The 72,089-nt window shown below is 39.6% G+C and overlaps 2 gene segments (V, D, J or C); both read right to left on the bottom strand.

The window, feature by feature from the left end:
• Positions 1-30,986: 30,986 nt before the first annotated feature.
• Positions 30,987-36,160, bottom strand: LOC308117873 (Ig kappa-b4 chain C region-like). The segment is given in 3 exons: positions 36,137-36,160; positions 32,552-32,702; positions 30,987-31,496 (listed from the first exon to the last, which is right to left on the bottom strand).
• Positions 36,161-71,904: 35,744 nt separating this feature from the next.
• LOC308117872 (Ig kappa-b4 chain C region-like) overlaps positions 71,905-72,089 on the bottom strand; it is a 3,668-nt gene continuing 3,483 nt past the window's right edge. The window contains exon 3 of the C gene segment in view: positions 71,905-72,089. This exon is cut by the window's right edge and continues 325 nt beyond it.

The raw sequence follows: 72,089 nt of genomic DNA, 5'->3' as shown, positions 1-72,089 counted from the left end.
GAATACCAATAAATATAAAATAAAATAATAATATGAGAATACAATAATTATAAGAATAGCAATAACAAAAATACTGTAGTAGTACAATTATACAATAATAATTGTCAAATGCAATGTATAGCCATGCACATCTGAACGTTTTCTGGGTTTCTTTTCTTCTTTCTCTCTCTCTCTCTCTCTCTATATATATATAATATATATATATATATATATATCTCGGTCTATGGCCCCGCTCCGCCTGCTTCTAGCTTCTGCAGCTCGACCAGAGCTTGAAGTCCGTGATTGTTGTGGTTGTTAGGTGACGTTTAGGACCACGGTGGGGGGAGGAGGGGGGCGATTACGTCATCTTTTTTTCCACGGATGATCGTCTTTGCTGAGCGTACTCCGCCGCATGTTTACTTTTTAGATGTCTTATCAAATTAGTTGTGTTAAACGAAGTAGTGGGGCTCCACCTCTCGGGACTGTGACGAAGCAAATAGTCCAACTGGCCGCTGGACTGGTTTGGTTGTCAACCTTAAAATACCTCCAGACTGCTGACATTTTATCCACTCAATGGTTTTAGACTGCTAACCTCAGTTTACGGCAGGTTGCAAACGGGGCTCGCTTTACGGCAGCTGACGGGAAAATATATATATTTTTTAAATTAGATCGGCGGGGCGATCGGCTGGATTTGCCGATTCCCGATCATTTACAAATCAGCAATATCGGCCCCGATCCGATATCTAGCGATCTGATCGGGACATCCCTACTTTAAACCAAAGTGTCTATGCTGTCCTCACAACACGTGACAGTGTGTTGCTAGACAGCCAGCGAACCATCAAAGAAAACACTGTGCACAAGGCTTGCTTTTCTTGTTTTAGTGATTTCTAGTGTGTGTGTGTGTGTAAATATGTGAAAGTGTGTGAAAGTGTGGTTACTGTAAACATACAGAAAAAAGAACAATTACTGTCTATACATGCATGGAAAACACACTGAATTCGATATACACATGTAACACAACAGTCACTACAACAACCGATGCATTTTGAACTATACATGACCCACAGATACTTACAAAGACGAAACTTTCCCTAGGCTCAAGTGTTAAGAGCGACACAGCGTGTTCCTGTGAAGTTTCAGCCACGTTTCTGTAGTACTGCTAGCTTACCTTCACCGAGAGACAAAACAGCAAAGATCGTAGAGCGAGAGGAACACTCACTCTGCTACAACAAAAAACGATCCTCTACGGAGAAGATGAAGATGTGTCACTACATTAACTATTTAACTATAGCACACTTTTTAACAACCTTAGAAACTTCAGGACCATATAATGTCTTTAACCTAAAGACATGACAGTGTCCCTCTCATTTTCTTTCTAGTTAATTTGGCACTTTTCTTGACAAAAGGCCAAACAAGTTGATCGTCACACTGATGGATTAATATCTCATCTATTGATCAAGTGATTGATGGAAAACAATCTTTAGATTCTTGTAAGTGCTGAGCTCTCAGCAGATTCTTTGACCTTTGGTAGTAAGTTCATTTTAAACTGTTGAATCTCTGTTGATTCTTTGACTTGGATGTGCAGCAGCACCGACTCCAAAGCACATTTTGTAGACGTCCTTGTAAAGCTTCACTTCCTCTCTTCCTGTTGTCCTTCTGTCACACATCAGCCCTGACACTGCCTCACTTCTTCAACCTCTCTGTGGACTGTCCATCCCTCTGGACGCTTGACCTCAGAGCCTCACCACCTCTGCTCTGAGCTTCTTCTCCTGTCTCTTCTCTCACATGTTCTGTCTTTTCTCTGCTGTGCAGACCTCCACCTCTCCTTTCCTCAGACCATTATGAAAAAAGGAAACGTCCTGGATACCATCAATGAAGTCCCCATCATCCATGTCTTCACCTTCCTCATCCCCTGTGTCAGACCGGCTGCTGGACTTCTGGACTGACCCCTCCTGACTCACCCTCTTAGAAGCATGAAGTGTCTGTGGGGAGTCATTCTTTACTCCCACAAATCTTCCTGCTGCTTCAGCCACAAACTTAATAACATCTGACCTTGATTTCTGCTGAACCGTATGGCTGTTAACGCCAGCGTTTCCACTCATTTAGTTTTAGATGTGATAAAATTATTCTCAATTCTTTGATTTTCCATGTACGGACGATGATTCTGGACACATTAAAGATGCATTAACGTTTTGTAAATGACGTCTTTAAAGTCAAAATCCTGATTTTATTTATTTTACTTTAATATAATATTTTCAGAATAAAGTCAAACTTCAGACTTTTTAAGTCTCCAAGGAGAAACTCACCACTTTGATAACTTTTCATCTGGTGAATACAACTATGTACATGAGTCAATGTTTTATCAGCATTATCAAATGTCATTGTCATTGTTAATGCTCTCATTGCTGCACTGTTTAGCGCTCTCGCTTGACAGAAGGTTGTGGGTTCAAATCCAGCTGGAGGTGTTTGTGGAATTTCCTTGTGTTTCCTCAGGGTTCTCTGGTTTCCTCCCACATTCCTAAAAACTGCATGTAATGTTAATGCTAAATGAAGTGTCTGTGTGTGTCCTGTGGAAGACTGATGACCTGTCCTTTCTCTTTTGAAACGTATTTTCATTGACGTCCATAAGACGTCCAGACAAGACGTGAAAACAACGTCCAAGAAAGACGTCTAAAAAACGTCATTCTGGCTCGTCTGAGGACGTCTTCTGGATGTCAAATATTGACGTCTATATGATGTCCAGAAAAGACATCCAGACAACGTCCAAGAAAGACGTCTAAAAAACTTTCATTCTGGCCCCTCTGCAACTGCAACGTGAAATAAGTGTCGGTCACGCTGCTGCTTCAACCAATCAGGTTTTGATATTGATGCTCTTTTTTTTTTAATTCATTAATTTTATTATATTTTATTTCATTTTGTACTTTATTGCCCAAATGGGGGAACATCCAAACAGAGCAAACAAACATCAAACAACAAAAACAAACAATTTTAACAGACGATGCTCACAAATAATACATTAGTATAATCTTAAGCTCCATGGTATGAACTTATAAAGATAACTATAACAAATACAAATAAGGATGACATTATTTATTTTAAAAGAAAAGTATAATTAAAAAAAAAGAAAACACAAAAGGGACGAGGGAAGCAGAGGGTCTCATTACTCTTTTTGGAATAATTCTTTAATTAACTCAATAGTTTTAATGCTTTATTTTGGTGTTTATGTTACTTAGTGTTTTAATGTGTTCTTTAAATTCAATATAAAACTGAACATAATCTGGGTTTACCTTTGCTAATCTGCATTTGCGAATGTGAAATTTTCCAACTAGAATTATTAAATAAACTATAAATTCTATGTCTTTATTTTTGTAAATAAAATATGCAATTACATGTTTACAATCAATTTGAGCATGATTTTAGTTTTACACACTATAAAATTCTCAATTTTAGTCCATAAGATAGTTGAATAGGAACAGTAAAACAATTATTGACTTAATGATTCATTTTCACTTTCTAAAAATTTGTATAAGTTTACATTTGTTAAATATATGTTGTGCAAAATATTAATATGTACTTACTTAATTTTATTGACAATACAAAATTTGTATGGCAATAACCAAGCTCTCTGCCAATCAATGTCTGTTAAGATAAAATTCCCAAAAGATTTTCCTCTGGGACTTATTCTCCTTTTCTCATAAAAACTGTTTCTTATATGTTTATTACTTCAGTTATGATTCAAAATGTCTAAACCTTTAATAAACAGCAGGTTTATGACACAAATAGATATTGGTGACTCAGGACCCGCCAGCAGGCCTCGGGTGACGTCAGCGTATTCAAGCCTTCTGATTGGTTCGTCAGAGAGTTCACTCTCCAGCGCCAGCTGACTGCATCTGGAGCGAGCTGCATTAACAATATTATAGTTGTGTTTATTTAATAGTGGTTTTGTCAACCTACAATGGCTAAAGGAGAAGATAAAGAGATTTGGTTGCAGATTTATTGTCAAAACATTTTTAAAGTGGGACTTTTCCTAGAGGTCATTGAACGCACCGCAGGGCTCCAAGCACACAGAGGTCCGGTACAATTTACTTGTGCTCACTACAAGTTCCATGGCAGGATTCAGGATTATGTGATTCGCCATTATATTATTTTCAAACCATGAAAAACAAACGTTTGTCACCGTCCACGGCCCCCAGGAATTCTGGGAATAACAGTGGCTTTTTTTATGAAGCTGAAACAGAAGGAGACTTGAACTTTGATTCTTTTCATCATAAAGGTATTTATTCTGGCAACACGAGTATCAATCTGTGATGCAAAGGCTTTTTATACTGCATCTCTGCATGATGACCTGGTTTTTGTAGCCATAAAAAAGTGATTGAGGGGTGGATTGACTCAGACCAGCACTAGTGAAGGCCAAGGTCTGAAATGCAAGGCTGCCACTGTTACAATCTAATCCTACCATTTATAGGACATGCAAATATGTTTCAACTTCCAGCTTTTATTGAACGATATAAATAAGGATGTGAGGATATAAACACTCTCATATACTATTTTTCCATTCATCCATCTTCTAAACCGCTTTGCCATGATTATTTTATTGTTGTAAAAAAGTCATGAAAGACCAAAGATTGAGGTGAAAACTGTCTTTATTTTGTCAAAGCTTGAAGAAAATGATGATGAAAGAAGATGAATATTGATGAAGTCAGTTTGCTTTGATGATAGAAGAAAGTGAAAGAGGGTGAATGACAGAGGTGAGATCAGTGTGAGAGTAAAAGCAGTGTGAGAGTCCCAGTGAGTCCGGTCAGGACTGGGAACACTGGTCTCTCCTCAGTGTCTCTCTGAGGGGAGTCTGGGAGCCCCGGGTGGCCTCACAGGTCACAGAGCCCACCTTCCTCCACTGGTCTGCAGGGAGCCTCAGGGTGCTGCTCCAGCTGTAGAGGCCGTCCTTCTGCAGCACCCCGGGGCTCCTGCTCTCCTCCCAGCTGCTGCTGCTGCTGCTGCTGCTGCTGTCCTCCACCTTCCAGCTCAGACTCCAGTCTGAGGGGAAGCCCTCGTTGGCCAGGCACATGAGCGTGGCCTTCCCCTGCTGCAGCTCCTCTCTGGAGGGGGGCAGCACCGTCAGGGTGGGGCGGGTATCACCTAGGAGACACCAATCAAATTAGAGGACAGGGAGCACCCAGCTGTCAATCAACCAGCACACACCTGGACAGCTTTAGTGGGAGACAGCTGATTTGGTCCTGGAAGAAGTTGCTGTCAGAGGCTTTTTCTGCTCCAGCAGTCACTCACTCACACATTGTTTCACTTCCCTTTAAGAAGCCTCTCATGCACATCAGCACAGAGAGAATCATCCAACACTTTGACCTGAAATACCTCAAACTACACAGGAAGGAACACAAGCTGATGTCTCGACGTTTACTCTTCATTTGCATCAACGTTATCAGAAAGTTTACACTTTACAACTTATGACTGGAAACTTTAACATGAACTTCAAATCTAAATTAATATTTTCAAATCAGCATTTCTATTTTACTGTAAAATAACAATATTAATGATGCATTTTAAAGTAACAAGAGAAACAGAATTGGGAAACATTCTATAGAACCAAGAATAAATCCAGCTGTGATGAAGAGACACTCAATAAAACAAGAAGAATAAAACCTGCACACATTCCAACACAAACACATTTCAAACAGTGGACATGTCAACTAAAACTCAGCCCAAAGACAGACCAGTGCACCAGAAATGTCCCTTAATACACAGGTCAGTGTAAAAACAGCTTCAACATGAGACTGGTAGAGTTAAAACAGTGTGTTCCACAGCCATCAGGCTCTAACTGAGCACATTTAAAGACTGACAATATCTTTTGTTTTGTCATTTAATCCTAATGAGATTTTAATCCGGTGTAAATTTAAAACTAATAACTTTTCTCTGTGATCAAATTAAAGTGAAACAGAGCTGAGCTAAACTACATGAAATCAATGGAGATTAAAACTTGATCACTACAATAATTATTAAGAAAAAAAAACATCTTTCTAATCTCAAATCATTCAAAACAAGGTTTAATGTATGAATTTGAATTATTTAGTTGAAAGTATTAAAGGAGAATAAACTTACTTCCAACATCCAGTCTGGTTCCTCCACCGAACGTGTACCACAGTGATACAAACTCATTGAGCCGCTGTACAAAAACCTCTGACTGTAGAGAGACGCCACTCTCTGATTCTGAAACCAACAAACTCACCAAAACAACTTTTACCACCTGATCCTAACGGAACACAAGAGAACAGTTCTTTCATCTGCAATGTCTACTTGAAATACATATATTTATAGAGATTGTTTTAAAGATTATTTTCTATTTTTTCTATTATGTCTATTGGAATTTATTCCTGAAGGGATTTAACAGCAAAATTAGAAATTTAACTTTAAAAACCACAGACATATCTTTAATTATTCAGTTTAATTCCTGAATATTCTCATGAAAGTTTGAATCCAGAGTGAAAGTGAGAGATGAAAGTGATCCAGGTCCCTGTTGGAGTCAGTCAGAACATTTCCATAGAGCCACTTTGCATCAGCAGCACCATGCTCCAGTGCTCTGGGAGAGTTTATAGTCCTGACAGTTGAAGACTGGATGACTGACAGCCGTCCTTCATGACAACAGAAGACAGAGAAATCCTCCTCATCAGAAACATGAGTGTGATCTGCGTCCTCATCTGGACTCTCCTCTGCTGCTGCTTCACAGGTAAAGTCCAGAGAATCAAACTCCTCTCCTCTGTCAACATCCGTCCCTCTGAAATGAAGCCCACAAAACCATGAGGCTGCTTGATGTTTCTGTCTGTGTTTCCTCAGAGTCCAGAGGCCAGGTCACAGTGACTCAGCCTGCAGCAGTCAGCTCTGCTCTGGGAGCCTCCGTCACCATCACATGTAGGACCAGTCAGAAAGTTTATGGCTCTGACCGTTTAGCCTGGTACCAACAGAGAGATGGACAACCTCCTAAAAGGCTCATTTACTGGGCCAACACTCGAGCATCAGGGACTCCAGATCGTTTTACAGGCAGTGGATCAAACTCTGACTTCACTCTGACCATCAGTGGAGTTCAAGCTGAAGATGCTGCAGTTTATTACTGTCAGAGTTATCATTACATCAACAGTCAGTGGGTGTTCACACAGTGAAAAACCGTCATACAAAAACCTCCCTCAGTCAGACTGAACAGAAACTGACTGCTGCACACTGATACACTTCACTGAACACACACACACACACACACACACACACACACACACACACACACACACACACACACACACACACACACACACACACACACACACACACACACACACACACACACACACACACACACACACACACACACACACACACACACACACATTAGAAATCTCTAACATAAACTGAACTAATGAATTTATTTATTGAGATCAGATGTTTCTTCACCAGAGGCGGTGGTGTTTCAACATGTAAATACTTGGTGGGGAGATTTTATTTCAGGTCTACTGAGCGCAGAGTTCAACACCACTTCATACCAAACTAAAGTTTGTGCAGAAGTTTTTAGCTCCAACATCTTTATGACAACCATATACTGTAGGATCCCATCTTGTGAAAAGGTTTAACACGGGGAATAGCCTCTGATTAAATCATTTAATAAACTAAACTGTGTCTCGGTGGGGAGTTCAACACGGGCCGACTGATTGCAAGGAAAGAATTCCTCCACTCGACGAGCAGCATATTGATTTACAAGTGAGATTCTTACACAGATTTTATTATGACCTTACACTCACTTTACCTCCAGTTTCTCCTCTAAAGTCAGAGTTTTAAATTTATACACCAGTAAATAATCAACCTCATTCATTTGGATTCTTAACTGTTAGCTCTCGCGGCGCATAAGCTGGCGTCACAACTCACTCTGGTTCTGTCAAGCAGTGCCTCCATTGACGCCAGCCAATCAGCTCTGAGCTTCTAAATCATCCTGGAGCAGGGCTTCGGGCTGCAAGCCCCACTCTCCATAAAGATCATGTGATCTGAATGAATGTACCACAGCCTGAGCATGAACACTTACATCTGACTGCATGAAATACAAACTGCATTGAGAGAGAGGAGCTCGTCCAACTCATGCAACCATCAGTGTGGATCAGGAGAAAACTCAGCCTGAAGCAGCAAGAGGAGACCAAGAACCAGGAAGTTCAATCCTCACACACAAATATGCAACTCAGGAGGAAGCTATATTCACAGAAAATAAAATACTATAGATGATCTTAAAGGATTAATAATGTACTTTGCCTGCAGTTATTTTTCACTGGTTCATCAGGTGGTGCTCAGCTCCACCTGCCCCTAATGACCAACTGCTCCTGACCAGAGGTATTAATAATCATTTCCTGGGGAATTGCACCCCAGGAAATCCGGGCCGTTTTCCAATTCTTAGAGTGCCAGTGTGTACTCGCCTACGTCACGAGTAACTACTTGCAAGGTGTCCTCGCAAGTGCGGAAATGCAAATTTACGGGGACGCATCGCGCTCAACAAACAATTGGAACACGAGCGTACTCGGCATCACAGTTGTAAGAAGCACACGTAGTGGAGTTACAAAACATCACAAAACGTAACAAAAACCAATGGAATGAGTGGTGGCTGCTGCCATGGCAGGTATGATGTACCGTGAAGCCGAGGAGGAAGCAGCACGACTGCGGAGGGAGAACCAGGAGAGATTAGACAGGGTGCGGAGGAGGAGGAGGAGGAGGAGGAGGAGGAGGAGGGCCCTGATAGCTCACCTCTCTGGTTGGGTAGGTGGCCTTAAAAACTTGGCTGATTTGTTCATGACATGTTAGGATGAGAACTTATTTGTACCTTTTCTATCAAATATGATGTTTGTAGTACAGTGTTAGTATTACTTCTCGCCCCCTGTCCTCCTATACTGCCTTTCTATTACTATTCATCTGATTGGACGTAAGCTAAGAATAAAAGGTGAACAGTAATTCCCCACTAATAACACTATTATTTTACTGTTTGTTTTACTGAGTGTCTCTGATGTATTTCAAACGAAATAACCAGCATTCGACATACCTTCTCCTCATGTCTTCTATCATTAGGATGTACTGTATTCCACTTTGTGTACTATACATCCTAGTGAAGCACATAAATCATTAGTAGTAATCATTTCTCTTTAGAGTAAATCCAGAAATTCATACATGGCTGACACTGTGGAGCAAAGTAAGATATTGAGCATAAACAGAGCAAGTCAGAAGTACAAGGAAACTTTATTGAACAAACAACATTACTTACAAAAGTAAAAGCACAAATAAGTTAGAAAGTGAGAAACATGAACTTCAAAACAATGACATGTTTTTAAACTTTTCTAAAATTCTCTCTTTTATTTACCAGGAGCAGAGGCCCCTGCAGCGATATGCACAGGTTAATAACACTGTGCCTATCCTGGACCCTTTCTTCTCTGGAGGGGACGTGACACCAGCCTTCAGGGTTTCCAGGGAGAGCATCGTGAGGCTCACACAAATGCTGCCCCGGGAAAAAACCCATGGATGGAGTCATGAGCTGGAGGTGCTGGTGACCATTTACTGGCTTGCCTGCTGTGACTCCTATGGAGTCACAGCAGACGTCTTTTCTGTGCCACAAACAACAGTGTGGCGGATCATCCACAACACTGCTGACGATCTCATGACCATCATTCATACTGTGATCCACTTTCCCAGACAGGAGGAGATGGAGGACATCGGAGCTGCTTTTGTCCGCCTGGCCGGCCATCAGGCATTCTGCCGTGCTGCTGGGGCCATTGATGGATGCCACATATGGGTTGTTCCTCCTGCAGAGCCACAAAAGAAAAGTTATTACAACAGGAAACTTTTCCCCTCCATCATCCTGCAGGGCATTTGTGATGCCAAAGGGACATTTCTTGACGTGTACATTGGCAACCCGGGATCTGTGCATGATGCCCTTGTCCTGTGCAGATGCCCCATGTACCAGAATGCTCTGTACCCCAGCTGGGTACTTCCTGCTGGGTGATGGAGGGTATCCCTGCCTGCAGCGCCCAGTCTCCGTAATGACACCTTACCGCCAACCTGTTGCAAGTAAGAAAGCCTTAGCTTAATAATCCCAAACATGAACACTAACGATACACAACAACTTCTTACCATGATGACATCACAATATATCAAATGTTTTCCATGTGAATTTTGATTGACAGGCCAGGTTGAAGCCCGGTACAACACATACCACGCCAAAGGGAGAAATATAATAGAGCGCACCTTTGGAGTTTTGAAAACCCGTTGGCGCTCTATTTTCCTGAGAGCTCTGGAAATCGTCCTGACTTTGCACCGAAGGTGGTTGCTGCCTGCTGCATCCTCCACAACATCTGTGCTGCAGCAGGTGACATCATTGAGGCAGAGGATGGTCCAGCGATGGAGGATGGAAACGGCCCAGATGATGCTGAGGACGACCAGAGGGACCTGGCAGGAAGACGCATGCGAGCGAGACTCGCTGCCCAGCGGTCTGCTCCTGAAGGGCGACCTGCATGCCTCAGTGAGCATGACTACATCTAGACAGGAAGTAGTTGTAGTCATGCTCACTATTGTGAATGTATGTATATAGATGGAGATAGGGATAGATAGAGAGATAGATAGGTGTAAACATTATTGTTATTCATCTTTTACCATATTGTACTTCTTGTTTTCACAAATTAGAGCATATCACTGTAAATAATTGTATAGGGCTGCACAATATTGGATGTAACATGTTTTTTGTTTGTGTAATAATAAACACACAGTTGCATTGCAGAACAAATTGCTCGGGTGGATTTCGTCAATCATAATTTATTTACACGTTTTTCAAACAGAGCGAGATATCTCTCAGCTCTTTCCTCCGCTGCTTTCTCTCTCTCCTGTGCTCTCGCCATGTACTGCCTCTCCCTCTCCTCCTCTCTCTCCGCCTGCTCCTTCAGGACAGCATCGTTGTCCCTCCCTCGCCTCTGTACTCTGTGGCTGGCCGGGGCTTCGTCTGGGGTGGAAGAGGTAGAGGCTACAGTGCTGACAACGCCACCTGTAGTGGCAGTGAGGTTTGCAGCAACAACCAGGGGCGGAGTGATGGAGTGTTGCCCCCGGAGTGCAGCATCCATATCCCCATACCACTGCCAGGTGGCAGCGGTCACACTACCTGCCTCGACCCCTTTTCACGTTGGCGGGTCCCTAAGCTCCTGAAAATAGTATTAAAATAATAATAGTACATATATTAATTAATACATTGAGAAGCTAAAGGTGCGTTTACACATAAACAAAGACAAGTTACAAAATGCACCGTCTCAATTCTTGACCCCAGATCACCATTTGCACCTAAATTTATGCTTCAGGTCAGAGGAGTCACGGACAGTTATCATGCGTTACAATTAATATCACGAAATGAAGACGAATCATGGCGGGCCATCATGCACGGACACCTACATGGTTCTGTGCCGTTGGGCATCGTCACTTTCTCTCATTAATCTGTCAGGAATGTTGCGAATTGGGAGAATATGAAGATTATATTCGCAACTCTTAGTGCCACTGTGTATGCGCACCTTCAGTGTGTAAACATACTCACCCTGCTGAAGCTCACTTCTTTTCAGGGCCACTGCATCTGTTCCGTTGTCTGTGTTACGTGTCATATATGATTACCTTGTATTTGGCCTTCAAATTGTCCCACTTCTTCTTGGCCTGTTTGGCCGTCACGTCCGACCTGTCACAAACTCTCTGATACGGACATAAAAACAAAAAGACTTACACACTACCACTTCAAGTTATTTATACATGGATGAATATATATGCATGCAATAATTCAAGCATTCAAAAACAACACTCACTCCCATCCACATCTGGATGACTTCCTCTTCCCTGTGAAGAGGAACTCATTGTCAGTTCGCCACTGGATCAGGGCTTTGGTTTCCTCAGTTGTCCCTTGATTAAGATAGTACATGGTGTTAGTTTGAATCTACAGCATCCTCCAGTGTAATGAGTTGAAGACTTTTGCACAGTTAAGACAAAGCAATGTGGTCAGTAGTACCTTCACCTCTCATTTTAAGCATTAACGTCAAATGTAATAGCTTTGAACATGATCTTCCCCCTCAGCCGAGCAGATTTGCTTAGTAACTAATTTAAATTCACACAGACACCATTAAGTTTCACACAAAATACTTTATATCTCATGTTTGACCACTGTAGAAAAATCTCAGCCAGCCGTCTGGATGCACAATCTCCGAAAACGTTGGAACAAATGTTCTATTAAGTGTGATTTAAATATGTCGACCTCATTTCAACATTTTAAACAGCTATATTGGCGCGTAAAACACTCATAAAACTACACTCTGTTGAACAATGAAGCTTATATTTTACATTGTGTATTTTTGTTGTTTTAGGTTGATGTTATTCTCTTGTTGATATTGTTTGTGAACAAAAGCTTTCTCAGTTCTGCAGTGATACTTTTGTGCAGATTTCATTTTCCCTGCATATATTGAGTGAGTTCATAACAAGTCATTTCTATTTACCTACAAACTTTGTCCTGCATTTTATTATGGCCAAATCATTCAAAGATCATGAAAAAAGCTTTCATTTTATTTTCATTCAGATTTGCATATTGATGATGATTCACTTCATAAGTAATGGCACATTGTTCTCCCCGTACTTTAAAGTAGATGAGCTGCTTTTCTAAGTAAAAAGTATCTGCAATACTGGCCGTGTACTTCAAACACTCCTATTCCCTCCTCCTACTCCCCATGTCTCCAAAGCTGCTTCTTCATACTGAAACCTACTGGATATAGGGGGAACTGCAGGTCAGTATTGCTATTGCATCCATCCATCCACCCATAACAAAACCCCTTTAATGCCAAAGATGTTGATCATTTTATTCTCAACTCATGATGATCATTCAGTAAGTCGTATTTTTCTATAAAATTATCCAGTCTGTTTACATATAATGTTTTAAAGTTGTTGTTTTTTTCTCAAACTGAGGAAACAAATTCTAGAATTTCAGATTATGTATTTGTCTACAGTTTTATAGCTTGGAACCACCTTGGTTATTTTCATCCTGTCAGGAAAAATAACTGTTAAAAGGGATCTATTGCATATATAAGTAATTGCTTAAGTATACGATCTATTACATCTTTTACACAAGACATATCAATTGTTAGAATCACTAGACTTTTAAACTTTCTGTGCACTTCTGAAACATCACTTTCAAAAACTCAGTCTAGAAACATTGAAATACTGTTTTGAAATGTAAAACCAAACAGACAGTCTCATACATGAGGTTTAATTTCCTTTGTCATCTACTGAAACATGGTGTGACTGTGGTACTCAGTAGTGTAAATGTAATCAATGAGAGATTTGTACAATTCAGAAACTTTTCAATATAGAAATCTTAAAATATGAGTTACTTAAAGATTAAAGTCATTGAAAGAACTTAATGGTTTAAATCTCATTTAAAATGGTCTTTTTGCACAACTTGCTGTTTCTTAACAAGCTTAACAGCCTCATCTAATGTCTCAACACTCAACAGTGTGCTTTAAGAAAGTACCAGAAAACAATAAAGACCATGTCAGCAGTACATAGAAGGTTCTACATAGTATCATTCAACAGGCTTCCAGTAAGGATACTGTTATTGAAAACAGACACACTTCACAAACTACAGACCCACAATTCTCCCAAATCCTAGAAAAACTCTTCAACGACATACTAGATACATTCAGAGAAATGAAATCTAATTCATTAAATCTAGGTCAAACCAAAATCATGATATTTGGAAAATATGAAATAAATAAACAGGTAAAGGTTCAAGTAGAGGGTGTAGATAGAGAAAAGGTGATTGAAGACAAATTTCTAGAAAAATGTAAGGATGAGTACGAGCACATTACAACTCTACAAAGCTGATCTCCTTTGATCTGAGCGTCTCCATGGCTCCAGTGCTGATCTCCTATCAGATCAAAGGAGATCAGTGCCTTTTGCCATGGAGATGCTCAGATCCAAGATTTCCTCCGACTTTGATCTCCGTTGATCTCCATCCGGTGCCTCTCCCATCCACTTTGTGATGAAAGGCTCATGATTGTTCTTTTTCACAACCTTGGTGATGACGTCATCATTAGATTCAGGTATGCTGAAGCAGGCAGAGAACTAAAACATGCAGGACACCAGCACTCTCTGACCCAGTTTGGACACCCTGTCTTAAACCATCAAGAGACAGCTTAGTTTTATCCTACTGATGACGTGTTGCTGCAATAGTCATCTTGCTCAGTTTCAAGTTTTTTCCCACAGACAACAGAGCACTCTGTAACAGGATTTGACAGATAGTGACGGGGCGCGGCCAGCAGGGGGCAGCAGCGAGGCTGACTTGCTCTTTGACTGTGTGACTGTGGTGACCAAATCCAGGGGACGTATTACATTGGTTATTGATGTAGCTTAAAGAGGTGGAACAGATTAAACATTCAGATGAAACAATCAGCAAATAAAAGTCAAATGAAGAAAACGTACAAGGGCGTATTAGTCAATGATATCAGTGATTTCATGTGTTTGTTTTTTTACTATTTCCAATAAAAACCACAGAAAGATTAAAACAGACAACAGATAGATATCATTACAAATGAGTCAGAAGAGAGGAATCCCTGGATAAACTAGTTATTGAGGTACAATCGGATGACTGGGAACTCATTTATAAAGGAAAAGACGTCCTGTCACTATGAGTGTACAATCAAACAATACAAGAGAAAGTGAAATATGGATCTGGACTCTGGGAGCAGTGGGCGGAGCTGAGGTTGCACCGTGAGAGAGAGAGAGAGAGAGAGAGAGAGAGAGAGTGTGTGCACACCAAGAGAGAGACTGAGACAGAGACTGAGTTTTACACTCGGACTTGGACTTGGAGTGGAGTGGATTAGACTGGAGGCCCAGGCACATGACCACCTCAGCCTCCACTCAGAGCCCAGACCAGCTGTTCAGATTTGGACACTTGGAGATGAGAAGCGGGAGGCTCCATGATTCCTGTTCATGCAGAGGTTTTATTTCCCTTTGCCACTGAAGGCAACACACTCACTAGTCACCAGTCCACAGATGAAAACACAAAATCATTTGTGTACACAGAAAGTCCAGTTAAGATGGAGACGGGTTGTGAATGACACAGATGCTACTGGTACAGTATGAGAGTCTGACTGCTTTCAAAAGGTCCAGTGATCATACAAGCGTATCAGTCACTCTCATACTTTCTCATGGTTCTATTGACAATGAGAAGCAACAACACAACACTACTGCTTGGACATGTTTGCTGGATCACATCATGGATGGATGGATGGATGGATGGATGGATGGATGGATGGATGGATGGATGGATGGATGGATGGATGGATGGATGGATGATGGATGTAATATACAGACATGACTTATGTTCACTCTGGAGGTGAGGACTGATGTTCCCTTCCACAGGGAGAAGCTGCTGGTAGCTCACTCTCTATGTTCCTCTGGAGGTGAGGGGGGAACTCCTGTTCTCACTTTCATTGTCACTTTAATTTGAAAAAAACATATATTCTATTTTCACCAAGATGTTAGTGAGTTAGTTTTACCAGTAAATGGCTGCTCCATCCTCACTTCTCCTATAACCAGGCCCAAACACACACACACACACACACACACACACACACACACACACACACACACACACACACACACACACACACACACACACACACACACAACAGCCGGGCCTCCTGGGGGTCGTTTGGAGGGTCATAATTTATTTACACATGTTATAGATAATATCAAAGTAAGTGGTGTATTAATCAATGATATCAGTGATTTCATGTCTGTTGGTTTTAGTTTTTTTTACTGTTTACAATAAAAACCACAGAAACATTAAAACAGACAACAGATAGATGTCAGCACAAATGAGTCAGAACAGAGCAGTCCCTGGAAAAACTAGTTATTGAGGTACAATCAGATGACTGGGAACTCATTTATAAATACAAGAGAAAGTGAAATATAAAGATGTTTAATGGATGACAAAGGGCTTAAAAAATGCATCCAAGGAGAAGAATACATGACATAGAGAATCCGATAAATGATGAACGAAGGAGATGGAAACTAAATCCAAGAAATGTAAAACAAAGTTCACTCATAAGATGAGAAAATGTAAGAAGAATTCTTTTAAGGAACGTGAAGTTTAAATGTCATACTCAAGTCAAAATATTCCACATCAGATACATTTTTTTGTTGTTGGTTTTGTTGTTGGTGGTTGTTGTTAGAATAAATAGTTTGAGATGAGGAAATCATTGCATGTTTCCCCTGAAGAGTTTTACTTTCATGATATGTACTTCAGTACGTGTTGCAGGTAAACAAACAGTAGTTTTTCCTACGTAGTGTAAAAAGAGTGAAAAATGAAATTACGACTCATTCATGTTAAATAAAAAATACTGGATAACAAAAGCCATTGGATTCATGTCAACATTTTACTTCCATTTCTTCAAAGTTCACATCTGCTCATACAAGATTTTTAACGTCACATTTTTCAGAACACAAAAAGCAGCATTGTTAGAAATAATAATGAAATGTGCTTCTTTAACATTCATTATCAAGCAGGGACCTTTTGTCAGCCTCTGTGCAGTTCAACACAAATGGAAACCAAACTGATTGAAATCTTCTCATTTTGGTGACAAACCAGAAACTAAATGATTTCCTGAAGCGTCTCAACAGGGTTTAAATCAGCAAGTTGAATTCAAACTGGATGATACCTTGTGATTTTGGGCTCAAGCTGGACTTCCTGAACCAGATCTGTTGTAGCTCCATTCCCGTCTCCACCTGTCCACATGTCCAAGTGTCCTTCAGCAAGACACTGAACCCCAAACTGCTCCCAGTGGATGGACTGAGTGCCTTGCATGGTCGCCGCCTCCATTGGTGTGTGAATGAATGGGTGAATGTGATCAACAGTGTAAAGCACTTTGGGGACTGCTAAAGGCATCTGCATCCTCCCATAAGAACAAGAAGAAAGGTTCAGAGGTGACGTCAGCCAACTGCTGAACAAAATGCTTGTTCAGCAGGAGAGTTCATACTCTTACCCCCTCACAGCTGACACTTCTGTAAAACGTTTTAACTTTTCAACTGCAGCTTATTTCTCACTTCAAGCGTTTTCACAAATACATTTCTCTGAAGTGTTTCAGTAAGAAAAGAGAACGTTTGTGTCCAGGACATGATGTTGGTCTGGTTGGAACTGACAGCCCGGACGGTTGGTACTGCTGAACAAAATGTCTCTGGCCAGAAGGAGCTGGCTGAAGAAAATGACATAATTTAGTTCGGCAAGACTCTGGAGTGCCGAACTTTCTTCTTGTTCTTATGGAGGATGAATCGGCTTTTATACGGTGGAAAAGCACTTTATAAATGAAATCCATCCACACATCTCATAGAGTCTTTCATGATTTCATCTCTTTATAGTTTTTCATGTGTCGCCGCAATTTACTACTCCCACATTTCAAAAGAATACGGCTTCTGACCTGTGTGTATTCTCTTGTGTATCTTTAAATCATTTGATCCACTGAAACTTTTCCCGCATGTTTCACAAGACTACGGCTTCTCACCTGTGTGTATTCTCTTGTGTCTCTTCAAATCATTTGATCCACTGAAACTTTTCCCGCATGTTTCACAAGAATACGGCTTCTCACCTGTGTGTATTCTCTTGTGTATCTTCAAATCATTTGATCCACTGAAACTTTTCCCACATGTTTCACAAGAAAATGGCTTCTCACCTGTGTGAGTTCTCTTGTGTTTCATCAAATTACTCTGTTGATTGAAGCGTTTACCACATGTTTCACAAGAATACGGCTTCTCACCTGTGTGAGTTCGCTTGTGAGTCATTACATCTCTCTGTTGAGCAAAACGTTTTTAACATGTTTCACAAGAAAATGGTTTCTCACCTGTGAGAGTTCTCTTCTGCACCAACAAACCATCCTCTCCAGTGTAACTTTTAACAAAGATTTCACTACTTTTCTTCTTATCATTGAGAGTTATTAAATTCTGACGTAATTTACGTTTTTTCTCGACAATATTTCCACATGTTTCCTCTCAAAGAAGCTTTTCACATTCAGCCTGCTTCTCTGACACAGGGAACTTGTCCACACAATCACTCTGAAACATGCTTCTTCTTTTCATCTCTGCATTTCTAGTTGATTCTGAGTCAACATGTTTTTTCACATCATGGACTTCAGAGTCATGAGAGAGGAACTGCTCAGTGTCTGGTACTTCTTCTGGTTCACTCAGGGAACTTTGCTCCTCAATAGAAGGAACCCTAAAGGTATCACCTTCAAAATTCAGTATATGCTGCTCTCCCTCGTGGCTGGTACCGAGTTCCTGGTGCTCCTCAATCTGTGGAGGTTCTGGTTCTTCTGGCTCCCCTTTGATCCATGGAGGTTCTGGTTCCTTTTTGATCTGTGGAGGATCTGGTTCTACTGGTTCCTCTTTGATCAGTTGAGGTTCTGGTTCTTGTTCCTCTTTGATCTGTGGAGGTCCTGGTTCTTCAGGTTCCTCTTTGATCTGTGGAGGTTCTGGTTCTTCTTGTTCCTCTTTGATCTGTAGAGGTTCTGGTTCTTCTGGTTCCTCTTTGATTTGTGGAGGTTCTGGTTCTTCTGGTTCCTCTTTGCTCTTTGGAGGTTCTGGTTCCTCTTTGATCTGTCTAGGTTCTGGTTCTTCTGGTTCCTCTTTGCTCTGTGGAGGCTCTGGTTCCTCTTTGATCTGTGGAGGTTCTGGTTCTTCCTGCTCCAGACTGGAGTTTGTTTCCAGTTTAAAGAACTGCTCTTCCCTACAGCCACGGTGCAGTTGGAGCTCTGGAGAGACAAAAAAGTACAAAATAAAAGTTACATTACTTCTACAGTTCCCGCTTTAAAATGACTCAGACTAGTAATTTGATTACAATAAAATCACCAGAGGCAATTATGGCATTAAAGGCAGATCTTATAAATCACATCTGGCAGGACCTTTTTGTAGACGATACTAATTGTTAGAGAAATCTGGTTTTGTCTCATAAATAATGATGTGTAATTTTGCAGTCTGTGTTATAGTATGACCCGTGTCAGCACTTTTGGAACCCCTGTGCTACTTTTGCTGACCTTCAATGCAGACTCAAAACAATTCAGCCTTTAAGAAGGAGCTGTCTGACTTCAGAGTAAGAAGAACTCTTGGACAATCATGCAAAGGTTCTACTGTGACTTTGTCTCTTCTTGCAAGAATAATGTAATAACATTCTCTTATAGGAAGAATTGAAACAATCCGGATGAATGTTTTGCCAAGGCAGCCATTTTTTTTCCAATCCTCACCAATTCAGCTCCCAAAAGAAACATATAAAAGATAATAGACAAACTGATATCAAAATGTATTTGGAGAAATAAAAAGCCAAGAGTAAGGTATACACTATTACAGTGCCCGAAAGAAAAAGGTTTGAATTTACCTAACGTAAAAAAATATTATTGGGCAGCACAATTAAGAATCATAAATAAGTATGAGGAGACAGGATGGAGAGATATGGAACAAATCTCATGCCTGAACGTAATATTAGAATGTTTACCTTTTTATTACAAAAAAACTAATGAATGAATTAAAGATAAAAAACAAATGTGTTAAAGGAACAATGAAAATATGAGCAGCAATAAAAAAGACAATGAAAATGTCTAGTTCAATCTGCAGGGCGACTAAAATAGGAAAGAATTTAGATTTTATTACTTCAACCATAAATGGGGGATTTCATCGGAGGGAATCCAAATGGCTGCTCTATATTAGACGGCCTTTCAAAAAGGGAAAATATGAAACCATTTGAGCAGCTTAAAAATGAATTTGACCTGCCAACACAAGACTTTGATCAATTCTTACAAATTAGAAGCCGTCTTCTAAAAACACAAAGGATGGGAATTTTTAGGTAAAGAACCAAATGAAGTAGAGAAAGTACTAATGACCAAGCTGGAGAAGAAGAAGAAAGTCATTTCAAAGCTTTAGAAAGCAGCTGAACAAGACAACAACATGAACTTTAAATAGAAATGGTAAAGTGAAAGAAAGAAGATTTGGGGGGAATCATTTAAAGAAGGACATCAAATGTTTAGGAGCATTATATGGAAAGAAGGTGAATGAAATTAAAAACACAAGATTTTCTGGTCCCACTAAATATGTCAAAATATAGTAAAACATCTGATAAATGCTGGAGGGGTTGTGGTCCAGTAGGAGACTAGAGACATATATTCTGGGACCGTCCCAAACTCGTAGAATATTGGAAAAATATACAGAAAGAGATCAAAAGAATCTTGGATGAAAACATTTATTTAGACCTGAAATGATTTTTATTGGGTTTTTTACCCAAAAATGTCTCAACAAAGAATCAAAAAATGATTAGAACATCACTTATTAATCAAAAATAAAAGACTGGAGTGTGCTGGCTGGAACCAAACCCCCCCTGCATAAAGCAATGGTGGGACAGAATCCAAGATGTGCTGAATATGGAAGAAGGAAGAGCAAGGTTCAAAAACAAAGGGAAGGAATGTGAAGACCTGTGGTCTCCCTATATACAAAGGAGGATTCAAACAGAATCACCCCACAAGGGACTTAGTTCATTATTTACAAACCACTCTCATTAAGATCTACTGGTTTGTTTGTTTTGATTTGAATTAACATATCTAACTAAGGTATTTACTTGTTGTGTTTGCATTAAGCAGATTTGTTTTAGTATCATTTCATTACATTATTTAGAAATTTAAGAAGCGGGTGTCTGGACACATGGTGAAAGGGGGAGAAGAATAAAGAGGTATAAAGGGAGACATACATTCTAGGAAGGAGACGGAGGGCATCCATCTTTCTCTTTCTTTTTCCTTCTCTTGATTGGATGGAAGGTTTTTTAACAGACCTTCAGTACGGCTGTTTGTATGGAGGGACGGCTGTTTAAAGTAGGAATGGAAAAGAGAAGTTTCATTTATCAATAATCTATTTATTTATGTTTTCATTTACTTAATGACAAAAGACTATATTAATAGGAGGAACAGAGGAGGAAGAGAAGGGAAGGTCCCACATTTGTTGACGTTTTCATTTAGTTGTTTGGTTCTTTTTGTTTTTATGTCCTTCTAAACGGATATTGGAAATGTATTTGTAAGATAAGAAGACTGCATGTACCATACTCATATACTTATTTGAAAAAATCAATAAAAAAAGGAAGTGCAACAGATCTTTTTAAACATCTTAGATGTTCATATTTCTAAAAATGTAGTTGCTGAAGTATTTTAACTTTATAATTCTCCCATGTTGTCATTTCCAGCCTCACTGTTCCAGAGACAAGAGGTTTACATTCTTCCAGGTGCTTTTGCCTCCATGTTGGTTTCACTGATACTCAGAGACAATCGTCTTTTAATATGGAAACATGGAGCCAGGACGTGTCTGCATCCTGAGGCTGGAGGCTGGAGGCTTGAGCCCGCCTTTGGAGAGAGGAGGGACTATTCTCTGCTGTGATTGGACTGGAGAGGACAGGAAGTGACCAAACACAGGAAGTTGCCAACAATGTAAAACCACTGAAATCAGAAATGATTAAGAAAAATAACTTGAAGCAAGTTTGACTTATTTTCTCTTATTTTGTATTACTGGTGTTCAAGGTAACTTTATGGGACTTTTTAAGGGAAAGGCAAAAATAAGCCTTTTATTTTTTAACATAGTGTCAAAACATTTCAGTACTATAAACTGAAAGCACCAAATTTTAAGTTTTGCACTGTAAATGAAATAAACCATTCATTCATCAAAAAATGTGGGACTCAAGCAGTGAAACTGAAAACTTCCATTCAAATGTCGTAAACCTCCTCCAGTCGTTCTGTTATTGCTCGATGTGAATCTTTAGCTGCTGGATTAACAAGGACTGTTTAGGAGGAACTTTTTCTAGATGGTATATTCACTCATCTTCCCATAACACTGTGTCAACAGTTTACCATGCTTCCTGAGATGGAGTGATAATGAGACGTCCTGCTTTTAAATGTTCTCAGGAAATCTTCAAAAAACATCAATGTTCACACAATGAAAAACCGTCGTACAAAAACCTCCCTCAGTCAGACTGAACAGAAACTGACTGCTGCACACTGATACACTTCACTGAACACACACACACACACACACACACACACACACACACACACACACACACACACACACACACACACACACACACACACACACACACACACACACACACACACACACACACTTTAGAAATCGCTAACATAAACTGAACTAATGAATTTATTTATTGAGATCAGATGTTTCTTCACCAGAGGCGGTGGTGTTTCAACATGTAAATACTTGGTGGTGAGATTTTATTTGATGTGCATGGAAATATCAAAGTGATTGGGATGAAATTGGTGAGTGTTTTAGCCACTAAATTCACTCCTGATCTTGATGCAGAGACTCTGTCAGCCCATTTAAAGTATAGACTTGGCCGTGATGTAACTTGTCAGATTATTGACACTGCAAGCAACAGGTACAGCTCATTTAGACCAGGATACACAATAGAGCAGTCAAACCTCAGTTGATAACCTGAAGCCACTCCACACACCTTGTAGTCAGTGTTAACATCAGACAGAAGAGAGTATTTCAAGATAAAGTCAAACTCTGCAGACCTGAGATCATATGAAATCAACTGGCATCAATTCAAAATGTATGATAAACAGAAGAGAGGTTGACATGCAGGAAATAAAAATCAGTTTTTTTGTTGATATTTTAGTCTCATTATGACAAACTGAAGGCAGCATGTAAAGAAGATGGATGAAATGTATATATTGAATAATCTCCTAGTTTGAGGCACATCACAACATCCTGGTCTTTTTGTGAGTCTGTATATTCATCCTCTTTCATTTTGATAACTTTTTCTGAACGATACACCAAAGATAAAGTCATGATCGTGTTTTCGATTGAGTTTATAGTACTGTGCTAATATTTAGTATACAAAACAATATATTTAATGAACTAGACCTTTCATGACTGGGCAAAGAACCAGCCAGTGTCATGATCTTGCTCAGTCATGAATTCTTGCATCAATGCTACAATGGGAATCCCTAACCAGCCCAAGATTTATGGGAATAGAGGACAAAACTCATCTTCCATATCATGAGTCCTGGTCAACTGTAGAGTGGAGATTCTAAAACTGAAAGGGGTTCGATCAACTAACCTCATTTCTTGGGTCCCTGATGTTGAACAGTATAGTTCTGTACTTGTTGGTGTATTTGTTGTCGGTGTTTCGAAAAATGTCCAACATCTCCGTCTCAATGCTTGCGACAAGTTTGGCAGCTTCACTCTCTAACATCTTCAAATCCTCACACTCACACACCCTTAAATGAAAAGAGTTAGTGAACAAATAGTGACATCAACACTCAACCTTTGACTGCCGCTCACATTTAACTGCCAAGAGTTTCATGTGACTATTGTAAAATAAATGATGGTGAAAGTCAAATGTTTTTGCAAATGTGGGTCAGGATACTCTGATAATCATACATATAATGAAATTTTAACTTAAATTTTACTGGTGATTGGAATTGAGGGTCATGAATTTCAAATGCGTCTCATCTCGTGTTGCATATTATGACTTGATCGTAAAATTCTATTGTGTGTATGCCAATATCTTTTTGGAAGAAACACCTTAAATTACACTATGTAGATAATCAAAAGGTAACAGGCTGTGGGTTTCATACAAGTGTGTAAAGTTATTCTCACCTTTCAAACAGGGTGTGTGAGAGAGCGTTGGTTGATCTGCCTGAGCAGGTGATTAGGCTGACAGGGCCTGGAGGAGGGTGGGCTGGGTGCTGGTGATGCAGGCAGATACTGAGTTCCATTCCATGTTAAAGCTGAGGAAGGCTTCTGGGATGATGTTGAGACTGCGGGATGGCCAAACGGAGACTCCATTTTCTTTGCCGTGCAGTCTTAAGAGAGGTGGCTCAAGAGGTGCGAAGTCTCGTGATCGGGGTTAATGGCACTTGTAGTCTATTGACAGAAAAGACACAAGACAGAGTTCTTTCGTAGATTATGATTTTTCAACACGTCCCTAATACATTTGAGGTAGGTCAGACATTGAGTAAAGAGCCTCTCCTTTGATCTTCTTTGATCAAATGTTCACTCCTTTGCTCTCCCTTGATCTCCTTTGCTCTCCTTTGATCTCTGAGTGCTATATAACTCAAAAGTACCTTTGTTAATGCCAGATTCGTTTGCAAAACCGAGCTAGCGAGAGGAGGATATTTTGTCTATTGAAGCCCAAGAAAAGTTCTCCCTGCTTGGACTCAACGTATTAATTGACTTAACTGTGAGAACAGAAGTCAGCAGCACCGATATCATGACTCGAAGAGGTAAGTAACATTGTGTCCAGGACTCTGCAATCTCATTATGTCACCTAACGTGCTCCATGCTTGACATTCACAATAGAAAATGACTGTTTGGTGATCAGATGCTCAGTTTGATAATGAGAAGAAACAAAAGGCTGAGGCCAGTAAGAGAAAATCTGTTTTCGTGTTTAATCTTGGGCTTTATTGGAACCATCACCATTTCCATTATTTTGGGCGAAATGATGTATTTAACAACCCTTCTCATTTTTTCCTCCATTTGTAGATTACCTTAGTGCTAAGATTTTATTTTAAATCTCATGAGCGCTCAATGCCTATGTTAGGACAGCCCAATGTTTTAATTCCTGACTGTGACTACAGGCGTAGGAATTCAGAACCATACTTCCACCTCAGGGAACGTGTAAAAAATAAATTGCTGCCAAATAGCAGCTGAAACCTTGCAAACAGGAACGGTAATCGTCAAAGAAGAGGACGATTCAGTTGGAATTTTTAATTATTGAGAGCCAAAAATGCAAAACACACACACACACACACACACACACACACACACACACACACACACACACACACACACACACACACACACACACACACACACACACACACACACACACACACACACTGATAACTCCGATGTTAGAAGAGCCCCGCCTCAGGAAGTTCAATGTAATTGAACCTTTTCTCCAGGGCTCTTCTGCTCTCATCCACAAACAAATGTTGCTCAGTGATGCCCTCTACTGGGGGCCTGTTGTAGTTTAATTGTTATCATCACTTGTCGACATTTCGAGTCCTTGTTCAAGTTTCAACATTCATGCGTCCTGACGAGACAATAAAACATGAGCTGAGACCAAGAAGATCTTCTGAGATTCTTTTCCGTATCAAACCAGAACACACCAACACATCCAGACACTTTTCTCCTTTATTCTTTAAACCCCACAGCTGCTGTCGGCTGTATTGAAAGGAGCAGACTTTTTGTTTTTCAACATTTCTGTTTTAACTTTAGCCTGTCCTGTCTCATCCATCCTTCACTGTAGAATATTCACATCATCACATCAGTGACTTTTGTCTTGTTTCTCTCCAGAGAGTTCACAGCAACACTTGGTCACCAGAAGATGAGCTCCAGTGTGGAGCAGGAGGAACATGAAGCTCCACACATTAAAGAGGAGGAGGGTGGTGTAGAAGTGACTGATAGAAAGTGACCATTTCCACGACTCTGTGAGGGACTTGACCACCCAGCGACTAACTTCTTTACCCTGTTGGAACAAACTATTGTCCTGTACGAGGTGGAGATTGATCGTCAGCACAAACTGATGGAAATAATCTGGAAACCTCAAATGAAGTTACACAAGAGAGGAATGGAAAAGAAGAACAAGAAGAACCAGAACCCCCACAGATCAAAGAGGAACCAGAAGAACTAGAACCTCCACAGATTGAAGAAATAAAGCTTCGTTTTGAGGAAATGTGGTGAAATTGTCAGTTGAAAACATAAGTTATGTCAGAAGGTAAGATCTGTCTGATGGGAAGAAAAACCTTTGTGAAATCTGTGATCAAAGTTACAACCGATAGAGGAAGTTGTTGGTCCACATGAGAACTCACACAGGTGAGAAGCCGTATTCTTGTGAACATGTGGGAAGTTTCAATGATCGTAGTTCTACATCATGTGAAAACTTAGAGAGATGAAGTCATGAAAGACTCTGAGAGATCTCATTCAGGATGTCCAGCTTGAGCCCAGAATCACAAGGTATCATCCAGTTGAAAGGAAACGTTGCTGTTTAAACACCGTCGACACTGTTTGTCACAAAAAATAGAAGGTTAAAATAAATCTGGTGTCCATTTGTGTTCCTAGAGAGAAGCTGACAAACAGTCCCCTGGTTGCATATTGAATCTTAGAGAAGCTTGTTTCATTCTTTAGTACGAACACGACGGCTTGTTTTGAAAATGTGACATTAAAAATCTTGTATGAACAGATGTGAACTTTGAAGAAATGGAAATAAAATGTGAATATGAATCCAGTGGGTTTTCTTATTCAGTGTTTGTTGTTTTTGTTTTAACTCACAGCCGATAGGTTGTTAAATGGTTTCAGAAAGATGCACCTACACTAGATAACTGGATTAAAGTTATCAAGGAGATTTGAGATGAAAAAACTGACTTTCTCACTACACCTGCAAAAGGAGTAGTACATTACAAAATGGACATACTTAATGGTATATTGTACTTTCAGATATGAGCTCACCCCCATTGCTTCCTCATCCCACACACACATTCATTACCTGTGTAAAGTGATGAAACACACTCAACCTGCTGTACAAAATAATCCCTTTTACCAAATCCCACAAGAATGTAAATTGCCTGGAGATATAGTGGAAAATAATGTCTGGTCACTGAGATGTACTGTGACACTGTTCTACTGCTCATGTTGCTCTATGTTCTGTGTCTATTAAAAAAACAACTAAAGTTAAACAACAGATAAAACTGAATTCAGCGTTGCACATGGTGAATCAAACCAGGAAGAATGAAAGAGTTTGCCCTCTGGTGGTGACTTTGTGTCACTACATTGTTGTGTAAAGTTACAAACATTAACGAGTTGATGGGTGAAGTTACGTTCACATTCTATTCCATTGTTCATTTTTATTCACTCACAGACATTTAGAGAAAATGCCCAGCCTATTTTAAAAGTAATGTCTTTTCAGCAATAGTTATGTTTTCTAAGAACAATAATTTATCTCATTTCTGACGGAATTAACCCTGAAATGAACGACAACGTGTAAATATGCACACATAAAAATGATTTGTTTTCCACAGTGATTCATCACTAGTGATGTTTTTCAGGATTATTTTGCAGTGGTAGGAAATCTAAACGTCTGAAGGGTCCTCGTCGCCGCCTGGTGGACAAAAGTAGAAACTACAAGAACATAGAAACTGTCATGGCGTCCTCCTCTCATATCAAGGTTGGCTCTGGTCACTGGTTAGTTTATATTTGATCAATAAAGGTGTTCAGCTAAACAATCACAGGATCAGGAAGTTGTTTGAACGTTTGTCGAAATGACCTTGACGCTTCTTTTAGATGCGGTAACTTAAAGGTATGAACTCTTTATAATCTCCTGAGCATTTAGAAAGCTTAATAAACTAAAAATCAAACTCAAGGAGTCAAATGATAAATGATACTCTTTGATCATTTGTGAAATCAACCTCAGAAAAATGTCCCAACCCCCTTTTGTTTCTGTTGAATGAAAATATGAAAGTAAATTAATACATGTGAGTTTTTTTAACCAGTTCATGATTATTTACAATCACAATCAGAGAGAAACTGTTTATCCTCATGAATTGACTCTTGTTGATCGACTAGATATCCAATTTATTTTTCACAAACAATAAACTTAAAACCAAAGTGTCCCTCTCATTTTCTTTCTAGTTAATTTGGCACTTTTCTTGACAAAAGGCCAAACAAGTTGATCGTCACACTGATGGATTAATATCTCATCTATTGATCAACTGATTGATGGAAAACAATCTTTAGATTCTTGTAAGTGCTGAGCTCTCAGCAGATTCTTTGACCTTTGGTAGTAAGTTCATTTTAAACTGTTGAATCTCTGTTGATTCTTTGACTTGGATGTGCAGCAGCACCGACTCCAAAGCACATTTTGTAGACGTCCTTGTAAAGCTTCACTTCCTCTCTTCCTGTTGTCCTTCTGTCACACATCAGCCCTGACACTGCCTCACTTCTTCAACCTCTCTGTGGACTGTCCATCCCTCTGGACGCTTGACCTCAGAGCCTCACCACCTCTGCTCTGAGCTTCTTCTCCTGTCTCTTCTCTCACATGTTCTGTCTTTTCTCTGCTGTGCAGACCTCCACCTCTCCTTTCCTCAGACCATTATGAAAAAAGGAAACGTCCTGGATACCATCAATGAAGTCACCATCATCCATGTCTTCACCTTCCTCATCCCCTGTGTCAGACCGGCTGCTGGACTTCTGGACTGACCCCTCCTGACTCACCCTCTTAGAAGCATGAAGTGTCTGTGGGGAGTCATTCTTTACTCCCACAAATCTTCCTGCTGCTTCAGCCACAAACTTAATAACATCTGACCTTGATTTCTGCTGAACCGTATGGCTGTTAACGCCAGCGTTTCCACTCATTTAGTTTTAGATGTGATAAAATTATTCTCAATTCTTTGATTTTCCATGTACGGACGATGATTCTGGACACATTAAAGATGCATTAATGTTTTGTAAATGACGTCTTTAAAGTCAAAATCCTGATTTTATTTATTTTACTTTAATATAATATTCTCAGAATAAAGTCAAAATTCAGACTTTTTAAGTCTCCAAGGAGAAACTCACCACTTTGATAACTTTTCATCTGATGAATACAACTATGTACATGAGTCAATGTTTTATCAGCATTATCAAATGTCATTGTCATTGTTAATGCTCTCATTGCTGCACTGTTTAGCGCTCTCGCTTGACAGAAGGTTGTGGGTTCAAATCCAGCTGGAGGTGTTTGTGGAATTTCCTTGTGTTTCCTCAGGGTTCTCTGGTTTCCTCCCACATTCCAAAAAACTGCATGTAATGTTAATGCTAAATGAAGTGTCTGTGTGTGTCCTGTGGAAGACTGATGACCTGTCCTTTCTCTTTTGAAACGTATTTTCATTGACGTCCATAAGACGTCCAGACAAGACGTGAAAACAACGTCTAAGAAAGACGTCTAAATAACTTTCATTCTGGCTCGTCTGAGGACGTCTTCTGGATGTCAAATATTGACGTCTATATGATGTCCAGAAAAGACATCCAGACAACGTCCAAGAAAGACGTCTAAAAAACTTTCATTCTGGCCCCTCTGCAACTGCAACGTGAAATAAGTGTCGGTCACGCTGCTGCTTCAACCAATCAGGTTTTGATATTGATGCTCTTTTTGTTTTTTAATTGATTCATTTTATTTTATTTTATTTCATTTTTTACTTTATTGCCCAAATGGGGGAACATCCAAACAGAGCAAACAAACATCAAACAACAAAAACAAACAACAGACGATGCTCACAAATAATACATTAGTATAATCTTAAGCTCCATGGTATGAACGTATAAAGATAACTATAACAAATACAAATAAGGATGACATTATTTATTTTAAAAGAAAAGTATGATTAAAAAAAAAAGAAAACACAAAAGGGACGAGGGAAGCAGAGGGTCTCATTACTCTTTTTGGAATAATTCTTTAATTAACTCAATAGTTTTAATGCTTTATTTTGGTGTTTATGTTACTTAGTGTTTTAATGTGTTTCTTTAAATTCAATATAAAACTGAACATAATCTGGGTTTACCTTTGCTAATCTGCATTTGCGAATGTGAAATTTTCCAACTAGAATTATTAAATAAACTATAAATTCTATGTCTTTATTTTTGTAATTAAAATATGCAATTACATGTTTACAATCAATTTGAGCATGATTTTAGTTTTACACACTATAAAATTCTCAATTTTAGTCCATAAGATAGTTGAATAGGAACAGTAAAACAATTAATGACTTAATGATTCATTTTCACTTTCTAAAAATTTGTATAAGTTTACATTTGTTAAATATATGTTGTGCAAAATATTAATATGTACTTACCTAATTTTATTGACAATACAAAATCTGTATGGCAATAACCAAGCTCTCTGCCAATCAATGTCTGTTAAGATAAAATTTCAAAAAGATTTTCCTCTGGGACTTATTCTCCTTTTCTCATAAAAACAGTTTCTTATATGTTTATTACTTCAGTTATGATTCAAAATGTCTAAACCTTTAATAAACAGCAGGTTTTATGACACAAATAGATATTGGTGACTCAGGACCCGCCAGCAGGCCTCGGGTGATGTCAGTGTATTCAAGCCCTCTGATTGGCTCGTCAGAGAGTTCACTCTCCAGCGCCAGCTGACTGCATCTGGAGCGAGCTGCATTAACAATATTATAGTTGTGTTTGTTTAATAGTGGTTTTGTCCACCGACAATGGCTAAAGGAGAAGATAAAGAGATTTGGTTGCAGATTTATTGTCAAAACAATTTTCAAGTGGAACTTTTCCTAGAGGTCATTGAACGCACCGCAGGGCTCCAAGCACACAGAGGTCCGGTACAATTTACTTGTGCTCACTACAACTTCCATGGCAGGATTCAGGATTATGTTATTCCCCATTATATTATTTTCAAACCATGAAAAACGTTTGTCACCGTCCACGGCCCCCAGGAATTCTGGGAATAACAGCGGCTTTTTTTATGAAGCTGAAACAGAAGGAGACTTGAACTTTGATTCTTTTCATCATAAAGGTATTTATTCTGGCAACACGAGTATCTATCTGTGATGCAAAGGCTTTTTATACTGCATCTCTACATGATGACCTTGTTTTTGTAGCCATAAAAAGTGATTGAGGGGTGGATTGACTCAGACCAGCACTAGTGAAGGCCGAGGTCTGAAATGCAAGGCTGCCACTGTTACAATCTAATCCAACCATTTATAGGACATGCAAATACGTTTCAACTTCCAGCTTTTATTGAAAGATATAAATAAGGATGTGAGGATATAAACACTCTCATCTAATATTTTTCCATTCATCCATCTTCTAAACCGCTTTGCCATGATGATTTTATTGTTGTAAAAAAGTCATGAAAGACCAAAGATTGAGGTGAAAACTGTCTTTATTTTGTCAAAGCTTGAAGAAAATGATGATGAAAGAAGATGAATATTGATGAAGTCAGTTTGCTTTGATGATAGAAGAAAGTGAAAGAGGGTGAATGACAGAGGTGAGATCAGTGTGAGAGTAAAAGCAGTGTGAGAGTCCCAGTGAGTCCGGTCAGGACTGGGAACACTGGTCTCTCCTCAGTGTCTCTCTGAGGGGAGTCTGGGAGCCCCGGGTGGCCTCACAGGTCACAGAGCCCACCTTCCTCCACTGGTCTGCAGGGAGCCTCAGGGTGCTGCTCCAGCTGTAGAGGCCGTCCTTCTGCAGCACCCCGGGGCTCCTGCTCTCCTCCCAGCTGCTGCTGCTGCTGCTGCTGCTGCTGTCCTCCACCTTCCAGCTCAGACTCCAGTCTGAGGGGAAGCCCTCGTTGGCCAGGCACATGAGCGTGGCCTTCCCCTGCTGCAGCTCCTCTCTGGAGGGGGGCAGCACCGTCAGGGTGGGGCGGGTATCACCTAGGAGACACCAATCAAATTAGAGGACAGGGAGCACCCAGCTGTCAATCAACCAGCACACACCTGGACAGCTTTAGTGGGAGACAGCTGATTTGGTCCTGGAAGAAGTTGCTGTCAGAGGCTTTTTCTGCTCCAGCAGTCACTCACTCACACATTGTTTCACTTCCCTTTAAGAAGCCTCTCATGCACATCAGCACAGAGAGAATCATCCAACACTTTGACCTGAAATACCTCAAACTACACAGGAAGGAACACAAGCTGATGTCTCAACGTTTACTCTTCATTTGCATCAACGTTATCAGAAAGTTTACACTTTACAACTTATGACTGGAAACTTTAACATGAACTTCAAATCTAAAATAATATTTTCAATTATTTAGAGCAAAATGTGAAATACACAGGAAATAAAGATAACTTCTTTGGAGGATTTGATAAATTTACAACATTTATCATCAGTATTTCTATTTTACTGTAAAATAACAATATTAATGATGCATTTTAAAGTAAGAAGAGAAACAGAATTGGGAAACATTCTATAGAACCAAGAATAAATCCAGCTGTGATGAAGAGACACTCAATAAAACAAGAAGAATAAAACCTGCACACATTCCAACACAAACACATTTCAAACAGTGGACATGTCAACTAAAACTCAGCCCAAAGACAGACCAGTGCACCAGAAATGTCCCTAAATACACAGGTCAGTGTAAAAACAGCTTCAACATGAGACTGGTAGAGTTAAAACAGTGTGTTCCACAGCCATCAGGCTCTAACTGAGCACATTTAAAGACTGACAATAGCTTTTGTTTTGTCATTTAATCCGAATGAGATTTTAATCCGGTGTAAATTTAAAACTAATAACTTTTCTCTGTGATCAAATTAAAGTGAAACAGAGCTGAGCTAAACTACATGAAATCAATGGAGATTAAAACTTGATCACTACAATAATTATTAAGAAAGAAAAACATCTTTCTAATCTCAAATCATTCAAAACAAGGTTTAATGTAGGAATTTGAATTATTTAGTTGAAAGAATTAAAAGGAGAATAAACTTACTTCCAACATCCAGTCTGGTTCCTCCACCGAACGTGTACCACAGTGATACAAACTCATTGAGCCGCTGTACAAAAACCTCTGACTGTAGAGAGACGCCACTCTCTGATTCTGAAACCAACAAACTCACCAAAACAACTTTTACCACCTGATCCTAACGGAACACAAGAGAACAGTTCTTTCATCTGCAATGTCTACTTGAAATACATATATTTATAGAGATTGTTTTAAAGATTATTTTCAATTTATTCAATAATATCTTTTGGAATTTATTCCTGAAGAGATTTGACAGCAAAAATAGAAAATTTAAAAAAATATAAAAACTACAGACATATCTTTAATTATTCAGTTTAATTCTGTAATATTGTCATAAAAGTTTGAATCCAGAGTGAAAGTGAGAGATGAAAGTGATCCAGGTCCCTGTTGGAGTCAGTCAGAACATTTCCATAGAGCCACTTTGCATCAGCAGCACCATGCTCCAGTGCTCTGGGAGAGTTTATAGTCCTGACAGTTGAAGACTGGATGACTGACAGCCGTCCTTCATGACAACAGAAGACAGAGAAATCCTCCTCATCAGAAACATGAGTGTGATCTGCGTCCTCATCTGGACTCTCCTCTGCTGCTGCTTCACAGGTAAAGTCCAGAGAATCAAACTCCTCTCCTCTGTCAACATCCGTCCCTCTGAAATGAAGCCCACAAAACCATGAGGCTGCTTGATGTTTCTGTCTGTGTTTCCTCAGAGTCCAGAGGCCAGGTCACAGTGACTCAGCCTGCAGCAGTCAGCTCTGCTCTGGGAGCCTCCGTCACCATCACATGTAGGACCAGTCAGAATGTTTATGTTTATAGTGCTTATCACTATTTAGCCTGGTACCAACAGAGAGATGGACAACCTCCTAAAAGGCTCATTTACTTGACCAACACTCGAGAATCAGGGACTCCAGATCGTTTTACAGGCAGTGGATCAAACTCTGACTTCACTCTGACCATCAGTGGAGTTCAAGCTGAAGATGCTGCAGTTTATTACTGTCAGAGTTTTCATCTTATCAACAGTCAGTATGTGTTCACACAGTGAAAAACCGTTGTACAAAAACCTCCCTCAGTCAGACTGAACAGAAACTGACTGCTGCACACTGATACACTTCACTGAACACACACACACACACACACACACACACACACACACACACACACACACACACACACACACACACACACACACACACACACACACACACACACACACACACACACACACACACACACACACACACACACACACACACACACACACACACACTAACATAAACTGAACTAATGAATTTATTTATTGAGATCAGATGTTTCTTCACCAGAGGCGGTGGTGTTTCAACATGTAAATACTTGGTGGTGAGATTTTATTTCAGGTCTACTGAGCGCAGAGTTCAACACCACTTAATACCAAACTAAAGTTTGTGCAGAAGTTTTGAGCTCCAACATCTTCATGACAACCATATACTGTAGGATCCCATCTTGTGAAAAGGTTTAACACGGGGAATAGCCTCTGATTAAATCATTTAATAAACTAAACTGTGTCTCGGTGGGGAGTTGAACACGGGCCTACTGATTGCAAGGAAAGAATTCCTCCACTAGACGAGCAGCATATTGATTTACAAGTGAGATTCTTACACAGATTTTATTATGACCTTACACTCACTTTACCTCCAGTTTCTCCTCTGAAGTCAGAGTTTTACATTTATACACCAGTAAATAATCAACCTCATTCATTTGGATTCTTAACTGTTAGCTCTCGCGGCGCATAAGCTGGCGTCACAACTCACTCTGGTTCTGTCAAGCAGTGCCTCCATTGACGCCAGCCAATCAGCTCTGAGCTTCTAAATCATCCTGGAGCAGGGCTTCGGGCTGCAAGCCCCACTCTCCATAAAGATCATGTGATCTGAATGAATGTACCACAGCCTGAGCATGAACACTTACATCTGACTGCATGAAATACAAACTGCATTGAGAGAGAGGAGCTGGTCCAACTCATGCAACCATCAGTGTGGATCAGGAGAAAACTCAGCCTGAAGCAGCAAGAGGAGACCAAGAACCAGGAAGTTCAATCCTCACACACAAATATGCAACTCAGGAGGAAGCTATATTCACAGAAAATAAAATACGACAGATGATCTTAAAGAATTAATAATGTACTTTGCCTGCAGTTATTTTTCACTGGTTCATCAGGTGGTGCTCCTGTGGAGGGCTGACTGTGCCAAAATAAAAAATGAAATAAACCATTCAATAAATAATTAAATGTGTCATTAATTAATTTAAATTGGAATTAAATACATAAATGTGTCATTAATAAATTAAAATGAATTAATTTTATGTAAAAACATCTATAAATATTTCATGATGTATTTAATTATTTCATGGTCCGGTGTCGCACGGCTTCATGAATTAATTTTATCTTGTTAAACTCGTCCATCAAACTCAGTGGGCGGGGCTAACACTGATCGAGTCAAACACATTGCTGTGTTCTGAAGAGTTTCTGAACAAACAGGACATCTCTGCCTCACCTTTAACTGACCATTGCATAATAACATTATCCTTGGTACTTCCAAAGAATAGTCCCAGCATAAATTTGATTTAAAAATGTAATAATACACTGTTGGATAGCACTGTATTTTGTAAGGAAGTAAAACAGCTGATTTTAGAGCTTGAGCCCTTGGAAATGTTTTCTATTAGTAAATGGGAGAGGTTCAAATTTAAAGTAAATGAACTTGGGATTAAAATCAGTAAAAATATCACGAAAAGAAACAAACAAAAACAGCAAAACATCGTCCTTTAATTAAACAGTCTGGGTAAAAAGAATGTTCTATCAAGAGAAGACTCAATAGAATTAAACAAGCTTCAATCTGAATTAGACCAATTATTCATTGGAGAGAGAAACTCATCCTATTTCTTTGGCCTAGAGAGACATAGACAGTTAAAAAAGAAAATAAATAAACTAAATATCAATGGACACAATACAGAAGACCAAAGTCTGATTATCAAACATATTACAAAGTGTTATGGAAATCTTGTTTTGTCTCATAAAGAATGATGTGTAATGTTCAGTCTGTGTTGAAGGATGACCTGTGTCAGCACTGTTCAAACATCTCTGCTGCTTTTGGTGTCCTTCATGCAGACTCAAAACAATTTAAGCCTTTAGGGGGCGCTGTCTGACCTCAGAATGAGACAGACTCCTGGCCAATCATGCAGAGGTTGGACTGTGACATTGTCTCTTCTTGCCAGAATAATGTAATAAAATGGTCTTAAACTTTCTCAAATCGCTCCCAGTCTGATTCCTGTGTTTTCTGTCTCCATGAGGTTTTCTTACGAGGAAAATTCTCCTGACATGAAGAAAAGACATAAAAAGGAACAACTGATCTTTGCCACAGAGTCTCTGGACAATTCTGGGAAAATGGGACAAGTGATAAAAAGTGCCTGGAGGATATATAATCAAATAATAAAGTTATTGCTGCACATGGTATTTTTTTTTAGGGACCAAGCCTGAAAGACCAGGACCCTATTGTATTTCATATGTTTCTTATTATTGTTTTTTCCCACTCCTGACGTGGCTTTGAGCCACATTTTGACCCATTAAACACGATCAAATGTTGATAAAATTTGGCACGCTCATCAAGACTGACAAAAAAATTAAGGAAATGTAAAAAATAACCCCCAGAGTGCCAGAATGTGCTCTCTAGCGCCACCTAGAAACACTAAAATGGCCACCACGGCCCGTAGGAATGTCATCTGGAGATCAAACCAAAACTCAATTGTTTGTCTCATCAGGACCTAAAAATCACCTGATACCCCAACCTAGATTCAACAGGAAGTTTGGAATTTTGCCTTCCAAAGTAAGATTTTCATCCAAAGAAGGCCCTCACGCAAATGCTATTACCTCTGAGGGAGAATAAATGTTATACCCTAAACACGCTCAAATGCTCACCAAATTTGGCACACTCATCAAGACTGGGGAAAAATATAGGAAAATGTAAACAATAACCCCCAGAGTGCCAAAATGTGCTCTCTAGTGCCACCTAGAAACACTAAAACGGCCACAATGTCGTAGAGAGATCAAACCAAAACTCAATTGTTGGTCTCATCAGGATCTAAAAATCACCTGATACCCCAGACCTAAATCCAACAGGAAGTCCGCCTTTCAGAACAAGATAAACGCTATCTCCTCTGAGGGCGAATATCGTATCGGCTCCAAAACACTATTAAATGACAGAGGAGACTCTCCTGCTCAATAATTCAGTTCAACTTTATCATTCGTCGAGCGGTTGCATGTTTATTAGCTGTCAACGTTCCGAACACCGATTCCCGCCTCCTCCCTCCTCCTCCTCCTCCTCCTCCTCCCTCCTCCTCCTCCTCCTCCTCCTCCCTCCTCCTCCTCCTCTCATTCAAATACATGGGAAAACCAAAATGTCTCTTCAAAAACAGCCGTGACAGATCACTCCGAACAAGTGGCCACTGTGGCTAAACTATGACTGTGATAAACAAAACGAGCAGATCAGAAGCACGACAAGAACCTGCCGAGCAAGACGTTGTAACGCATGTGGGGAAAATATCATAAAAAAATAAATTTTGGACAAGAGAGAACAATGCTGTCATTTTTTTGGTTCCAGCGATTTCAAGCGACATTTATAAATGAGTCAGATGGAGCAAAATCGTGTGTCTGCATCAAACTGCGCCTCCTAATGTCTAAAGTTTACGTCTGTCTGCTTTCAAACCCACACAGACTGAAAGACAACACATTGTCCTCTCAAGAAATGATAATTTTATGAAAATATTTGCCCGAAATCTGTGGATTCTGAGGAGTTTTTTTCCAAAATATGTGGATAAAATCCGTCCTCTCTCCCACTGTGATGACGTCACTAACTGCAGGTGGTCAGAACACTGTTGCTTCATTCACACCAGGATTACACAATACCAGGAAAGTCCTTGTTTATGAGCTAACCTGCTATCATGTGCTACATAAACAAGCTACCATGCTAATCTGTGGTTTGTGGATGAGCTAACATGTTATTGTGTGCTACAATAAGTCTGTTTGTTTCTCTTGTTTGTTATTTTTGCACATGTTCATAAATAAACAAATAAATAAATCATAAAAGACAAAACTCTTTGTATCAAAGTCATTACCCTTTGTGACATGTTTGTTTGTGTGAGACATCCTTTGATCTTTCGATTCCTTATGCGTTCACCTGAGAAATCAAAGATTGATGAGAGATCCTGAATGCTCACTGACACTATTTACAAGGCTTTACCACTGCACCGCCTGTCCAGATCCTTTGGTACGTTTATTATTTAATTATTTACATCAATACTGTGAGCTGAATGAAAAAAGTACAACATTTATTGAACTTACACGACTCAGAATTGCTAATGCATCATATAATCCTTAAGAAGACTAAAGATTATCAGTGTTTAACTACTGGTATTTATTTACCCGGTGAGGTAGTTGTAGTCTGTTGTTGAACTATTTATCTATTCATCTATTTATTTATTTGCGCTGCTTTTTCTATGCAACCTTTTACGTAATTACCCCCCAGGGACAAATAATCTTTATTTGATTGATTGACTGATTAAATTAAGTTGTAATATCTCTGCAGATGTGTTGTTGATGCAATGTTAAAGGAGACATATCATGCTTTTAAATCCTTCCTTTTTACATATAAATCATACAGTTGTGGTCTATACAACGCGAAACTGCAATGCTTGGGTCTGAATTCCTCATTATTATAGCTCCACAGGCCCCTTTTCAACCCCTTTTCTGATGCGCTTCTGAGAGCAACTCGTTTTGGGGCGGTCTCTTCAAATGCAAATGACACACTTCATACCCCGCCTCCTCTCCAGGTTGCAGAGGTCACACTCGGTTCAACGTCACCCTGTTCGGCCATCTTTGTAGTTTGATAGAACAGATACAATTATCTAGCGGCGCAGAAACTTTATATTCACACATTATTTACAAAATGTCAACAACGGAAGATTTGTCCATCCAGCCATACAGGTTCGAGCCAGAGTCGGACCCGGCGGAGCGAGATGAAAATGACGATGATGCACCTACAGAACAACGTCTTCATATGGATGTAACGCAATGGTGTGTTACTATATTTACACTAACTTCTCCATCCATGCCCACTACTACAATACTGCCTGTATTACAACGACTATTTAACACAGAAGTTACATTATAATCTAAAACGAGCACACAGCGCTAACATATGAAGACGGTGCAACTGCTAATGCTAACAAAACAATGACAGGGACGTCTTATCATCACACTTTTTAGCGTTATATACAGCTTACCGAAGTGCTCTGTTCGTCGTCTCCATAGATAGAAGGAACTGACCGCTCAATCAGACCAAGTCTTTTGGCAAATCCTTCTTTATACTGGCGGAGGTTGCTGAAGCAGTCGTCCTTAAAGTGATTCGCGCACACAAAAATGACCTTACCCACAGATGTGGGTACATTTCTGTGAAAAATAAAACTCAACCAGGCACTTCGAAAAGGTTCTGATGCTGGGAGACGGTGTAACGAAGCTTGTGGGTTACTACATCCAACAACCGAACATTTCGACTTATCCTCTCGTAACTTCGGTTGGACTACAAAATCGCAGCGAGAAACAAAAATGGCGGATTGCTCGAAATGTCGATGTCCTAATTTGGCAGTTCCGCTGAGAATACTGTGACGTCATTGTTCAAAAAACGTAATAGAGAATAGAAAAATCGAAACCGATCGCAAAATATGACCAAAACAGAATATAAAGATATCAACGGAGCACCTGAAGAGACTACTTTGAACTTTTCTGTACTTCTAAACACTCTAAATATACAACAAAATGCATTTAAGGGCTAAAAAAGTGGATTTAGCATGATATGTCCCCTTTAAGGTTTAGTGGTGATGTTTGTTGGTTCCGATTCTTAACGCGATTCGTGACATGTTACCATCAACACTGGTACTGAACACACATGATGTAAGTTTTGGTCTGATTAAAATAAATTGTGACTTTATTACAGATCGCTGTGGTCAGAAATCAGAGTAAAAAGTAACTGATTACTACGGTGGCCTGGAAGTGCAAAACGCTGCAAACTACAGAAAACACTTCCCAATTCAAAAAACACTTCCTAATTAAGAAAACACTTCCCAATTCAAAACACACTCCTTAATAGAGAAAACCATAGACTGGGGAGGGACACATCAACAGCTCCGCCATCTTGAACCGGTGGTGGTGGCGGCAGGGGTGAATGAACATCGACGATGGAAAGAGGTTTCCTAAATCTCTAAGTAGAATTATAAGTTGAATTTTAAACTGATTTCCAAACTGTTTGATTTTTTAAAAACGTCATGCATGTAGCGACTTTGTTTAGTGAGTGTTAATGTGCAGTACACACTCTGTTTAGTGTGTGTTAATGTGCAGTACACACTTTGTTTAGTGTGTTAATGTGCAGTACACACTTTGTTTAGTGTGTGTTAATGTGCAGTACACACTTTGTTTAGTGTGTGTTAAGGTGCAGTACACACTTTGTTTAGTGTGTTAATGTGCAGTACACACTTTGTTTAGTGAGTGTTAATATGCAGTATACACTTTGTTTAGTGAGTGTTAATATGCAGTATACACTCTGTTTAGTGTGTGTTAATATGCAGTATACACTTTGTTTAGTGTGTGTTAATGTGTAGTACAAACTTTGTTTACTGTGTGTTAATGTGCAGTACACACTTTGTTTAGTGTATTAATGTGCAGTACACACTTTGTTTAGTGAGTGTTAATGTGCAGTATACACTTTGTTTAGTATGTGTTATTGTGTAGTACAAACTTTGTTTACTGTGTGTTAATGTGCAGTACACACTTTGTTTAGTGTGTTAATGTGCAGTACACACTTTGTTTAGTGTGTTAATGTGCAGTACACACTTTGTTTAGTGAGTGTTAATGTGCAGTATACACTTTGTTTAGTATGTGTTATTGTGTAGTACAAACTTTGTTTACTGTGTGTTAATGTGCAGTACACACTTTGTTTAGTGTGTTAATGTGCAGTACACACTTTGTTTAGTGTGTTAATGTGCAGTACACACTTTGTTTAGTGAGTGTTAATGTGCAGTATACACTTTGTTTAGTGTGTTAATGTGCAGTATACACTTTGTTTAGTGTATTAATGTGCAATATACACTTTGTTTAGTGTGTGTTAATGTACAGTACACACTTTGTTTGTGTGCATTGATGTGCAGTACACACTTTGTTTACTGTGTTAATGTGCAGTACACACTTTGTTTAGTGTGTTAATGTGCAGTACACACTTTGTTTAGTGAGTGTTAATGTGCAGTATACACTTTGTTTAGTGTGTGTTATTGTGTCGTACACACTTGGTTTACTGTGTGTTAATGTGCAGTACACACTTTGTTTACTGTGTGTTAATGTGCAGTATACACTTTGTTTAGTGTGTGTTAATGTGCAGTATACACTTTGTTTAGTGTGTGTTAATGTGCAGTACACACTTTGTTTAGTGAGTGTTAATGTACAGTATACACTTTGTTTAGTGTGTGTTAATGTGCAGTACACACTTTGTTTACTGTGTTATTGTGTAGTACACACTTTGTTTCCTGGTGTTAATGTGCAGTATACACTTTGTTTAATGTATTAATGTGCAGTATACACTTTGTTTAGTGTATTAATGTACAGTACACACTTTGTTTGTGTGCATTGATGTGCAGTACACACTTTGTTTACTGTGTGTTAATGTGCAGTATACACTTTGTTTCGTGTATTAATGTGCAGTATACACTTTGTTTACTGTGTGTTAATGTGCAGTACACACTTTGTTTAGTGTGTGTTAATGTACAGTACACACTTTGTTTACTGTGTTAATGTGTTGTACTGGGCTGTCATTCATGTGAAATTGATTGACAATGTTGTATAATTCCTGTGAAGTGGGTTCAGTCAATAAATTGTGAATTTCTTCAGATAGACAGACGTCTTAAAGGAGACATATCATGCTTTTAAATCCTTCCTTTTTACATATAAATCATACAGTTGTGGTCTATATAAAGCAGAACTGCAATGCTTGGGTCTGAATTCCTCATTATTAGAGCTCCACAGGCCCCTTTTCTACCCCTTTTCTGATGTGCTTCTGAGAGCAACTCGTTTTGGGGCGGTCTCTTCAAATGCAAATGAGACACTTCATACCCCGCCTCCTCTCCAGGTTGCAGAGGTGACACTCGGTTCAACTCCACCCTGTTCGGCCATCTTTGTAGTTTGATAGAACAGATACAATTATCTAGCGGCGCAGAAACTTTATATTCACACATTATTTACAAAATGTCAACAACGGAAGATTTGTCCATCCAGCCATACATGTTGGAGCCAGAGTCGGACCCGGCGGAGCGAGATGAAAATGACGATGATGCACCTGCAGAACAACGTCTTCATATGGATGTAACGCAATGGTGTGTTACTATATTTACACTAAATTAAATCACGTAGGCCATATCATAGGATCATAGGATCTAAAACGAGCACACAGCGCTAACATATGAAGACGGTGCAACTGCTAATGCTAACAAAACAATGAAAGGGACGTCTTATCATCACACTTGTTAGCGTTATATACAGCTTACCGAAGTGCTCTGTTCGTCGTCTCCATAGATAGAAGGAACTGACCGCTCAATCAGACCAAGTCTTTCAGCAAATCCTTCTTTATACTGGCGGAGGTTGCTGAAGCAGTCGTCCTTGAAGTGCTTCGCGCACACAAAAATGACCTTACCCACAGATGTGGGTACATTTCTGTGAAAAATAAAACTCAACCAGGCACTTCGAAAAGGTTCTGATGCTGGGAGACGGTGTAACGAAGCTTGTGGGTTACTACATCCAACAACCGAACATTTCCACTTATCCTCTCGTAACTTCGGCATCCTTGAGGTTGGACTACAAAATCGCAGCGAGAAACAAAAATGGCGGATTGCTCGAAGTGTTGGACCTGGAGTCGATGTCCTAATCTGGCAGTTCTGCTGCGAATACTGTGACGTCATTGTTCAAAAAACGTAATAGAGAATAGAAAAATCGAAACAGATTGCAAAATATGACCAAAACAGAATATAAAGATATCAACGGAGCACCTGAAGAGACTACTTTGAACTTTTCTGTACTTCTAAACACTCTAAATATACAACAAAATGCATTTAAGGGCTAAAAAAGTGGATTTAGCATGATATGTCCCCTTTAATGTATCGTGGATGAAATTTCCAGAGATATACTGAGTAGAATCGCTGTATTGTGATAATACTGTTATCTTGGCCAAATAGGTTACTGGCTATACTCAGCCGTAGTAATGGTTATAAAAATAATATCAATAATGATATAAGAATCCAGTATCTATAATAAAATAATAAAAACTCTAATAATAATAAACAGCATTAGATAATTATAATAAGGTAATATAATAATATAGCAATAATAATAGTCCAATGAGAATACCAATAAATATAAAATAAAATAATAATATGAGAATACAATAATTATAAGAATAGCAATAACAAAAATACTGTAGTAGTACAATTATACAATAATAATTGTCAAATGCAATGTATAGCCATGCACATCTGAACGTTTTCTGGGTTTCTTTTGTTCTCTCTCTCTCTCTCTCTCTCTCTCTCTCTCTCTCTCTCTCTCTCTCTCTCTCTCTCTCTCTCTCTATATATATATATATATATATCTCGGTCTATGGCCCCGCTCCGCCTGCTTCTAGCTTCTGCAGCTCGACCAGAGCTTGAAGTCCGTGATTGTTGTGGTTGTTAGGTGACGTTTAGGACCACGGTGGGGGGAGGAGGGGGGCGATTACGTCATCTTTTTTTCCACGGATGATCGTCTTTGCTGAGCGTACTCCGCCGCATGTTTACTTTTTAGATGTCTTATCAAATTAGTTGTGTTAAACGAAGTAGTGGGGCTCCACCTCTCGGCACTGTGGCGAAGCAAATAGTCCAACTGGCCACTGGACTGGTTTGGTTGTCAACCTTAAAATACCTCCAGACTGCTGACATTTTATCCACTCAATGGTTTTAGACTGCTAACCTCAGTTTACGGCAGGTTGCAAACGGGGCTCGCTTTACGGCAGCTGACGGGAAAATATATATATTTTTTAAATTAGATCGGCGGGGCGATCGGCTGGATTTGCCGATTCCCGATCATTTACAAATCAGCAATATCGGCCCCGATCCGATATCTAGCGATCTGATCGGGACATCCCTACTTTAAACCAAAGTGTCTATGCTGTCCTCACAACACGTGACAGTGTGTTGCTAGACAGCCAGCGAACCATCAAAGAAAACACTGTGCACAAGGCTTGCTTTTCTTGTTTTAGTGATTTCTAGTGTGTGTGTGTGTGTAAATATGTGAAAGTGTGTGAAAGTGTGGTTACTGTAAACATACAGAAAAAAGAACAATTACTGTCTATACATGCATGGAAAACACACTGAATTCGATATACACATGTAACACAACAGTCACTACAACAACCGATGCATTTTGAACTATACATGACCCACAGATACTTACAAAGACGAAAATTTCCCTAGGCTCAAGTGTTAAGAGCGACACAGCGTGTTCCTGTGAAGTTTCAGCCACGTTTCTGTAGTACTGCTAGCTTACCTTCACCGAGAGACAAAACAGCAAAGATCGTAGAGCGAGAGGAACACTCACTCTGCTACAACAAAAAACGATCCTCTACGGAGAAGATGAAGATGTGTCACTACATTAACTATTTAACTATAGCACACTTTTTAACAACCTTAGAAACTTCAGGACCATATAATGTCTTTAACCTAAAGACATGACAGTGTCCCTCTCATTTTCTTTCTAGTTAATTTGGCACTTTTCTTGACAAAAGGCCAAACAAGTTGATCGTCACACTGATGGATTAATATCTCATCTATTGATCAACTGATTGATGGAAAACAATCTTTAGATTCTTGTAAGTGCTGAGCTCTCAGCAGATTCTTTGACCTTTGGTAGTAAGTTCATTTTAAACTGTTGAATCTCTGTTGATTCTTTGACTTGGATGTGCAGCAGCACCGACTCCAAAGCACATTTTGTAGACGTCCTTGTAAAGCTTCACTTCCTCTCTTCCTGTTGTCCTTCTGTCACACATCAGCCCTGACACTGCCTCACTTCTTCAACCTCTCTGTGGACTGTCCATCCCTCTGGACGCTTGACCTCAGAGCCTCACCACCTCTGCTCTGAGCTTCTTCTCCTGTCTCTTCTCTCACATGTTCTGTCTTTTCTCTGCTGTGCAGACCTCCACCTCTCCTTTCCTCAGACCATTATGAAAAAAGGAAACGTCCTGGATACCATCAATGAAGTCACCATCATCCATGTCTTCACCTTCCTCATCCCCTGTGTCAGACCGGCTGCTGGACTTCTGGACTGACCCCTCCTGACTCACCCTCTTAGAAGCATGAAGTGTCTGTGGGGAGTCATTCTTTACTCCCACAAATCTTCCTGCTGCTTCAGCCACAAACTTAATAACATCTGACCTTGATTTCTGCTGAACCGTATGGCTGTTAACGCCAGCGTTTCCACTCATTTAGTTTTAGATGTGATAAAATTATTCTCAATTCTTTGATTTTCCATGTACGGACGATGATTTTGGACACATTGAAGATGCATTAACGTTTTGAAAATGACGTCTTTAAAGTCAAAATCCTGATTTTATTTATTTTACTTTAATATAATATTTTCAGAATAAAGTCAAACTTCAGACTTTTTAAGTCTCCAAGGAGAAACTCACCACTTTGATAACTTTTCATCTGGTGAATACAACTATGTACATGAGTCAATGTTTTATCAGCATTATCAAATGTCATTGTCATTGTTAATGCTCTCATTGCTGCACTGTTTAGCGCGCTCGCTTGACAGAAGGTTGTGGGTTCAAATCCAGCTGGAGCTGTTTGTGGAATTTCCTTGTGTTTCCTCAGGGTTCTCTGGTTTCCTCCCACATTCCAAAAAACTGCGTGTAATGTTAATGCTAAATGAAGTGTCTGTGTGTGTCCTGTGGAAGACTGATGACCTGTCCTTTCTCTTTTGAAACATATTTTCATTGACGTCCATAAGACGTCCAGACAAGACGTGAAAACAACGTCCAAGAAAGACGTCTAAAAAACGTTCATTCTGGCTCGTCTGAGGACGTCTTCTGGATGTCAAATATTGACGTCTATATGATGTCCAGAAAAGACATCCAGACAACGTCCAAGAAAGACGTCTAAAAAACTTTCATTCTGGCCCCTCTGCAACTGCAACGTGAAATAAGTGTCGGTCACGCTGCTGCTTCAACCAATCAGGTTTTGATATTGATGCTCTTTTTGTTTTTTAATTGATTCATTTTATTTTATTTTATTTCATTTTTTACTTTATTGCCCAAATGGGGGAACATCCAAACAGAGCAAACAAACATCAAACAACAAAAACAAACAATTTTAACAGACGATGCTCACAAATAATACATTAGTATAATCTTAAGCTCCATGGTATGAACTTATAAAGATAACTATAACAAATACAAATAAGGATGACATTATTTATTTTAAAAGAAAAGTATAATTAAAAAAAGAAAACACAAAAGGGACGAGGGAAGCAGAGGGTCTCATTACTCTTTTTGGAATAATTCTTTAAATAAATCAATAATTTTATTACTTTTTTCTGTGTTTATGTTACTTAGTGTTTTAATGTGTTTCTTTAAATTCAATATAAAACTGAACATAATCTGGGTTTACCTTTGCTAATCTGCATTTGCGAATGTGAAATTTTCCAACTAGAATTATTAAATAAACTATAAATTCTATGTCTTTATTTTTGTAATTAAAATATGCAATTACATGTTTACAATCAATTTGAGCATGATTTTAGTTTTACACACTATAAAATTCTCAATTTTAGTCCATAAGATAGTTGAATAGGAACAGTAAAACAATTAATGACTTAATGATTCATTTTCACTTTCTAAAAATTTGTATAAGTTTACATTTGTTAAATATATGTTGTGCAAAATATTAATATGTACTTACTTAATTTTATTGACAATACAAAATTTGTATGGCAATAACCAAGCTCTCTGCCAATCAATGTCTGTTAAGATAAAAATCCAAAAAGATTTTCCTCTGGGACTTATTCTCCTTTTCTCATAAAAACAGTTTCTTATATGTTTATTACTTCAGTTATGATTCAAAATGTCTAAACCTTTAATAAATAGCAGGTTTTATGACACTAATAGATATTGGTGACTCAGGACCCGCCAGCAGGCCTCGGGTGAGGTCAGCGTATTTAAGCCCTCTGATTGGCTCGTCAGAGAGTTCACTCTCCAGCGCCAGCTGACTGCATCTGGAGCGAGCTGCATTAACAATATTATAGTTGTGTTTGTTTAATAGTGGTTTTGTCCACCGACAATGGCTAAAGGAGAAGATAAAGAGATTTGGTTGCAGATTTATTGTCAAAACATTTTTCAAGTGGAACTTTTCCTAGAGGTCATTGAACGCACCGCAGGGCTCCAAGCACACAGAGGTCCGTACAATTTACTTGTGCTCACTACAGGTTCCATGGCAGGATTCAGGATGATGTTATTCCCTATTATATTATTTTCAAACCACGAAAAACAAACGTTTGTCACCGTTCACGGCCCCCAGGAATTCTGGAAATAACAGCGGCTTTTTTTATGTAGCTGAAACAGAAGGAGACTTGAACTTTGATTATTTTCATCCATAAAGGTATTTATTCTGGCGGCACGAGTATCTATCTGTGATGCAAAGGCTTTTTATACTGCATCTCTGCATGATGACCTGGTTTTTGTAGCCATAAAAAAGTGATTGAGGGGTGGATTGACTCAGACCAGCACTAGTGAAGGCCGAGGTCTGAAATGCAAGGCTGCCACTGTTACAATCTAATCCTACCATTTATAGGACATGCAAATACGTTTCAACTTCCAGCTTTTATTGAAAGATATAAATAAGGATGTGAGGATATAAACACTCTCATACACTATTTTTCCATTCATCCATCTTCTAAACCGCTTTGCCATGATTATTTTATTGTTGTAAAAAAGTCATGAAAGACCAAAGATTGAGGTGAAAACTGTCTTTATTTTGTCAAAGCTTGAAGAAAATGATGATGAAAGAAGATGAATATTGATGAAGTCAGTTTGCTTTGATGATAGAAGAAAGTGAAAGAGGGTGAATGACAGAGGTGAGATCAGTGTGAGAGTAAAAGCAGTGTGAGAGTCCCAGTGAGTCCGGTCAGGACTGGGAACACTGGTCTCTCCTCAGTGTCTCTCTGAGGGGAGTCTGGGAGCCCCGGGTGGCCTCACAGGTCACAGAGCCCACCTTCCTCCACTGGTCTGCAGGGAGCCTCAGGGTGCTGCTCCAGCTGTAGAGGCCGTCCTTCTGCAGCACCCCGGGGCTCCTGCTCTCCTCCCAGCTGCTGCTGCTGCTGCTGCTGCTGCTGTCCTCCACCTTCCAGCTCAGACTCCAGTCTGAGGGGAAGCCCTCGTTGGCCAGGCACATGAGCGTGGCCTTCCCCTGCTGCAGCTCCTCTCTGGAGGGGGGCAGCACCGTCAGGGTGGGGCGGGTATCACCTAGGAGACACCAATCAAATTAGAGGACAGGGAGCACCCAGCTGTCAATCAACCAGCACACACCTGGACAGCTTTAGTGGGAGACAGCTGATTTGGTCCTGGAAGAAGTTGCTGTCAGAGGCTTTTTCTGCTCCAGCAGTCACTCACTCACACATTGTTTCACTTCCCTTTAAGAAGCCTCTCATGCACATCAGCACAGAGAGAATCATCCAACACTTTGACCTGAAATACCTCAAACTACACAGGAAGGAACACAAGCTGATGTCTCAACGTTTACTCTTCATTTGCATCAACGTTATCAGAAAGTTTACACTTTACAACTTATGACTGGAAACTTTAACATGAACTTCAAATCTAAATTATTATTATAAATTATTTAGAGCAAAATGTGAAATAAAAAGTGAAAATTTTATCAAGAGGTTTTAATAATTTTACAACATTTATCATCAGTATTTCTATTTTACTGTAAAATAACAATATTAATGATGCATTTTAAAGTAAGAAGAGAAACAGAATTGGGAAACATTCTATAGAACCAAGAATAAATCCAGCTGTGATGAAGAGACACTCAATAAAACAAGAAGAATAAAACCTGCACACATTCCAACACAAACACATTTCAAACAGTGGACATGTCAACTAAAACTCAGCCCAAAGACAGACCAGTGCACCAGAAATGTCCCTAAATACACAGGTCAGTGTAAAAACAGCTTCAACATGAGACTGGTAGAGTTAAAACAGTGTGTTCCACAGCCATCAGGCTCTAACTGAGCACATTTAAAGACTGACAAGATCTTTGGTTTTGTCATTTAATCCTAATGAGATTTTAATCCGGTGTAAATTTAAAACTAATAACTTTTCTCTGTGATCAAATTAAAGTGAAACAGAGCTGAGCTAAACTACATGAAATCAATGGAGATTAAAACTTGATCACTACAATAATTATTAAGAAAAAAAACATCTTTCTAATCTCAAATCATTCAAAACAAGGTTTAATGTAGGAATTTGAATTATTTAGTTGAAAGTATTAAAGGAGAATAAACTTACTTCCAACATCCAGTCTGGTTCCTCCACCGAACGTGTACCACAGTGATACAAACTCATTGAGCCGCTGTACAAAAACCTCTGACTGTAGAGAGACGCCACTCTCTGATTCTGAAACCAACAAACTCACCAAAACAACTTTTACCACCTGATCCTAACGGAACACAAGAGAACAGTTCTTTCATCTGCAATGTCTACTTGAAATACATATATTTATAGAGATTGTTTTAAAGATTATTTTCAATTTATTCAATAATATCTTTTGGAATTTATTCCTAAATAGATTTGGCAGCAAAAATAGGAAATTTTTAAAAAGTAAAAACTACAGACATATCTTTAATTATTCAGTTTAATTCCTTAATATTGTCATAAAAGTTTGAATCCAGAGTGAAAGTGAGAGATGAAAGTGATCCAGGTCCCTGTTGGAGTCAGTCAGAACATTTCCATAGAGCCACTTTGCATCAGCAGCACCATGCTCCAGTGCTCTGGGAGAGTTTATAGTCCTGACAGTTGAAGACTGGATGACTGACAGCCGTCCTTCATGACAACAGAAGACAGAGAAATCCTCCTCATCAGAAACATGAGTGTGATCTGCGTCCTCATCTGGACTCTCCTCTGCTGCTGCTTCACAGGTAAAGTCCAGAGAATCAAACTCCTCTCCTCTGTCAACATCCGTCCCTCTGAAATGAAGCCCACAAAACCATGAGGCTGCTTGATGTTTCTGTCTGTGTTTCCTCAGAGTCCAGAGGCCAGGTCACAGTGACTCAGCCTGCAGCAGTCAGCTCTGCTCTGGGAGCCTCCGTCACCATCACATGTAGGACCAGTCAGAATGTTTATGTTTATAGTGATGGTGATCAGGCTTTAGCCTGGTACCAACAGAGAGATGGACAACCTCCGAAATTGCTCATTTACTACACCAACACTCGAGAATCAGGGACTCCAGATCGTTTTACAGGCAGTGGATCAAACTCTGACTTCACTCTGACCATCAGTGGAGTTCAAGCTGAAGATGCTGCAGTTTATTACTGTCAGAGTGCTCATTACATCAACAATCAGTGGGTGTTCACACAGTGAAAAACCGTCGTACAAAAACCTCCCTCAGTCAGACTGAACAGAAACTGACTGCTGCACACTGATACACTTCACTGAACACACACACACACACACACACACACTTTAGAAATCTCTAACATAAACTGAACTAATGAATTTATTTATTGAGATCAGATGTTTCTTCACCAGAGGCGGTGGTGTTTCAACATGTAAATACTTGGTGGTGAGATTTTATTTCAGGTCTACTGAGCGCAGAGTTCAACACCACTTAATACCAAACTAAAGTTTGTGCAGACGTTTTTAGCTCCAACATCTTTATGACAACCATATACTGTAGGATCCCATCTTGTGAAAAGGTTTAACACGGGGAATAGCCTCTGATTAAATCATTTAATAAACTAAACTGTGTCTCGGTGGGGAGTTGAACACGGGCCGACTGATTGCAAGGAAATAATTCCTCCACTAGACGAGCAGCATATTGATTTACAAGTGAGATTCTTACACAGATTTTATTATGACCTTACACTCACTTTACCTCCAGTTTCTCCTCTAAAGTCAGAGTTTTAAATTTATACACCAGTAAATAATCAACCTCATTCATTTGGATTCTTAACTGTTAGCTCTCGCGGCGCATAAGCTGGCGTCACAACTCACTCTGGTTCTGTCAAGCAGTGCCTCCATTGACGCCAGCCAATCAGCTCTGAGCTTCTAAATCATCCTGGAGCAGGGCTTCGGGCTGCAAGCCCCACTCTCCATAAAGATCATGTGATCTGAATGAATGTACCACAGCCTGAGCATGAACACTTACATCTGACTGCATGAAATACAAACTGCATTGAGAGAGAGGAGCTCGTCCAACTCATGCAACCATCAGTGTGGATCAGGAGAAAACTCAGCCTGAAGCAGCAAGAGGAGACCAAGAACCAGGAAGTTCAATCCTCACACACAAATATGCAACTCAGGAGGAAGCTATATTCACAGAAAATAAAATACTATAGATGATCTTAAAGGATTAATCATGTACTTTGCCTGCAGTTATTTTTCACTGGTTCATCAGGTGGTGCTCAGCTCCACCTGCCCCTAATGACCAACTGCTCCTGACCAGAGGTATTAATAATCATTTCCTGGGGAATTGCACCCCAGGAAATCCGGGCCGTTTTCCAATTCTTAGAGCGCCAGTGTGTACTCGCCTACGTCACGAGTAACTACTTGCAAGGTGTCCTCGCAAGTGCGGAAATGCAAATTTACGGGGACGCATCGCGCTCAACAAACAATTGGAACACGAGCGTACTCGGCATCACAGTTGTAAGAAGCACACGTAGTGGAGTTACAAAACATCACAAAACGTAACAAAAACCAATGGAAGGAGTGGTGGCTGCTGCCATGGCAGGTATGATGTACCGTGAAGCCGAGGAGGAAGCAGCACGACTGCGGAGGGAGAACCAGGAGAGATTAGACAGGGTGCGGAGGAGGAGGAGGATGATGATGATGAGGATGGCCCTGATAGCTCACCTCTCTGGTTGGGTAGGTGGCCTTAAAAACGTGGCTGATTTGTTCATGACATGTTAGGATGAGAACTTATTTGTACCTTTTCTATCAAATATGATGTTTGTAGTACAGTGTTAGTATTACTTCTCGCCCCCTGTCCTCCTACACTGCCTTTCTATTACTATTCATCTGATTGGACGTAAGCTAAGAATAAAAGGTGAACAGTAATTCTCCACTAATAACACCATTATTTTACTGTTTGTTTTACTGAGTGTCTCTGATGTATTTTAAACGAAATAACCAGCATTCGACATACCTTCTCCTCATGTCTACTATCATTAGGATGTACTGTATTCCACTTTGTGTACTATACATCCTAGTGAAGGACATAAATCATTAGTAGTAATCATTTCTCTTTAGAGTAAATCCAGAAATTCATACATGGCTGACACTGTGGAGCAAAGTAAGATATTGAGCATAAACAGAGCAAGTCAGAAGAACAAGGAAACTTTATTGAACAAACAACATTACTTACAAAAGTAAAAGCACAAATAAGTTAGAAAGTGAGAAACATGAACTTCAAAACAATGACATGTTTTTAAACTTTTCTAAAATTCTCTCTTTTATTTACCAGGAGCAGAGGCCCCTGCAGCGATATGCACAGGTTAATAACACTGTGCCTATCCTGGACCCTTTCTTCTCTGGAGGGGACGTGACACCAGCCTTCAGGGTTTCCAGGGAGAGCATCGTGAGGCTCACACAAATGCTGCCCCGGGAAAAAACCCATGGATGGAGTCATGAGCTGGAGGTGCTGGTGACCATTTACTGGCTTGCCTGTGGCGCCTCCTATGGAGTCACAGCAGACGTCTTTTCTGTGCCACAAACAACAGTGTGGCGGATCATCCACAACACTGTTGACGATCTCATGACCATCTTTCATACTGTGATCCACTTTCCCAGACAGGAGGAGATGGAGGACATCGGAGCTGCTTTTGTCCGCCTGGCCGGCCATCAGGCATTCTGCCGTGCTGCTGGGGCCATTGATGGATGCCACATACGGGTTGTTCCTCCTGCAGAGCCACAAAAGAAAAGTTATTACAACAGGAAACTTTTCCCCTCCATCATCCTGCAGGGCATTTGTGATGCCAAAGGGACATTTCTTGACGTGTACATTGGCAACCCGGGATCTGTGCATGATGCCCTTGTCCTGTGCAGATGCCCCATGTACCAGAATGCTCTGTACCCCAGCTGGGTACTTCCTGCTGGGTGATGGAGGGTATCCCTGCCTGCAGCGCCCAGTCTCCGTAATGACACCTTACCGGCAACCTGTTGCAAGTAAGAAAGCTTTAGCTTAATAATCCCAAACATGAACACTAACGATACACAACAACTTCTTACCATGATGACATCACAATATATCAAATGTTTTCCATGTGAATTTTGATTGACAGGCCAGGTTGAAGCCCGGTACAACACATACCACGCCAAAGGGAGAAATATAATAGAGCGCACCTTTGGAGTTTTGAAAACCCGTTGGCGCTCTATTTTCCTGAGAGCTCTGGAAATCGTCCTGACTTTGCACCGAAGGTGGTTGCTGCCTGCTGCATCCTCCACAACATCTGTGCTGCAGCATGTGACATCATTGAGGCAGAGGATGATCCAGCGATGGAGGATGGAAACGGCCCAGATGATGCTGAGGATGACCAGAGGGACCTGGCAGGAAGACGCATGCGAGCGAGACTCGCTGCCCAGCGGTCTGCTCCTGAAGGGCGACCTGCATGCCTCAGTGAGCATGACTACATCTAGACAGGAAGTAGTTGTAGTCATGCTCACTATTGTGAATGTATGTATATAGATGGAGATAGGGATAGATAGAGAGATAGATAGGTGTAAACATTATTGTTATTCATCTTTTACCATATTGTACTTCTTGTTTTCACAAATTAAAGCATATCACTGTAAATAATTGTATAGGGCTGCACAATATTGGATGTAACATGTTTTTTGTTTGTGTAATAATAAACACGCAGTTGCATTGCAGAACAAATTGCTCGGGTGGATTTCGTCAATCATAATTTATTTACACGTTTTTCAAACAGAGCGAGATATCTCTCAGCTCTTTCCTCCGCTGCTTTCTCTCTCTCCTGTGCTCTCGCCATGTACTGCCTCTCCCTCTCCTCCTCTCTCTCCGCCTGCTCCTTCAGGACAGCATCGTTGTCCCTCCCTCGCCTCTGTACTCTGTGGCTGGCCGGGGCTTCGTCTGGGGTGGAAGAGGTAGAGGCTACAGTGCTGACAACGCCACCTGTAGTGGCAGTGAGGTTTGCAGCAACAACCAGGGGCGGAGTGATGGAGTGTTGCCCCCGGAGTGCAGCATCCATATCCCCATACCACTGCCAGGTGGCAGCGGTCACACTACCTGCCTCGACCCCTTTTCCCGTTGGCGGGTCCCTAAGCTCCTGAAAATAGTATCAAAATAATAATAGTACATATATTAATTAATACATTGAGAAGCTAAAGGTGCGTTTACACATAAACAAAGACAAGTTACAAAATGCACCGTCTCAATTCCTGACCCCAGATCACCATTTGCACCTAAATTTATGCTTCAGGTCAGAGGAGTCACGGACAGTTATCATGCGTTACAATTAATATCACGAAATGAAGACGAATCATGGCGGGCCATCATGCACGGACACCTACATGGTTCTGTGCCGTTGGGCATCGTCACTTTCTCTCATTAATCTGTCAGGAATGTTGCGAATTGGGAGAATATGAACATTATATTCGCAACTCTTAGTGCCACTGTGTATGCGCACCTTCAGTGTGTAAACATACTCACCCTGCTGAAGCTCACTTCTTTTCAGGGCCACTGCATCTGTTCCGTTGTCTGTGTTACGTGTCATATATGATTACCTTGTATTTGGCCTTCAAATTGTCCCACTTCTTCTTGGCCTGTTTGGCCGTCACGTCCGACCTGTCACAAACTCTCTGATACGGACATAAAAACAAAAAGACTTACACACTACCACTTCAAGTTATTTATACATGGATGAATATATATGCATGCAATAATTCAAGCATTCAAAAACAACACTCACTCCCATCCACATCTGGATGACTTCCTCTTCCCTGTGAAGAGGAACTCATTGTCAGTTCGCCACTGGATCAGGGCTTTGGTTTCCTCAGTTGTCCCTTGATTAAGATAGTACATGGTGTTAGTTTGAATCTACAGCATCCTCCAGTGTAATGAGTGGAAGACATTTGCACAGTTAAGACAAAGCAATGTGGTCAGTAGTACCTTCACCTCTCATTTTAAGCATTAACGTCAAATGTAATAGCTTTGAACATGATCTTCCCCCTCAGCCGAGCAGATTTGCTTAGTAACTAATTGAAATTTACACAGACACCATTAAGTTTCACACAAAATACTTTATATCTCATGTTTAACCACTGTAGAAAAATCTCAGCCAGCCGTCTGGATGCACAATCTCCGAAAACGTCGGAACAAATGTTCTATTAAGTGTGATTTAAATATGTCATATTACATATAATGTTTTAAAGTTGTTGTTTTTTTCTCAAACTGAGGAAACAAATTCTAGAATTTCAGATTATGTATTTGTCTACAGTTTTATAGCTTGGAACCACCTTGGTTATTTTCATCCTGTCAGGAAAAATAACTGTTAAAAGGGATCTATTGCATATATAAGTAATTGCTTAAGTATACGATCTATTACATCTTTTACACAAGACATATCAATTGTTAGAATCACTAGACTTTTAAACTTTCTGTGCACTTCTGAAACATCACTTTCAAAAACTCAGTCTAGAAACATTGAAATACTGTTTTGAAATGTAAAACCAAACAGACAGTCTCATACATGAGGTTTAATTTCCTTTGTCATCTACTGAAACATGGTGTGACTGTGGTACTTAGTAGTGTAAATGTAATCAATGAGAGATTTGTACAATTCAGAAACTTTTCAATATAGAAATCTTAAAATATGAGTTACTTAAAGATTAAAGTCATTGAAAGAACTTAATGGTTTAAATCTCATTTAAAATGGTCTTTTTGCACAACTTGCTGTTTCTTAACAAGCTTAACAGCCTCATCTAATGTCTCAACACTCAACAGTGTGCTTTAAGGAACGTGAAGTTTAAATGTCATACTCAAGTCAAAATATTCCACATCAGATACATTTTTTTGTTGTTGGTTTTGTTGTTGTTGGTGGTTGTTGTTGTTAGAATAAATAGTTTGAGACGAGGAAATCATTGCATGTTTCCACTGAAGAGTTTTACTTTCATGATATGTACTTCAGTACGTGTTGCAGGTAAACAAACAGTAGTTTTTCCTACGTAGTGTAAAAAGAGTGAAAAATGAAATTACGACTCATTCATGTTAAATAAAAAACAGTGAATAACAAAAGCCATTGGATTCATGTCAACATTTTACTTCCATTTCTTCAAAGTTCACATCTGCTCATACAAGATTTTTTACCTCACATTTTTCAAAACACAAAAAGCAGCATTGTTAGAACTAATAATGAAATGTGCTTCTTTAAGATTCATTATCAAGCAGGGACCTTTTGTCAGCCTCTGTGCAGTTCAACACAAATGGAAACCAAACTGATTGAAATCTTCTCATTTTGGTGACAAACCAGAAACTAAATGATTTCCTGAAGCGTCTCAACAGGGTTTAAATCAGCAATGTTGACTTCAAACTGGATGATACCTTGTGATTTTGGGCTCAAGCTGGACTTCCTGAACCAGATCTGTTGTAGCTCCATTCCCGTCTCCACCTGTCCACATGTCCAAGTGTCCTTGAGCAAGACACTGAACCCCAAACTGCTCCCAGTGGATGGACTGAGTGCCTTGCAAGGTCGCCGCCTCCATTGGTGTGTGAATGTGATCAACAGTGTAAAGCACTTTGGGGACTGCTAAAGAAGAAAAGTTCAGAGGTGACGTCAGCCAACTGCTGAACAAAATGCTTGTTCAGCAGGAGAGTTCATACTCTTACCCCCTCACAGCTGACACTTCTGTAAAACGTTTTAACTTTTCAACTGCAGCTTATTTCTCACTTCAAGCGTTTTCAGAAATACATTTCTCTGAAGTGTTTCAGTAAGAAAAGAGAACGTTTGTGTCCAGGACATGATGTTGGTCTGGTTGGAACTGACAGCCCGGACGGTTGGTACTGCTGAACAAAATGTCTCTGGCCAGAAGGAGCTGGCTGAAGAAAATGAAATCATTTAGTTCGGCAAGACTCTGGAGTGCCGAACTTTCTTCTTGTTCTTATGGAGGATGAATCGGCTTTTATACGGTGGAAAAGCACTTTATAAATGAAATCCATCCACACATCTCATAGAGTCTTTCATGATTTCATCTCTTTATGGTTTTTCATGTGTCGCCGCAATTTACTACTCCCACATTTCAAAAGAATACGGCTTCTGACCTGTGTGTATTCTCTTGTGTATCTTTAAATCATTTGATCCACTGAAACTTTTCCCGCATGTTTCACAAGACTACGGCTTCTCACCTGTGTGTATTCTCTTGTGTCTCTTCAAATCATTTGATCCACTGAAACTTTTCCCGCATGTTTCACAAGAATACGGCTTCTCACCTGTGTGTATTCTCTTGTGTATCTTCAAATCATTTGATCCACTGAAACTTTTCCCACATGTTTCACAAGAAAATGGCTTCTCACCTGTGTGAGTTCTCTTGTGTTTCATCAAATTACTCTGTTGATTGAAGCGTTTACCACATGTTTCACAAGAATACGGCTTCTCACCTGTGTGAGTTCGCTTGTGAGTCATTACATCTCTCTGTTGAGCAAAACGTTTTTAACATGTTTCACAAGAAAATGGTTTCTCACCTGTGAGAGTTCTCTTCTGCACCAATAAACCATCCTGTCCGGTGTAACTTTTAACAAAGATTTCACCACTTTTCTTCTTATCATTGAGAGTTGTTAAATTCTGACGTAATTTACGTTTTTTCTCGACAATATTTCCACATGTTTCCTCTCAAAGAAGCTTTTCACATTCAGCCTGCTTCTCTGACACAGGGAACTTGTCCACACAATCACTCTGAAACATGCTTCTTCTTTTCATCTCTGCATTTCTAGTTGATTCTGACTCAACATGTTTTTTCACATCGTGGACTTCAGAGTCATGAGAGAGGAACTGCTCAATGTCTGGTACTTCTTCTGGTTCACTCAGGGAACTTTGCTCCTCAATAGAAGGAACCCTAAAGGAATCACCTTCAAACTTCAGTAGAAGCCGCTCTCCTTCCTTGCTGGTACCGAGTTCCTGGTGCTCCTCAATCTGTGGAGGTTCTGGTTCTTCTGGCTCCCCTTTGATCCATGGAGGTTCTGGTTCCTTTTTGATCTGTGGAGGATCTGGTTCTACTGGTTCCTCTTTGATCTGTTGAGGTTCTGGTTCTTGTTCCTCTTTGATCTGTGGAGGTCCTGGTTCTTCAGGTTCCTCTTTGATCTGTGGAGGTTCTGGTTCTTCTTGTTCCTCTTTGATCTGTTGAGGTTCTGGTTCTTCTTGTTCCTCTTTGATCTGTCTAGGTTCTGGTTCTTCTGGTTCCTCTTTGATCTGTCTAGGTTCTGGTTCTTCTGGTTCCTCTTTGCTCTGTGGAGGCTCTGGTTCCTCTTTGATCTGTGAAGGTTCTGGTTCTTCCTGCTCCAGACTGGAGTTTGTTTCCAGTTTAAAGAACTGCTCTTCCCTACAGCCACGGTGCAGTTGGAGCTCTGGAGAGACAAAAAAGTACAAAATAAAAGTTACATTACTTCTACAGTTCCCGCTTTAAAATGACTCAGACTAGTAATTTGATTTCAATAAAATCACCAGAGGCAATTATGGCATTAAAGGCAGATCTTATAAATCACATCTGGCAGGACCTTTTTGTAGACGATACTAATTGTTAGAGAAATCTGGTTTTGTCTCATAAATAATGATGTGTAATTTTGCAGTCTGTGTTCTAGGATGACCCGTGTCAGCACTTTTGGAACCCCTGTGCTACTTTTGCTGACCTTCAATGCAGACTCAAAACAATTCAGCCTTTAAGAAGGAGCTGTCTGACTTCAGAGTAAGAATAACTCTTGGACAATCATGCAAAGGTTCTACTGTGACTTTGTCTCTTCTTGCAAGAATAATGTAATAAAATTCTCTTATAGGAAGAATTGAAACAATCCGGATGAATGTTTTGCCAAGGCAGCCATTTTTTTTCCAATCCTCACCAATTCAGCTCCCAAAAGAAACATTTAAAAGATAATAGACAAACTGATATCAAAATGTATTTGGAGAAATAAAAAGCCAAGAGTAAGGTATACACTATTACAGTGCCCGAAAGAAAAAGGTTTGAATTTACCTAACGTAAAAAAATATTATTGGGCAGCACAATTAAGAATCATAAATAAGTATGAGGAGACAGGATGGAGAGATATGGAACAAATCTCATGCCTGAACGTAATATTAGAATGTTTACCTTTTTATTACAAAAAAACTAATGAATGAATTAAAGATAAAAAACAAATGTGTTAAAGGAACAATGAAAATATGAGCAGCAATAAAAAAGACAATGAAAATGTCTAGTTCAATCTGCAGGGCGACTAAAATAGGAAAGAATTTAGATTTTATTACTTCAACCATAAATGGGGGATTTCATCGGAGGGAATCCAAATGGCTGCTCTATATTGGACGGCCTTTCAAAAAGGGAAAATATGAAACCATTTGAGCAGCTTAAAAATGAATTTGACCTGCCAACACAAGACTTTGATCAATTCTTACAAATTAGAAGCCGTCTTCTAAAAACACAAAGGATGGGAATTTTTAGGTAAAGAACCAAATGAAGTAGAGAAAGTACTAATGACCAAGCTGGAGAAGAAGAAGAAAGTCATTTCAAAGCTTTAGAAAGCAGCTGAACAAGACAACAACATGAACTTTAAATAGAAATGGTAAAGTGAAAGAAAGAAGATTTGGGGGGAATCATTTAAAGAAGGACATCAAATGTTTAGGAGCATTATATGGAAAGAAGGTGAATGAAATTAAAAACACAAGATTTTCTGGTCCCACTAAATATGTCAAAATATAGTAAAACATCTGATAAATGCTGGAGGGGTTGTGGTCCAGTAGGAGACTAGAGACATATATTCTGGGACCGTCCCAAACTCGTAGAATATTGGAAAAATATACAGAAAGAGATCAAAAGAATCTTGGATGAAAACATTTATTTAGACCTGAAATGATTTTTATTGGGTTTTTTACCCAAAAATGTCTCAACAAAGAATCAAAAAATGATTAGAACATCACTTATTAATCAAAAATAAAAGATTGGAGTGTGCTGGCTGGAACCAAACCCCCCCTGCATAAAGCAATGGTGGGACAGAATCCAAGATGTGCTGCATATGGAAGAAGGAAGAGCAAGGTTCAAAAACAAAGGGAAGGAATGTGAAGACCTGTGGTCTCCCTATATACAAAGGAGGATTCAAACAGAATCACCCCACAAGGGACTTAGTTCATTATTTACAAACCACTCTCATTAACATCTACTGGTTTGTTTGTTTTGATTTGAATTAACATCTCTAACTAAGGTATTTACTTGTTGTGTTTGCATTAAGCAGATTTGTTTTAGTATCATTTCATTACATTATTTAGAAATTTAAGAAGCGGGTGTCTGGACACATGGTGAAAGGGGGAGAAGAATAAAGAGGTATAAAGGGAGACATACATTCTAGGAAGGAGACGGAGGGCATCCATCTTTCTTTCTTTTTCCTTCTCTTGATTGGATGGAAGGTTTTTTAACAGACCTTCAGTACGGCTGTTTGTATGGAGGGACGGCTGTTTAAAGTAGGAATGGAAAAGAGAAGTTTCATTTATCAATAATCTATTTATTTATGTTTTCATTTACTTAATGACAAAAGACTATATTAATAGAAGGAACAGAGGAGGAAGAGAAGGGAAGGTCCCACATTTGTTGACGTTTTCATTTAGTTGTTTGGTTCTTTTTGTTTTTATGTCCTTCTAAACGGATATTGGAAATGTATTTGTAAGATAAGAACACTGCATGTACCATACTCATATACTTATTTGAAAAAATCAATAAAAAAAGGAAGTGCAACAGATCTTTTTAAACATCTTAGATGTTCATATTTCTAAAAATGTAGTTGCTGAAGTATTTTAACTTTATAATTCTCCCATGTTGTCATTTCCAGCCTCACTGTTCCAGAGACAAGAGGTTTACATTCTTCCAGGTGCTTTTGTCTCCATGTTGGTTTCACTGATACTCAGAGACAATCGTCTTTTAATATGGAAACATGGAGCCAGGACGTGTCTGCATCCTGAGGCTGGAGGCTGGAGGCTGGAGCCCGCCTTTGGAGAGAGGAGGGACTATTCTCTGCTGTGATTGGACTGGAGAGGACAGGAAGTGACCAAACACAGGAAGTTGCCAACAATGTAAAACCACTGAAATCAGAAATGATTAAGAAAAATAACTTGAAGCAAGTTTGACTTATTTTCTCTTATTTTGTATTACTGGTGTTCAAGGTAACTTTATGGGACTTTTTAAGGGAAAGGCAAAAATAAGCCTTTTATTTTTTAACATAGTGTCAAAACATTTCAGTACTATAAACTGAAAGCACCAAATTTTAAGTTTTGCACTGTAAATGAAATAAACCATTCATTCATCAAAAAATGTGGGACTCAAGCAGTGAAACTGAAAACTTCCATTCAAATGTCGTAAACCTCCTCCAGTCGTTCTGTTATTGCTCGATGTGAATCTTTAGCTGCTGGATTAACAAGGACTGTTTAGGAGGAACTTTTTCTAGATGGTATATTCACTCATCTTCCCATAACACTGTGTCAACAGTTTACCATGCTTCCTGAGATGGAGTGATAATGAGACGTCCTGCTTTTAAATGTTCTCAGGAAATCTTCAAAAAACATCAATGTTCACACAATGAAAAACCGTCGTACAAAAACCTCCCTCAGTCAGACTGAACAGAAACTGACTGCTGCACACTGATACACTTCACTGAACACACACACACACACACACACACACACACACACACACACACACACACACACACACACACACACACACACACACACACACACACACACACACACACACACACACTTTAGAAATCGCTAACATAAACTGAACTAATGAATTTATTTATTGAGATCAGATGTTTCTTCACCAGAGGCGGTGGTGTTTCAACATGTAAATACTTGGTGGTGAGATTTTATTTGATGTGCATGGAAATATCAAAGTGATTGGGATGAAATTGGTGAGTGTTTTAGCCACTAAATTCACTCCTGATCTTGATGCAGAGACTCTGTCAGCCCATTTAAAGTATAGACTTGGCCGTGATGTAACTTGTCAGCGTATTGACACTGCAAGCAACAGGTACAGCTCATTTAGACCAGGATACAAAATAGAGCAGTCAAACCTCAGTTGATAACCTGAAGCCACTCCACACACCTTGTAGTCAGTGTTAACATCAGACAGAAGAGAATATTTCAAGATAAAGTCAAACTCTGCAGACCTGAGATCATATGAAATCAACTGGCATCAATTCAAAATGTATGATAAACAGAAGAGAGGTTGACATGCAGGAAATAAAAATCAGTTTTTTTGTTGATATTTTAGTCTAATTATGACAAACTGAAGGCAGCATGTAAAGAAGATGGATGGAATGTATATATTGAATAATCTCCTAGTTTGAGGCACATCACAACATCCTGGTCTTTTTGTGAGTCTGTATATTCATCCTCTTTCATTTTGATAACTTTTTCTGAACGATACACCAAAGATAAAGTCATGATCGTGTTTTCGATTGAGTTTATAGTACTGTGCTAATATTTAGTATGCAAAACAATATATTTAATGAACTAGACCTTTCATGACTGGCCAAAGAACCAGCCAGTGTCATGATCTTGCTCAGTCATGAATTCTTGCATCAATGCTACAATGGGAATCCCTAACCAGCCCAAGATTTATGGGAATAGAGGACAAAACTCATCTTCCATATCATGAGTCCTGGTCAACTGTAGAGTGGAGATTCTAAAACTGAAAGGGGTTCGATCAACTGACCTCATTTCTTGGGTCCCTGATGTTGAACAGTATAGTTCTGTACTTGTTGGTGTATTTGTTGTCGGTGTTTCGGAAAATGTCCAACATCTCCGTCTCAATGCTTGCGACAAGTTTGGCAGCTTCACTCTCTAACATCTTCAAATCCTCACACTCACACACCCTTAAATGAAAAGAGTTAGTGAACAAATAGTGACATCAACACTCAACCTTTGACTGCCGCCCACATTTAACTGCCAAGAGTTTCATGTGACTATTGTAAAATAAATGATGGTGAAAGTCAAATGTTTTTGCAAATGTGGGTCAGGATACTCTGATAATCATACATATAATGAAATTTTAACTTAAATTTTACTGGTGATTGGAATTGAGGGTCATGAATTTCAAATGCGTCTCATCTCGTGTTGCATATTATGACTTGATCGTAAAATTCTATTGTGTGTATGCCAATATCTTTTTGGAAGAAACAACTTAAATTACACCATGGAGATAATCAAAAGGTAACAGGCTGTGGGTTTCATACAAGTGTGTAAAGTTATTCTCACTTTTCAAACAGGATGTGTGTGAGAGAGCGTTGGATGATCTGCCTGAGCAGGCGATTAGGCTGACAGGGCCTGGAGGAGGGTGGGCTGGGTGCTGGTGATGCAGGCAGATACTGAGTTCCATTCCATGTTAAAGCTGAGGAAGGCTTCTGGGATGATGTTGAGACTGCGGGATGGCCAAACGGAGACTCCATTTTCTTTGTCGTGCAGTCTTAAGAGAGGTGGCTCAAGAGGTGCGAAGTCTCGTGATCGGGGTTAATGGCACTTGTAGTCTATTGACAGAAAAGACACAAGACAGAGTTCTTTCGTAGATTATGATTTTTCAACACGTCCCTAATACATTTGAGGTAGGTCAGACATTGAGTAAAGAGCCTCTCCTTTGATCTTCTTTGATCAAATGTTCACTCCTTTGCTCTCCCTTGATCTCCTTTGCTCTCCTTTGATCTCTGAGTGCTATATAACTCAAAAGTACCTTTGTTAATGCCAGATTCGTTTGCAAAACCGAGCTAGCGAGAGGAGGATATTTTGTCTATTGAAGCCCAAGAAAAGTTCTCCCTGCTTGGACTCAACGTATTAATTGACTTAACTGTGAGAACAGAAGTCAGCAGCACCGATATCATGACTCGAAGAGGTAAGTAACATTGTGTCCAGGACTCTGCAATCTCATTATGTCACCTAACGTGCTCCATGCTTGACATTCACAATAGAAAATGACTGTTTGGTGATCAGATGCTCAGTTTGATAATGAGAAGAAACAAAAGGCTGAGGCCAGTAAGAGAAAATCTGTTTTCGTGTTTAATCTTGGGCTTTATTGGAACCATCACCATTTCCATTATTTTGGGCGAAATGATGTATTTAACAACCCTTCTCATTTTTTCCTCCATTTGTAGATTACCTTAGTGCTAAGATTTTATTTTAAATCTCATGAGCGCTCAATGCCTATGTTAGGACAGCCCAATGTTTTAATTCCCGACTGTGACTACAGGCTTAGGAATTCAGAACCATACTTCCACCTCAGGGAACGTGTAAAAAATAAATTGCTGCCAAATAGCAGCTGAAACCTTGCAAACAGGAACGGTAATCGTCAAAGAAGAGGACGATTCAGTTGGAATTTTTAATTATTGAGAGCCAAAAATGCAAAACACACACACACACACACACACACACACACACACACACACACACACACACACACACACACACACACACACACACACACACACACACACACACACACACACACACACACACACTGATAACTCCGATGTTAGAAGAGCCCCGCCTCAGGAAGTTCAATGTAATTGAACCTTTTCTCCAGGGCTCTTCTGCTCTCATCCACAAACAAATGTTGCTCAGTGATGCCCTCTACTGGGGGCCTGTTGTAGTTTAATTGTTATCATCACTTGTCGACATTTCGAGTCCTTGTTCAAGTTTCAACATTCATGCGTCCTGACGAGACAATAAAACATGAGCTGAGACCAAGAAGATCTTCTGAGATTCTTTTCCGTATCAAACCAGAACACACCAACACATCCAGACACTTTTCTCCTTTATTCTTTAAACCCCACAGCTGCTGTCGGCTGTATTGAAAGGAGCAGACTTTTTGTTTTTCAACATTTCTGTTTTAACTTTAGCCTGTCCTGTCTCATCCATCCTTCACTGTAGAATATTCACATCATCACATCAGTGACTTTTGTCTTGTTTCTCTCCAGAGAGTTCACAGCAACACTTGGTCACCAGAAGATGAGCTCCAGTGTGGAGCAGGAGGAACATGAAGCTCCACACATTAAAGAGGAGGAGGGTGGTGTAGAAGTGACTGATAGAAAGTGACCATTTCCACGACTCTGTGAGGGACTTGACCACCCAGCGACTAACTTCTTTACCCTGTCGGAACAAACTATTGTCCTGTACGAGGTGGAGATTGATCGTCAGCACAAACTGATGGAAATAATCTGGAAACCTCAAATGAAGTTACACAAGAGAGGAATGGAAAAGAAGAACAAGAAGAACCAGAACCCCCACAGATCAAAGAGGAACCAGAAGAACTAGAACCTCCACAGATTGAAGAAATAAAGCTTCGTTTTGAGGAAATGTGGTGAAATTGTCAGTTGAAAACATAAGTTATGTCAGAAGGTAAGATCTGTCTGATGGGAAGAAAAACCTTTGTGAAATCTGTGATCAAAGTTACAACCGACAGAGGAAGTTGTTGGTCCACATGAGAACTCACACAGGTGAGAAGCCGTATTCTTGTGAAACGTGTGGGAAGTTTCAATGATCGTAGTTCTACATCATGTGAAAACTTAGAGAGATGAAGTCATGAAAGACTCTGAGAGATCTCATTCAGGATGTCCAGCTTGAGCCCAGAATCACAAGGTATCATCCAGTTGAAAGGAAACGTTGCTGTTTAAACACCGTCGACACTGTTTGTCACAAAAAATAGAAGGTTAAAATAAATCTGGTGTCCATTTGTGTTCCTAGAGAGAAGCTGACAAACAGTCCCCTGGTTGCATATTGAATCTTAGAGAAGCTTGTTTCATTCTTTAGTACGAACACGACGGCTTGTTTTGAAAATGTGACATTAAAAATCTTGTATGAACAGATGTGAACTTTGAAGAAATGGAAATAAAATGTGAATATGAATCCAGTGAGTTTTCTTATTCAGTGTTTGTTGTTTTTGTTTTAACTCACAGCCGATAGGTTGTTAAATGGTTTCAGAAAGATGCACCTACACTAGATAACTGGATTAAAGTTATCAAGGAGATTTGAGATGAAAAAACTGACTTTCTCACTACACCTGCAAAAGGAGTAGTACATTACAAAATGGACATACTTAATGGTATATTGTACTTTCAGATATGAGCTCACCCCCATTGCTCCCTCATCCCACACACACATTCATTACCTGTGTAAAGTGATGAAACACACTCAACCTGCTGTACAAAATAATCCCTTTTACCAAATCCCACAAGAATGTAAATTGCCTGGAGATATAGTGGAAAATAATGTCTGGTCACTGAGATGTACTGTGACACTGTTCTACTGCTCATGTTGCTCTATGTTCTGTGTCTATTAAAAAAACAACTAAAGTTAAACAACAGATAAAACTGAATTCAGCGTTGCACATGGTGAATCAAACCAGGAAGAATGAAAGAGTTTGCCCTCTGGTGGTGACTTTGTGTCACTACATTGTTGTGTAAAGTTACAAACATTAACGAGTTGATGGGTGAAGTTACGTTCACATTCTATTCCATTGTTCATTTTTATTCACTCACAGACATTTAGAGAAAATGCCCAGCCTATTTTAAAAGTAATGTCTTTTCAGCAATAGTTATGTTTTCTAAGAACAATAATTTATCTCATTTCTGACGGAATTAACCCTGAAATGAACGACAACGTGTAAATATGCACACATAAAAATGATTTGTTTTCCACAGTGATTCATCACTAGTGATGTTTTTCAGGATTATTTTGCAGTGGTAGGAAATCTAAACGTCTGAAGGGTCCTCGTCGCCGCCTGGTGGACAAAAGTAGAAACTACAAGAACATAGAAACTGTCATGGCGTCCTCCTCTCATATCAAGGTTGGCTCTGGTCACTGGTTAGTTTATATTTGATCAATAAAGGTGTTCAGCTAAACAATCACAGGATCAGGAAGTTGTTTGAACGTTTGTCGAAATGACCTTGACGCTTCTTTTAGATGCGGTAACTTAAAGGTATGAACTCTTTATAATCTCCTGAGCATTTAGAAAGCTTAATAAACTAAAAATCAAACTCAAGGAGTCAAATGATAAATGATACTCTTTGATCATTTGTGAAATCAACCACAGAAAAATGTCCCAACCCCCTTTTGTTTCTGTTGAATGAAAATATGAAAGTAAATTAATACATGTGAGTTTTTTTAACCAGTTCATGATTATTTACAATCACAATCAGAGAGAAACTGTTTATCCTCATGAATTGACTCTTGTTGATCGACTAGATATCCAATTTATTTTTCACAAACAATAAACTTAAAAGCAAAGTGTCCCTCTCATTTTCTTTCTAGTTAATTTGGCACTTTTCTTGACAAAAGGCCAAACAAGTTGATCGTCACACTGATGGATTAATATCTCATCTATTGATCAACTGATTGATGGAAAACAATCTTTAGATTCTTGTAAGTGCTGAGCTCTCAGCAGATTCTTTGGCCTTTGGTAGTAAGTTCATTTTAAACTGTTGAATCTCTGTTGATTCTTTGACTTGGATGTGCAGCAGCACCGACTCCAAAGCACATTTTGTAGACGTCCTTGTAAAGCTTCACTTCCTCTCTTCCTGTTGTCCTTCTGTCACACATCAGCCCTGACACTGCCTCACTTCTTCAACCTCTCTGTGGACTGTCCATCCCTCTGGACGCTTGACCTCAGAGCCTCACCACCTCTGCTCTGAGCTTCTTCTCCTGTCTCTTCTCTCACATGTTCTGTCTTTTCTCTGCTGTGCAGACCTCCACCTCTCCTTTCCTCAGACCATTATGAAAAAAGGAAACGTCCTGGATACCATCAATGAAGTCACCATCATCCATGTCTTCACCTTCCTCATCCCCTGTGTCAGACCGGCTGCTGGACTTCTGGACTGACCCCTCCTGACTCACCCTCTTAGAAGCATGAAGTGTCTGTGGGGAGTCATTCTTTACTCCCACAAATCTTCCTGCTGCTTCAGCCACAAACTTAATAACATCTGACCTTGATTTCTGCTGAACCGTATGGCTGTTAACGCCAGCGTTTCCACTCATTTAGTTTTAGATGTGATAAAATTATTCTCAATTCTTTGATTTTCCATGTACGGACGATGATTCTGGACACATTAAAGATGCATTAACGTTTTGTAAATGACGTCTTTAAAGTCAAAATCCTGATTTTATTTATTTTACTTTAATATAATATTCTCAGCATAAAGTCAAACTTCAGACTTTTTAAGTCTCCAAGGAGAAACTCACCACTTTGATAACTTTTCATCTGGTGAATACAACTATGTACATGAGTCAATGTTTTATCAGCATTATCAAATGTCATTGTCATTGTTAATGCTCTCATTGCTGCACTGTTTAGCGCTCTCGCTTGACAGAAGGTTGTGGGTTCAAATCCAGCTGGAGCTGTTTGTGGAATTTCCTTGTGTTTCCTCAGGCTTCTCTGGTTTCCTCCCACATTCCTAAAAACTGCATGTAATGTTAATGCTAAATGAAGTGTCTGTGTGTGTCCTGTGGAAGACTGATGACCTGTCCTTTCTCTTTTGAAACGTATTTTCATTGACGTCCATAAGACGTCCAGACAAGACGTGAAAACAACGTCCAAGAAAGACGTCTAAAAAACGTCATTCTGGCTCGTCTGAGGACGTCTTCTGGATGTCAAATATTGACGTCTATATGATGTCCAGAAAAGACATCCAGACAACGTCCAAGAAAGACGTCTAAAAAACTTTCATTCTGGCCCCTCTGCAACTGCAACGTGAAATAAGTGTCGATCACGCTGCTGCTTCAACCAATCAGGTTTTGATATTGATGCTCTTTTTTTTTTTAATTGATTCATTTTATTTTATTTTATTTCATTTTCTACTTTATTGCCCAAATGGGGGAACATCCAAACAGAGCAAACAAACATCAAACAACAAAAACAAACAATTTTAACAGACGATGCTCACAAATAATACATTAGTATAATCTTAAGCTCCATGGTATGAACTTATAAAGATAACTATAACAGATACAAATAAGGATGACATTATTTATTTTAAAAGAAAAGTATAATTAAAAAAAAAAAAAACACAAAAGAGACGAGGGAAGCAGAGGGTCTCATTATTCTTTTTGGAATAATTCTTTGTCGCGGGGTTCACCCAACAACCTTCCCAAACTGGGAAAACCGATGGCGTAGCCGTCAGCTGTGTTGTTGTTGTTTTTCTAATTTATTTTTCAGGCCTCTCCAAACCGTGAATCATACTATTTACAAAGTGCAAAATAAAATAAAAAATACCCAAATGTGAAAATAAACAAAAGCAAAGAAAACTCTATATACAAATCTGTACAGGTTATATACATATGAGTTCTTCCTCAACTTCAGGATACAACAATGAAGCTCCACCGATCAATACTTGCCACCACCTCTAACCAGAGTCCAACTCTCCCATCAGGCCCAGCACAGCCCGTTTTATCCGCTTAGCCCCTCCCACTGGGCGTAACCTTTCGCTGAAAAAAGTCATTGTTTTTTCTTAAACACAAACCCTACAACATAAATAAATAGATTTTCCATCATTTACCTTGCCGTCCCACAATAACCCCTCAGTAAACTCGGCAATAAGTTTTAAAGGAAAGAAATAATAACATTGTTCACGTGACTGTGAAACCTTCCAGGCCCAAAAGCATTTAACCCGACTGGTGGTATGGCCCGGGTTTGCCAGTCACCCTGCAGGCGCGTCACTGCCGGCTGTCCTCCGCCACACTGGAAGGTGAGTGAAGGTGTGTGTGAATGTCTGAGAGAGAGAGAGAAATCATACTGCTACAAGTGTGAACCCTTGGTCACGATACTGACAACAGAGGAGGAGAAACTGGCTTGTATGTGAGTGCAGGTTATTGCAGAGTAGGTAAGTGAGTGTGTGTGTGTGTGTGTGTGTGTGTGTGTGTGTGTGTGTGTGTGTGTGTGTGTGTGTGTGTGTGTGTGTGTGCGTTACGCGGCGGGTGCGCCGCGATGATATGTGCTACGTCATCGCGCGTGATGGAGCCGCTCCATCACATTCTTTAAATAACTCAATAGTTTTATTGCTTTTTTTCTGTGTTTATGTTACTGAGTGTTTTAATGTGTTCTTTAAGTTCAATATAAAACTGAACATAATCTGGGTTTACCTTTGCTAATCTGCATTGTGAAATTGTGAAATTTTCCAACTAGAATTGTTAAATCAACTATAAATTCTATGTCTTTATTTTGTAATGAAAATATGCAATTACACTTTTACAATGAATTTGAGCATGATTTTAGTTTTACACACTATATAATTCCTCTCTCACTTATCCGGGTGGCAAACACCGTCACCCAGATCACATTGCACCGATTAAGAACCTTCCTGAAGGTGGTGTCTCACACCGGACACCACCTTCACGTGGGCTCACCACCTGCAGGAAGGTTCTTAATTGGTGCAATATTGTCAGGTCCAACCTCTGAACATTTATTAATTCTGCAAGGAAGAACACACACAAGTTTAAGATTGGTTTTTACTCGCGAGGAGAACGGACAGAGAGTGTTTCAGTTACAATCTCCAACTCGCTCTGAAAAACCTCTGCCGCCTCCTCTTCTTTTATTAGGGTTCCTCTTATCTGATTTCAAGGCACTTCCCATCTGCAGACCACATTCCTCCTAACCATAAAAGATCACAGTGGAGAAATTACAAGTCGTATTAGATGAGAAAGAATGTTGGTACAATGAATGTGATAACCTTTCGTAAGATTATTCCAACAAATATGATCTGGGTGACGGTGCTCAGACTGACACCTCCACCACCCGGAAATGGATTAGAGGGAGAAAATGGATGATGGAAGATTCAAAATGTCTAAACCTTTAATAAACAGCAGGTTTTATCCTCAGAACTTCTTGATATTGTAGGTGACTCTTCATCAGGTGAAGTAACCCAGTGCCGATGGCTTTTATGACACAAATAGATATTGGTGACTCAGGACCCGCCAGCAGGCCTCGGGTGACGTCAGCGTATTCAAGCCCTCTGATTGGCTCGTCAGAGAGTTCACTCTCCAGCGCCAGCTGACTGCATCTGGAGCGAGCTGCATTCACAATATTATGTGTGTTTATTTAATAGTGGTTTTGTCAACCGACAATGGCTAAAGGAGAAGATAAAGAGATGTGGTTGCAGATTTATTGTCAAAACAATTTTCAAGAATGACGTTTCCTAGAGGTCATTGAACGCACCGCAGGGCTCCAAGCACACAGAGGTCCGGTACAATTTACTTGTGCTCACTACAAGTTCCATGGCAGGATTCAGGATTATGTGATTCGCCATTATATTATTTTCAAACCATGAAAAACGTTTGTCACCGTCCACGGCCCCCTGGAATTCTGGGAATAACAGCGGCTTTTTTTATGAAGCTGAAACAGAAGGAGACTTGAACTTTGATTCTTTTCATCATAAAGGTATTTATTCTGGCAACACGAGTATCTATCTGTGATGCAAAGGCTTTTTATACTGCATCTCTGCATGATGACCTGGTTTTTGTAGCCATAAAAAAGTGATTGAGGGGTGGATTGACTCAGACCAGCACTAGTGAAGGCCAAGGTCTGAAATGCAAGGCTGCCACTGTTACAATCTAATCCTACCATTTATAGGACATGCAAATATGTTTCAACTTCCAGCTTTTATTGAAAGATATAAATAAGGATGTGAGGATATAAACACTCTCATATAATATTTTTACATTCATCCATCTTTGCCATGATTATTTTATTGTTGTAAAAAAGTCATGAAAGACCAAAGATTGAGGTGAAAACTGTCTTTATTTTGTCAAAGCTTGAAGAAAATGATGATGAAAGAAGATGAATATTGATGAAGTCAGTTTGCTTTGATGATAGAAGAAAGTGAAAGAGGGTGAATGACAGAGGTGAGATCAGTGTGAGAGTAAAAGCAGTGTGAGAGTCCCAGTGAGTCCGGTCAGGACTGGGAA

The sequence above is a fragment of the Lipophrys pholis genome, assembly GCF_963383615.2.
Source record: "Lipophrys pholis genome assembly, chromosome: 12".
NCBI lineage: Eukaryota > Metazoa > Chordata > Actinopteri > Blenniiformes > Blenniidae > Lipophrys > Lipophrys pholis.
The sequence above is the reverse complement of the archived record's forward strand: the minus strand, read 5'-3'. Positions and strand labels throughout refer to the sequence as shown.